This window comes from Euleptes europaea, chromosome 5 (genome assembly GCF_029931775.1).
Source record: "Euleptes europaea isolate rEulEur1 chromosome 5, rEulEur1.hap1, whole genome shotgun sequence".
Taxonomy (NCBI): Eukaryota; Metazoa; Chordata; class Lepidosauria; order Squamata; family Sphaerodactylidae; genus Euleptes; species Euleptes europaea.
Window position 1 is genome coordinate 28,590,170 of NC_079316.1, and position 71,197 is coordinate 28,661,366.

The 71,197-nt window shown below is 43.2% G+C and overlaps 1 protein-coding gene across 1 annotated transcript; it reads left to right on the forward strand.

Moving 5' to 3' along the window:
* The first annotated feature begins 22,744 nt into the window (after positions 1-22,744).
* Positions 22,745-60,489, forward strand: GPR149 (G protein-coupled receptor 149). Its single transcript, XM_056849739.1, has 4 exons — positions 22,745-23,713; positions 26,918-27,110; positions 33,239-33,693; positions 59,912-60,489. The coding sequence occupies exons 1-4, from the start codon at positions 22,745-22,747 to the stop codon at positions 60,482-60,484; spliced, it is 2,190 nt and encodes a 729-aa protein (XP_056705717.1). The 3' UTR covers positions 60,485-60,489.
* The last annotated feature ends 10,708 nt before the right edge of the window (positions 60,490-71,197 follow it).

Below are 71,197 nucleotides of genomic sequence, written 5' to 3' on the forward strand. Positions count from 1 at the left end.
TCACAGCAGGCAGTGCCACACACATATTTAGCCATTTAGCCTTAGGAACATTTTGTTGCTAAATATGGCATATGAGTCGCCTCTTTGAAATGAAAGCTCTTGGGACTGAAAATAACCCCTATTTCCTAATTCTGCTCTTGCTAGAAGGCAATGTTCTAAACCAGAATTTTTCTCGTGGAAAAGCCATCTACTGAAAGGGAGTTTGTATGTGTGTTGGGGGTGTCTAGCTATGAGAACACCAAGGCACAAGGCTTTCTCCTAAAAACTGTTCAATCCAACACCAGAATCGGCTCAAAGATCAGGCTGTTTTATTGCCAGAACCGGCAGTGTTAAATCACTGTTACTTGCTTCCATTTGCGGCTTGGTTTCTGATAAAAGTCTGCGACTCGAAATGTCCTGTATAACAAAAGGAATGTAATGTGTCTCCATGGCTGTGGTTTCCTCACTGTGCTTTAATTACTGGGAATGGGTTTGGCCAAGTGTAGATGCTGGAAGAGAGAAAGGAGCAGACAACCAAGGCTGAAGCGGGCTGAAGCAACAGTCTCTCTCTCTCTCTCTCTCTCTCTGTCTCTGAGATCAGCTGTGGGATGATGGATCTACTAACTCGTAGCAGTGCCTCTGCACCTCCACCTGTGCTCTACCTGTTTATTTGTAAATAAATACTACAAAAAAGCCATGAGTCTCCAGCGCACTGTCCTTCAAAGTGAACCAGCCCAGGTAAGTGACATTCCCAGATAAAGCTGTCTTATACTGAATCAGACCGTTGGGATGTTTAGAGAGAAATCCTAAGCAGCTCTATCCAGAATCCCACTCAAGACTGTCAGTTTTCTATTTTTTGTTTTTGACTGGCAGCAGCTCTAGGGTTGCCAACCTCCAGGTAGTGGCTGGAGATCTCACACTATTACAACTGATCTCCAGGTGAAAGAGAACAGTTCCTCTGGAGTAAATGGCCGCTTTGAAAAGTGGACTCTATGGCATTATACCCCACTGAAGTCCCTTCCCAAACTCTGCCCTCCTTAGGCTCCACCCCCAAAATCTCCAGGTATTTCCCAGCCCGGAGCTAGCAACCCTAAGCAGCTGTCCAGAGTCCCTGGCCAGCCATCTATGATCGTAGAACTGGAGATACCAAGGACTGAATCTGGGCCCATCTGCAAGGAAAATGCATGCTCTGTCCCTGAATCCTGGAACCTCATCTTCAAGGGTGCATTTTCTTCAAATGAGGCTTTATGCGGAATATCATCCATTAAGCCTTCACTAACATCCATAGCACATCGATTTTATATAAAACCTTAATTAAACTATTACACTAATAGGTCTTTTTTTCTGCACTATTTTTCCCCCAATGGGGAAATTTTTTTTTTATTCTTCAGTTATTCTTTGTTGCCATTCGCACCCTCTGAAGCCCAGCCATTCTTTACATCAGCAGAGTTAATATACCATTTTCCTGCCAATCAAAATTAATTAGCTGGGTTTCTCCTGCAGAAGTGCTTCCACAGTCAAATACTTCATAAACACATTAAAAGGGATTTTTTTTGTATTGTTGATTCAGAAAGGTTCTGCATCCTGCAGTTATATCTATGATAGATTTCTTTGTTAAAGAAATACGTTCCCAGAGGATGAACCTCCAAATACAGTCTCCCACGCAACATTCTCCAAACTGGGATTTTCCTCACATTTTTTAAAAAAAATCACTCAGTGAGAGGGAGAATGTAAAATGAAATTAAAATAACATTTCAACCAAAATAATAGAATCCGATGTCTTTGGCTTCTGCCCCTTTTTACTTTGCAAAGCACCTGAACATACAAAAGAAAGGAAGGAAGATTATAAGAAAAATCCTGTGAAAGGATAAAGAACCTACTTGCAGATAAGAGCCCTGACAATACAACTGATTTTTTCTCCCGGTTAAGGGTTTTTGGACCATTTGAAAACAGGCAATTTTGATCTCTCTTTCCCCCCCACCCCTCAAAATTATTTCAAAGTGACAGGTTTGTATTTAGGCACTTGGTGCTTTCAAATAAGCACAGTAACTGTATTTCAATTATCTCACACTTTCCTTTGGTAAATTGCTGTCTGCAATCCCCTTGATATCACCAATATGAACAAATCTCTTTGATTTACTCTTTTCTCAAACTTTCCTTATGATCATTCTTTTTTAAAAATCAAGTTATTAAAAGTGTTTGCAGAGAAGTTTGCAAAAAAAGGTGTCAGCTGCACTTATTATGGTTGCCAACCTCCAGGTGGTGGCTGGAGATCTCCTGCTATTACAACTGATCTCCAGGCGATAGAGACCAGTTCACCTGGAGAAAATGGCCGCTTAGGCAATTGGGCTCTATGTCATTGAGGTCCCCACCTTCCTTATTCTCCACCCCCAAAATCTCCAGGTATTTCCCAACCCAGAGCTGGCAACCCTAGCACTTATCCACCTGGCTCCTGCAGTCCCTTCCATATTCCCAGAGCTCCCTTCCCCTTGCCCAGCTTTATCTGGTGGAGGTTGCCAATGATGATGTCAGCAAAATCATTGTCCATCTGTTACGGTCTCTGATATAATTATGGTATATTGTGTACATGTGCAGAATTAATTCCATGTAGAGCTTAAATACAACATATAAAACTGAACATAAACTGCAGAGGTTTGTGTAATGAAAAGGCTGGAATCAGCTTATAAAATACAAATGTCTTTAAAATAAGCTGTCTGAATCCTTTCAGGAAATAATCATTTTACCCTGGTCTTATCCTTAAAGGGAAAAGAACAGAGTTACCCTTTACCATCTACTAGAAAGATGTAACTGGAATTTCCCTTCCTGACTCAGCTGTCAGCTGTCAGCTGCTCATATCTCAAGAGCAGAAAAATCCTGCTATCTTATAGCCTCATATCTCAAGAGCAGAAAAATCTTTACTTTTTGTAAATCTTGCTGAAGACTATATTTTCTACTAACCAGATGGTTGCATGTTACAATGTAAACAATAATTGTGTTTTATGATTTATACAGTTATATATTGTGTTATAGATTTCTAAGTGGTCTCATTTAATGCGTATTGTAATGACAATGAGAATGGTATGAAAATTGAGTATATAACGTGATCATGAAACTCAGAAATGATTGTTTATACTTTAAGCAAAATAGACTGAAAGGAAAGGAAGCCCATATATGGTCATGGGGAACTGAACAGCTGCAACTAAGACATTACTGCACTGCTCATGTTATCTGAAAGAGGGAATAAAAGGTATCCCTCTTGATGGATAAAAATGTTGTCTGAAAGTGGGAATAAAAATCTCCCTTCACTCTTAATGAGTCTAAAACAGTATAAATACAACTACAGTAAGCCCAGAGAATGAGAACCTTCCAAAAGGCTCTCAAGAAAAGGCTGAATGGTATGTATGGCTTAAATACATTACTCTAGACTTTGTGAATTAGATACTTTGAACTGAATCAGAATAATTTGACTGTTATATTTTATAAGTTGGATTTTGAAACTGAATAGTATGCTTGCTTTTACGGCATACATTGTGCATACATACATTGTACTTTGACAAGAGTTTTTATAGAAGTGTTAAAGACTTGATAATCTGCATTTATACATATTTTACTAGAAGTATTTCAATAAAAAGACTTGCTTTTTAAAAGTAGGTAAAGTTGTTGAGTCCTGCTTACTCGATGATTGGCTGAATAAGATACCTTCACTTCTCAGTAAGTGATACATTCTAAGAGCCTATCATCTGAACAGCACGACCCGCTTCACATCCTTCTTCAAAAGTGTTGTGACTACAACACCCCAGCTGCAAGGAGCTCTAGGATATGTGCATTAGGACTCCAGCAACCATTCTAATGAGCTCAGGAGTCCTGAAGATCTCTGCTTCCCAGGATCCGTTGTACCAGAGCTTCTGTCGCAGAATCCTTTTTCGAGATGTTTTCATGGAGGGAGAGAGAAGGAAGGAAAAAAAGGGGATAAGGTAGGACTTTGCTACTGCCACTAAACTCCAAGGAGGGAAAACAGAGGAAAAGAAGAAGGTAGAGATGCTGGCCCCCATTCACTGGAGGCTGTTCAGGCCAAGGGCCTGTGCAGAGAAAGCACGGCTGTCATTTTGACAGATAAATACCATAGCGAAATACTTAGAGCATCAGTGAGGAACTGATGTAACGTCCGGGTCTTCACCCCTCCAGGGCTCGAGGGGAGGACTGAAGTAGGAACGGATGGCAGGGAAGTCCACTCTGTTGGTAGAAATCCCTTCTGCCAGTGGAAATTACCTCCGGATCCAATCCATTATTTTTTAATCCCACCCCTCTTCCATGGAACTCAGAATCAAACTAGACAATACATTTGACATGAGTCAAAACTGCACAGGAGAGAGGGCTGAAACTACTCCTTCACTTATACCTCATTCGCAAGCCAAATAGGGTGCTGGCGTGCTTGGGAACATTAGTTCCCTGGCGGCAAGTAACTCTGACCCAACGTTTATCAAATACATCCTTTAGTTTGGCCCCTACCTTTATCTTTTGGATCCTCACGGCTACCCTGTGTGGTAAGCATAAGATAGAATAACTGGCCCAAGGCTGACCAGTGAGCTTCATAGCAGAGAGGATTTCAGTTCTAACCACTACACCAAACTTGCTCTCAATGAAAGCCTTCATAATTAAATCCTTACTTATCAATAACAATTAGAGACTTAGAATTAGTGAAGATACTGTTTTCACAGTGTAAGAATGCCCTTGCAACCAGTGTCAAGAAAACCTTTCAGCCTAGCAAATCATCTTTGAAATGCTAAGCACAGATACACCTAAACAATACAATGTTCAGAAGCAACTCTAATAATCCTATCAAATCTAATTATTTTTCATTGAAAGATTTTAAATCAAGAACAATGGGCAGTCTTTATTAAATTTAATTACTTTCCTCAGTGGCTTGCATGGAAGCCGTCTGTATGAAAATGGTGTCAGCTAGTTGAGAATTGCTGTTCATCAAAGTCACGCAAAGCTCTGCTTCCACTCTCATTAAAACAAGTTGAAAATAAAATGCACGCTGAAGAAGGTTTCTTCAGAGAGGATATGAACCACAGACACAGGTCTTCCACATTTTATGTCCCTCCTTTTCTACCAGTGGCATGTAATTTTACTTGTCCCCATAATACAATTTTGTGGAATGCCTTTTCCTGTTCCTGCAGGCTTGGATCCATTGATAAATCTCTGCTGATTCAGGGGATTTCCATTGCTTCCACCCTTCTCACTGCTGGCCAGAATGATCGATGAATGGCCAGGTTTCACACAGGAAAAACATAAGGAGGGAGTTGGAGGTCTGCAGGGGGAGGGGGAAGCAGCAACCCCCCTTTTCTTTAATACAATTTTTTCCAAGCAATCCAAACCAAGGACATGGGCAGGGTGAGGTAGGGTTGCCAACCTCCAGGTACTAGCTGGACATCTCCTTCTATTACAACTGATCTCCAGCTCACCTGGAGAAAATGGCAGCTTTCACAATCGGATTCTATGGCATTAAAGTCCCTCCCCTCCCCAAACCCCACCCTCCTCAGGCCCCGCTCCAAAAACCTCCCACCGGTGGCAAAGAGGGACCTGGTAACCCTAGGGTGAGGTAATGCCCAACTTAAAAAGAGGCACATCATGGTGTAGGTGAAAGCAAATCTTATGTTGAGAGAAGAAAACTTGATACAAGGATACCTGGGGTATCAGTAGCAGTTCTGTGTCTTTCAGAGCACAAAGGCAATCCTTTAGTTAAGCAACCATTGCTGACCCTGGTAGACTGAGATTAGCCATGCAATCCTGAAAGGGGGGGAGCAGAAATTGGTGAGGAGGTGGCGTGACCCATACGTCAGTGTAAGTGCCACTTAATGCTGTCCAAACTGGCAAGGACACTGGCATAAGAGAACTTATGCTGTTGTAGGGGAGACACATGGCAGTGCGAGCCACGGGCACTAGTGCAACCTTGTTGGCAGTGTATCTCCTGTGCAAGGGCTTGCACCAATACCAAAGGAGACATTCCTGGGACAGAGCTGCCTTTAGGCACCCTCCAAAACCCTTTTGGCCCAGGAACGCCTTTTTTTGCAGGCACCTAGTTATGCCTTCAAAAAGGCAGGCCTAGGCCCGTGAAACTCTATGGAGGGTGTTATGGGGTTTTCTTTAAAATACCGTTTTTGGCTCGCTGTGCCAGGCAGCAAACTGATCAGGGGACAGCATGACACCGCCGTTACCTGGGTGCACTGCAACCAGCCCCCCTTCAGGAATGGGCTTCCCATGGCACAAAACCTTTTTTGGGGAAAGCCGACAAGAGCTGAGAAGCATCCGGTTCGGGCAAACTCAGTGCATACGGACAAAGGGAAAATTGCTTCAGACTGCCCACATAGGAATTACTTAGACATGAAAGGGAATGGAAAAAAAGATGGATAGCCACTTAAAGATGCCCAAAGGCACATGCCAGGCAAGTCGAAAGAGAGAAACAGTGTGGAGGTGTTTCTATGCTAACGCTAGAAGCCTCCAAGCAAAAATGGGGGAATTAGAGTACATGGTTTTAAGAGAAAACTAGATATAGTGATCATTACAGAAACCTGGTGGAGGGGAGAGAACCAGTGGGATACAGTCATCCCTGGTTACAAACTGTATAGAAATGACAGGGAAGGGCGTATTGGAGGGGGTGTTGCTATGTATATCAAGTAAGGCATGGTGTCTAATAAGCTAGAGACCATAAAAAGGGCAGACTCGTCCATAGAATCCTTATGGGTGACGATTCCGGGCCCCAAAGGAGATTTAGTACTGGGGACGTTCTATCGGCCCCCTGACCAAATGGCTCAGGGTGATCTTGAGATGGAGAATGAAATTAGGGAAGCATGTAAAAAAGGTTCCAGGGGGGACCCAGGATATTACAGGCCAGTTAGCTTAATGTCTGTTCGGGGTAAATTAGAGGAAAGCATTATTAAAGATAGAATTGTCAAGCATATCGAAGGGCAAGGTCTGCTGGGCAAAACCCAACATGGCTTCTGTAAGGGTAGGTCCGGTCTCACTAACCTATTTGAGTTTTTTGATAGCGTCAATAAGCATGTGGACAGGAATGAGCCTGTGGATATTGTGTATTTGGATTTCCAAAAAGCTTTTGACAAAGTCCCCCACCAAAGACTGCTAAGCAAACTTCATAGTCATGGGATAAGAGGACAAGTCCTCTTATGGATTGAGAGCTGGCTGAAAAATAGGAAGCAGAGAGTATGAATCAATGGTCAGTTCTCACAATGGCGGGATGTGAGCAGTGGGGTGCCTCAGGGATCTGTGTTGGGACCGGTGCTTTTCAACCTGTTCATCAATGACCTGGAGTTGGGGTTAAACAGTGAAGTAGCCAAGTTTGCAGATGACACCAAATTATTTAGGGTGGTTAAAACAAAATCGGACTGTAAAGAGCTTCAGAAGGATCTCGACATATTGGAAGAATGGGCATTAAAATGGCAAATGAGATTCAATGTGAGCAAGTGTAAAGTGATGCATATTGGGGCAAAAAATCCCAACTTCACATATACACTGATGGGATCTGTGCTGGCAGCGACAGACCAAGAAAGGGATCTTGGGGTAGTAGTGGATTGCTCAATGAAGATGTCAACCCAGTGTGTGGCTGCTGTAAAAAAGGCCAATTCCATGCTGGCCATAATTAGACGAGGAATAGAGAATAAAAATCCTGATATCATTTTGCCCTTGTACAAATCTATGGTGAGACCACACTTGGAATACTGTGTCCAGTTCTGGTCACCACACCTAAAAAAGGATATTACAGAGCTTGAGAAGGTGCAGAAAAGAGCTACCAAAATGATTAAGGGACTAGAGCAACTGTCCTATGGGGAGCGGTTAGGACGCTTAGGGCTGTTTAGCTTGGAAAGAAGGCTGCTAAGGGGAGACATTATAGAGGTCCATAAAATTATGCATGGTTTGGAGAGAGTGGACAGGGAGATGTTTTTCTCCCTCTCCCATAATACTAGAACACGGGGTCATCTGCTACAGCTGGAGAGCGAGAGATTCAAAACAGATAAAAGGAAATATTTTTTCACACAACGCATAGTTAAACTGTGGAACTCCCTGCCCCAGGATGTGGTGATGGCTGCCAGCTTGGAGGGCTTTAAGAGGGGAGTGGACATATTCATGGAGGAGAGGGGTATTCATGGCTATTAGTTAGAATGGATACTGGTCATGCTGCATACCTATTCTCTCTAGTATCAGAGGAGCATGCCTATTATTTTGGGTGCAGTGGAACACAGGCAGGATGGTGCTGCTGCAGTTGTCTTGTTTGTGGCTTCCTAAAGGCACCTGGTTGGCCACTGTGTGAACAGACTGCTGGACTTGATGGGCCTTGGTCTGATCCAGCAGGGCCTTTCTTATGTTCTTATGTTCTTAAAACTAATTTAGTCTGATTCCGTGTGGTCTACTGGATGTACATTTGGCTTTAAATCTGGGACACATGAGTTCAAATCTCTTTTCTTCCACACAATTTATTTATTTAAATATTTATACTCCACCTTTCCCTTGTGTCTCAAAATGATTACAATTCTAAATTAAAGCCACCCAGAATACAATAAAATCCAGCAACCTATCTTCAAGAAAATGCCTATAGCTCAAACCCCATGAAAAGCACTAGCAAAAAATAAAAATAGCCTTGCCTCACTTCCTAAAATTTCTAAGGTCGGCACCCTTCTTACTTCCTTAGGGAGCCCATTCAACCATGTGGGAGCTTCTGTTGAGAAGGAATATATTTTGGTAGATGCTAAGCAGGCAACCTTAAGTAGAGAGAAAAGCACGAGGACTGCAATCAATATGCAGGGAGAGATGGTCCATCAGATTCATGGTTCCTAGGCTATGAAAAGTTTTAAAGGTCACAACCAGCACCTTGAATTGAATTTGTAAACAAACTGGCCGTCAGTGTTACTGTTTCTAAATAGGCAAGATGTGTTCATATTTTCTAGCCCTTAACAATGACTGGGCTCCTGCATTCTGGACAAGTTGGTTTCTGGGTTGTATTCAACATCTGCTCCACATAATATTGCTACAGTAGTCCAACCATGAAATTACAAAAATATGGATTAGCTTGACCAGCTTCTTTGAGGCCTAGGGTTGCCAACCTCCAGGTACTAGCTGGAGATCTCCTGCTATTACAACTGATTTCCAGCCGATAGAGATCAGTTCACCTGGAGAAAATGGCCACTTTGGCAAATGGACTCTATGGCATTGAAGTCTCTCCCCTCCCCAAACCCCGCTGTCCTTAGGCTCCACCCCAAAAACCTCCTGCTGGTGGTGAATAGGGACCTGGCAACCCTATTGAGGCCAAGAAAAGATAAAGTTGGCAAACCTGGTGCAGCTAATAAAAATTCTTTTGGCCATCGCACCACCCTGCTTTTCAAAAAGTAAGGCTGAGTCCATGAGCACACCTAAACTCTACGCATGCCAACTCTATTCCATCCAAAAGAAATGGGTCTAATCCCTCCAAAGCATCAGCCTTCCTCAGCAGCTTCATATCCATATTGCAACTATTTTGTTTCCTTTGTTTCAAACAGATGCTTTTCTAGAAGGTCACATAATGCAATTCGTGAGAAACAACAATTAGGGCTGTGCACCAGTCCCCCCCCCCCCCCCCGCGTCCCCTGGTATTTTTCAGGTTTGGGTTTAATAGACCCGGAAATTTTCCAAAAATCTGAAAAAAGCCAAATTGCCACATCAGTTTTTCCTGGATTTATGTGTATGAAATATGCACTCCATGGGCGAAAACGCATGGTCACTTTATCCTCCTTTAATCCCTGTTTTAGCCAGGATCGAACGCACATTAGGCGAAACGCATGCGTTCGATCCTAGCTGAATCCTGGCTGAAACAGGGATTAGAGGATAAAGCTACCATGTGTTTTCGCCCCATGATTCATTTAATGAAAGGCACATTGACTCTTGAAAGCTTATACCATGAAAATCTTGTTAGTCTCTAAGGTGCTACTGGACTTGAATCTACACGATTCATGGGAATTTTAGTATATTCCAAATCTTGGTATATTTTATTGCATATCCTTTTTATTTGTCTTCCCTCCTTTTTTCCTTTCTGCTTATACATGTTCAACAGTTCAAACCTGTTGTGTCTCTCTTACCCCCATGTAGGACTGCCAGCCCTTCCTGCCCCCAGTTCCTTTTTCTCACCACCACTCTGAGCTGCGTCAGAGACCTTTAAAAAAAAAATGAGTATTGAGCCAATGCTGTACATTTACTTCCGGAGAAAACCTGTAAGTGACATCAAGCCTCTCTTGGAATTACCTAGAGTGGACTGACATAACTTCCAAGGGGGGGGGGAACAGCAATTCCTACAGAAGTGTGGCTGCGTATACACAGGTAAGATCCCTTGTCAGGATTGGAAGATTTGCCTGTACAGGCAATGTACTTGTTGTAGCCGCCTTAGTCCTGTGACAATGAAAGGTCCCTCCTTCAAGTGAAGCTCTGCTTGCAGTTCTTCAAAACCACAAAGAAGGCTATAAATTGGCATGATTATAGCCAGATAATATGGAAGAAAAAAAGGAAACCCAATATTTTGTTGAGTCAATACCGATCATGAGTTTAATGCTAATATCATAATTTGTAATATGAATTCAGTGGAGTGCTGTGATTATAGTCTTGACGCTGTAGTTGAAAGTTGCTAATTTGATGAGACTGACTATACAGACAATTGATGCTGCTGTTTTAAGATGTATATTGTTTCAGTTTCATTTTGGGGCAGGGCTGCCAGGTCTGACCCACTATCGCCGTTCAAGTAGGGCAGCGGGGGTGGGGGATGTGGTAAAAATCAATGTCACTGTGACAGCATGATGTCATCGTACTGACACAATGCTCTAGGAATCACCAGAAACACTATGGCATCCAGCTTGTCCCTCCCCCCCCCTTCCTGCCAGGTGCCAGCTGCTGGCTGACAACCCAGTTGGGGGGGCAGTCAAGGTTTATTGTTATTCTGACATAAATAATTAATTTAAGGCAAATAATGGAAGTGGTGGTGTGAGTTAGCAGATTTTACAACTCAGACAGAGTCCAAAGGGCAGAACAAGGGTACTGAGGGATGCTGTACACTTGGGTTGCCAACCTCCAGGTACTAGCTGGAGATCTCCTGCTATTACAACTGATCTCCAGCTGATAGTGGTCAGTTCACCTGGAGAAAATGGCCACTTTGGCAATTGGACTCTATGGCATTGAAATCCCTCCCCAAACCCCGCCCTCCTCAGGCTCCACCCCAAAAACCTCCCGCTGGTGGTGAAGAGGGACCTGGCAACCCTATTCCAAGATAGGCAATGGCATTTGGGCACCAGGAAATACGATGCCGTATAGCATGTTGGGGATCACTAGGTTTGCCAACCTCCAGGTGGTGGCTGGCCATCTCCTGCTATTATAACTGATCTCCAGCCGATAGAGATCAGCTCACCTGGAGAAAATGGCCACTTTTGCAATTGGACTCTATGGCATTGAAGTCCCTCCCCTCCCCAAAACCGCCCTCCTCAGGCTCCACCCCAAAAACCTCCCACCAGTGGCGAAGAGGGACCTGACAACCCTATGCACAGTTGGTCTTTGAGACTGCAACTGGAGCACATAAGCTCCTTCATCCATGATCATAAGTCTTTAGACTTCAACCATATAACTTCTGTGAGAGTAGACTGCCATCTCAAAAGCTTGTGTTCCATATTGTAGCTTCCACTACCACTACCAAGAGCATAAGCAAAGGGGAAAGCATAAAACTAAGTCTCATATACACTTTTGCTTACTTAAACCTTAGTGAACACAGTGGGGCTGACTTCCAAGTGAGGGTGTGCAGAGGGTGTGCTACATTTAAATAATGTTTATCAATTGCAAAATAATGAACGGCTACTGAACTTTCTGATCTTTCACCTGCGCTTTTAAACTGAGGTAGTCTCCCTACGTGACAGACAGCCTTCTGCAAAATGGACGAAGAAGAAGAACGCAGCTGGCGCCCTTAAAGTAGCAGCTTTCAGCAGTGCAGATGGAAATCAAGCCATAAATTAGATGTCCATGTGCAGCTCACTGCTTGGCACAGATCCCGTGTTAATGACAATAGCTTGAATGCCTCTCCAAAGCGCACGCATTAGAAACATACGGTGAAGGCCTAGGACGTCAAGTATCTTGTAGACAGTGAATCAGCGCTCCCAGCCTTAACTGAGGTGATTCTGCTCTGCTTATTTATTCCAGGCAAGTGATAATTAAAAAAAAAATGTAGGTTGTGGCATGTGTCACACTGAATTTTTTTTTAAAAGCAAGAGCTAACAAAGCTAAGAGCATTCAAAGAGATTTGCACTGCTGTACGTGAATCCCTCTTGTTCATGAAACTCGGTGGTACAGTAAACAAGTCAAGCTTTTACAAAGGTAAAAAAATCTCTTTGCTCTTAGCCATCCACTGTTCCCCATGTTTTACCATTATTAATTCTTACAACATTCTTGTGAAACAGTATTAATATATTGAACATAATTATATAATTAAACATAATTATATATTTAAAAGAATTATGACTGTGAATCAAGGGAATCAAGACTGTGAGAGCCTTTGTCTCATTAGATGGATCTTTGTTTATGAGAAAAGCAACCCGGAACCCAGGGGAGTTTATCAAGTGCATCCTTAGATGCAGATAAGGCAACTGCTTGCTGCGGTTTGTTTGCTAGGCATTTCACAGATAATATCACTCACATCCATCATGACTCGGAAAATGCTGTGTCAGCAAGTCAGGTGCAAAGTATAATCAGTGCACAGTCGAGTCACAGTTGCTTGGATGCATTTCAATGATTGCAGTCCAAGGATGCATCATTTGCTGAAAGGAATGTGGCGTACCGCTTCTTAGTCCTCTTGGTTTTTAACACTGAGCTAAAAGCTGTTGCCTGGTTCGGTCCTAGGAAGGTACAGCTCAGACAGACATTGAAGGAGATAGCACATAATGTCCCTAGTTCTCCTTGGACCCAAACAATTAAAATAACTGTTAGCAAGTGGAAAGTAGTTTTCTGCAACTTCAAGCTTTCTTGGACAAAGCTGGTTGCCTAGACCATTTCCATTTGCTTTCTGGTGTACTACTGAATAGGACATTGCCTTGAGGCAGCCTTAGGTGATAAGAAGAAGAAGAAGAAGAAGAAGAAGAAGAAGAAGAAGAAGAAGAAGAAGAAGAAGAAGAAGAAGAAGAAGAAGAAGAAGAGTTGGTTTTTATATGCTGACTTTCTCTACCACTTAAGGGAGACTCAAACCGACTTACAATCACCTTCCCTTCCCCTCCCCACAACAGAGACCCCATGAGGTAGGTGGGGCTGAGAGAGCTCTAACAGAGCTGTAACTTGTCCAAGGTCACCCAGCTGGCTTCGTGTGTAGGAGTGGGGAAACAAATCCAGTTCACCAGATTAGCCTCCGCTGTTCGAGGTGGCTGTCATGATCCTCACCCCCAGAGCCTCTTAAAAGCAGCAATCCTGGGGTGAAAGGCACTTGATAACAGGGGCTATGGATGGCAGTGTGGGACCCTCAGGCAAGAGCCAAAATGAGGCATGACTGCCCAAAGTCCTCCTGCTCTTGACCCTTCCTGCTCCTGCAAGAGAAGCACCTAAGGCAGGTAGCTGCATTTTTCTCTCCGCCTTTCCATATTCCTTCTATTCCTCCATAGATTGGTTTGAAGTAATGTTTAAATTACTCTACTAGCCTTGTTTGTGTATATTGCCATTATGCTGGCTTTATAGTTATCGATTGTCATATTTGACATTTTAAGCTGCTGGGTTTTGTTTTAATTAACAAGGCTTTTATTATTATTGGCCGTTTTACTGAGCTTAATTTGGAAGCTGTCTCGAGACCCTCTTAAAATGAGAGTATGCAGAATGGGTTTTTTTTAATGCATGTTCAATCAGAATTATGCCACATGTACAGTGTCTTCCTGACTCTACTATCAATGTTCCCTTTCAATGCAGAGATGGGACTGTGGGATCTGTAGGACATTCCTACCTACTGGCAAATGCAGTGCACTCTGATGGAACTTATGTGATTGAGCAGGGAAACTGAATGAAACTCTGCAATCCAAGTCTATAGCTCTAAGGATCATCGGTAAAGTACATCATGTGTGGTAGAAGTAGCAAAGTTGTGACAATGTAGGGGGTTAAAAGTATAACATACTTTACAAGCCCTTTTCAGTTTTTACACTTTTTTTTTACACTTTTTACACTCCTACTAGAAGAGCATACGGCATACATTTGATTTAATATACACATTCTCCCCATATTGTCATCCTTTCCTGGGAGATCGGAAGAAGCTAAAGTTTCCCTTCTCTTAGCAGACTCCTCTCAGGAGATAACCATTCAAGTAGCCAAATTTTCCCTCCTGTCTAGTGGGATTCATAAACGGCTAATTGAAAACCCTTCCCCATAGAAGATCTTTCCTTTTCCTCTTCAAATCATCCTTCCCAGAATCATCAACTTTTATTATTTTATTTTATTATTTTAAACCCAACTTTGATTTTATTCAGAGCTGATATTGTATCGAAATAAAACTTGGTTGATATACACATTTGCCATTATGTATGAACAGGGCAATGCATCTATTTTCCAGCTTTGTTATGTGTGTTATGTACAAACCTGTTTGCTATGTACAAACCTGGGTTTCTGATTGCTAGAAAGCTGGAAAATATGTGTGTTGCCCTGTTCACACACAATGGCACATCATACTGAAACGATGATGTATAGTATGTTGTCCCAAAATTCAAAGTAAGAATGACATAAGTGAAAAGGACTATGGATGTGCCCCTAGTTATTTATTTAGAGCATTTATATGCTGCCTTTCCAGAGTCCTGCTCAAAGTGGCTTACCAGGAGAAAACAGTATCATAAAACCATAAAACATAATAAATTATCAATATAAAAACAACATGAGTTATGAATAAGAGCATAAAAACTATAAAAGGTATCCATTAAAAACTTACCATTAGAAGCTAAAAATTAAAAACACTTAGTAAAATTCCTGGGTAAAAAGAAATGTTTGGATGCTTGAAGACTGTATGGTAGGCACCAGATGAGCCTTAAAGGGAAAGGCATTCCAGAAGTGAGGTGCCACCACTGAAAAAGCTCTCTCTCCAGTCACCACCACCTCACCTCTAATGGGCAGGGAAACAAAAAGCAGGGCTTGGGAGGCAGGTCTTAACAGATCGGCTGGACAGTCAATCTACTAGATCACTGCCATTCTTCCCCTGTTTGATACCTTTCCTTCAGCTCTTACTGTGCCCACCATGCGGTGATTAGGGCTAGAATGACTGCACAGAGTAATGCTAGCAGGCAGCATCAAAGTGTACATTAATTTGGCTAACTCTAAGAGTCCGATCGATCCCAACAGAAGTTGGTTTCAGGTAGCCGGCTCAAGGTTGACTCAGCCTTCCATCCTTCTGAGGTTGGTGAAAGGAGTCCCCAGCTTGCTGGTGGTAAAGTGTATATGACTGAGGAAGGCCATGGTAAATCACCCCATAGAACATAATCTGCCTAGTAAACGTCAGGATGTGGCATTGCCCCATGGGTCAGGAATGACCCAGTGCTTGCACAGGGGACCACCTTTACCTTTTAAAGAGTCTGATCGGGGTTTTTTTAAATGCCACTTTTCTCCTTGAGATGCTTTGTCTTGTTGCATTTTGTCTCTTCTCGTGTAAGAACAAAATTTTATGTGCCACTGATTCAGTAATCAAACCAGCTTATCAACTGGTTTCCAAAAAATGCTTGAGCTAAATGTGTTTAGACACCGTTTGTTATTCATGCTGAAATCCTGTAACTTTGACAGCCATAGGAACCAGAGTTGCCAACCTCCAGGTGAGGACTGGAGATCTCCTAGAATTACAACTAATCTCCAGACAACAGATCAGTTCCCCTGGAGAAGACGGCTGCTTTAGAGGGTGGGCTATATGGCAATATACCCCACTGAGATCCCTCCTCTCAAACTCCACCCTCCCTAGGCTCTGCCCCCAAAATCTCCAGGAATTTCCCAACCCAGAATTGGCAACCAGAATAAGAACCTACACTAACATGCAACTTTCTGAACTGAGTGCTCCGTTCTTTTTATTATCTTATTAATTTAGTAATAAAAAGCCCGCATACTTTTTAATGACTTGATTTGTTGTATTCATTATACTCCCTAGCATAGCCAAGCAATTGCAAGTTAGCTCCCCATAATGTGTGTCACAAATATCTTTCCATCGTGTTACACTGCTGTTTAAGTGCTATGCTAAAGCAGATTTGCTGACCAGGCTTCATAAACCTGGAAGCTTTCAGAGCAACACAGCCACTGTCTCTGGTTACTAAAAAAAGAAAACTGTTAGGGTAGCAAATTCTGTGCCAATCCCTCCCCCACACCCTGGAATATATAGGCCTTTTCTGTCTCTGTTTCATCAGAGAGGTTCAGTTCAACTGGTTCAGTTTCATTTCTCTTTTAAAAAATAAATCACTTGTCGCATCATTAAGATAACCTGGAACTCTTCTGTCTACTCAGGCCAAATTCACATGTGCTGCAAAATAAAGAGCAGCCATGCTGGATCAGACCAGGGTCCTGTTTCAAACGGTGGCCAAAAAACTTAGCAATGCGTTATGTAGATTTACATGAAGTACTACCAGGTGTAAAACTGGATGTGGGCTGAGGGACCACAACACATGGACCGCTTCCCTATTCCCCATGCTTTACCCCCCCCCTTCACCCTTTATTCTCCTGTATCTCTAAAAGATCAATAATAACAATAAAAGAACAGGAAAAAAACCCAGTTATGCAGATGGGCTTTGCCGGGCACAGATGCAAGACGAATTGTAAAATCTTCCCCATCTGCCTCTTTCCTTTTTTCTTTTTTCTGTACCCCTCTTAAAAATGAATAAAATTGTTTTTTTAAAAAAAAGATGCCCAAGAAGGTCATCAAGCAATCAACAGAGCCCAAGATATCCTGCTGTTGCTCTTCCCCGGCACTGGTATAGAGAAGACCTCTGCCTTGGAACACGGAGCTCCTCTTAGTCATTGTGGGTTAACACCCATTGGTGGAACGATCCTACATGAATTTGTCTAATCCTCCTTGAATAGGTTTGCCAACCTCCAGGTACTAGCTGGAGATCTCCTGCTATTACAACTGATCTCCAGCCGATAGAGATCAGTTCACCTGGAGAAAATGGCCGCTTTGGCAATTGGACTCCTTGGCATTGAAGTCCCTTCCCTTCCCAAACCCCGCTTTCCTCAGGCTCTGCCCAAAAAACCTCCCACCGGTGGCAAAGAGGGACCTGGCAACCCTATCCTTGAAAGTCAACTCATCTAGTCACCAGTGAAATCTCCATGTTAACTACTCTTTGAGTGAAGTTGTACTTCCTTTTTTCCTGTACTGAAAAATATATTTCCTATACACACAAAAGACTACCTTTCAACCCTCTCCCGCCGTCAGTGTGCAAGTATGAATGGCAGGTTTAAACACACTTTTCCAAGGTTTTTGAATCAATGGGTTCTATGCAGGGATGTTGAATTATAATTCTATTTCAATCTTCCCATGTTTTACAATTGCACTTGTGTATTCAATCTTAGCTGCTGTACACATGCCCATACTTTTATTCAAAACAGCATAAAGAAGAAATAAGAAGAGTTGATTTTTATACCCCACTTTTCTCTACCGAAAAGAGACTCAAAGCGGATTACAAACAACTTCCCCTTCCCACAATAGACATCTTGTGAGGTAGGTGGGGCTGAGAGAGTTCAGAGAGAACCGTGACAGGCTCAAGGTCACCCAGCAGGCTGCATGCGGGAAATCTAATCTGGTTCTCCAGATTAGAGTCTGCTGCTCTTAACCACTACACCATGCTGTGTAGTGAGCTCGGCAAGAAGAGAAAGAAGCATTCAAATTATTGCAGTCTGTCATTTGTTAATTCTTTACCACCACCACCCCATAGTTTCAGATGGTGTTAGCAGAAAGCTTTCGAGAGCCAGTGTAGAAAAGTCAGCAAAAAGGTGGACTAGGATCTGGATTCAAATCATAGATTTATCTGTTTTGATAAATTTGTGAAGATGGTAAGGACACTGAGGAGGAGGGGCCATTCAGAGATCTTGGGCCCTTTTGTTTTGCTCTCGGTTTGTAGTGTGCCAACCTCTGGATTACGAAGGGTTAATTTGCAGGAGGCTCAGGGCAGGCAGGATGTTGCGCTGAGGCAAGTGTTTGCTCATGAACACCTTTGAAACTTGGGTGATTCCATATATATGGCCAAATGTGAAATAGAAAATCACCCAGAATTCAGTTTGAGGTATTGATCCATTTTGTCATGCAGAGCTATAGAAATCGGAGATCACAAATGGCCTGTCATGCTCAAGATACACTCAAAGCCTGTAATTGAATTTCTGGTGGTGTGGATAGGCGGAGAGCTTGGCAGAAATATAGCATTATGCACCTGCCTGCAACGATGCTTGCCTCTAGCCTCTGCTGTCAGCTTATCCCTTTGATCACCAAGGCATTCTTTAAATAATACAGCATTTATTCTTATCAAAAAGACACTCTCCGTGTTGAGATGTCTGCATTTCGTCTAGTGACGGGGAGAAGTGAAACAGTGTGCAGTGCTGTTTGTGCACAAAAGGAAAAACAGTGGACTGGTTGTTCCATTACCTACCACTGTACTTGCGATCACACAGGCAGAGAGGGCTGTGGCACATGGTAACTACCCCAAGTGGTGGATCTGGAGTGCCATTAAAAGGGTGGCAGGGTGGGAGGCAGAGCTGGCACAGGGGGCACCGGCAGGCGGCAGCCACAGGAAAACGCCCTTGTCCAAGCCTAGTTGAACTGAACCTCCTCGTCTCTGTAGAGCTTTTCGCTTGGCTAGATTGAATGCTAACCCTTCTATGGTAATGCAGGGCAGAATTCTGAATATACCATACTCAGACAGGATCTGTCCTTGCTCTTCTGGCTCTATTGACTCATTAGCCCAGGCCCTTTTGGAATGCCTCTTTTACGAGGAACTTCGATCGCACTATATTTCCCCCCTTTTAATATACAAATCCAATGCCTCTGTGACTGACATAATGCCTTTTTTACTAAGTGATAGGGACCCTAAGGCTACATTGTCAGTGGCAAGATTTGTTTCAGTCCTTATATCCCTCCAACACTAGATATATGTTGCTCAAGATCAATTGATCTTCTAAGGGATAAAAGGAAAGGAAAGGAAAGTTGAACTGAAGGCATGGGAACTGTGAGCCAGACGAGATGTTATGTGTGATACAAGTCAGGGCACAGTTCCCCAACTCAACTTGCTGATGCACGTATAAAGTGGCGCACTTACCTTGAATTGAAGGGCTTTCCCCTCCAAGTTTAAATAAGAACAGAGAGCCTGCCCCTGCCAAGCAGGGCAGGTGAGAGGGAGCAGGTGAGCCCGTGTACTGTTTCTGACCTTTGAGTCATTTACCCCGGCACTTCAATGAGAAGCTGCCATTTGCCTGCATGCCTAGGTTGCCTGAAAGTTTTTACAGTGGTGGTTGACAAATGGGGAGGGGCCCTGGCTCAGTGGCAGAGCATCTGCTTGGCATGCAGAAGGTCCCAGGTTCAATCCCCGGCATCTCTGGCTAAAGGAACTAGGCGAGTAGGTGATGTGAAAGACCTTTTTCTGCCTGAGACCCTGAAGAGCCGCTGCTGGTGTGAGTAGACATTGCTGACTTTGATGGACCGAGGGTCTGATTCAGTATAAGGCAGCTTCATGTGTTCATATGTACCTTGAAAACACTCTGTTGCTCCATTCAGTTCCAGAGCACTCCAAGGGGAGATGAGGGGCTCCTGATTGCCTCTCATGCTATTTTCGCCAGCAGAAACAGCCATAGAGTCCCCCAGTTTTCCCCTTTCTTTAGGTAAAATAGGTAAAAATATATTTTATGACACAGTTAAAATTCCCTATGGTTGTTTATGCACGAGAGTTTTACCTGAGTTTCGTTGCTTCCTGGACCCACACTTTCCTGTTGGGAGTCTATGCACCAGCAGCCTCCAAGCTCAAATCAGGAAGTATTTGAATCCTCGCCCCTTGAAATGCTGCTTCGTAATTGGCTTTAGTAAGAGAAAAGTCCCCCCCCCGAAACCCAATTGCCGCAAAAAAAAGCATGTTAAGAGCATTTTAAAACAAAAACAAAAATGGAGCTATTTGAAAGGAAGGCTCAATTTTAAAAGCCTTCTGCTCAGAAAGAACTCCGAGAAAGCAGGAAGTATTTGAATCCCCACCCCTTGACATGCTGCTTTGTAGTTGGCTGTGATAGAAACCAAGCTTCTGTGTTCCGTGCTTTGCCTTATGCATGGGGATTTCAAGTGGGCTGAGCTCAGGGGAGAGGGAAGAATCGGGTTAATAGAGGGACGGGAAGTCGTGGGGTTTGTGAGGGCTGGCAGCGAGGTCATCTCTAATGGTGGGAAAACTCATGCATAACTCCAAGGAACAACTGAGACAGATGGGGGGGGGGTGAACGGGAGTGAAAGTACCCATGCATAAATGGCCTATGTGTTTTGCCCAAGAGGCTTCTTCAGGGGAATCTGTTAGTCTTGCAGTAGTTTTGCACCATTGACCTTGGCTTTATTGTTTATCTCCTGTGACTGGTGCGGCCCTTTTATTTCTCCTTCATACTCAAAGAATGAACACAAAATCCATGTGTAGTGTATCATTTGTGTCATATCGTATGGTAGTTTTTGCAGTGTGTACATCTGCTGGGAAACAGTGACTGGCTGTTGTTTCCGTGCCTGTGGGCACTAAATGAAGCAAGACTCCTCTGTGCAGAACCCTGGCCTGTAATGATATACTCATGGTTCTCGGGTATCCTATGTAAGAAGGGAAACATTAGACTCTTTGCAATCATGCTGGATTTGACCACTAAAGCCCTAAATGCCTTGAATCTAAAGTTTCTGAAGGACTGTCTCCACCCATAGGAAACTGCCCAGGATCAGGGGACAGACCAGTTCATGGCTGTTTGGCAAGTTGCTTCAACATATTCCTTCCTGACAGTACAGTACTACACAATGGGCTTTTCTCGCATGCGCATTCTCACATAGTTTGATGGAGTTCTGCTCCCCCCACTCCTTGATGCGTCACTGCTCCGCTTGGCAGGCCATTGTTCAAACAGATAGGTATATCAATCACAAATCTTATATAACCGTCATAAACACTATTTTTTTTTAAAAAAAATCTCACCCTACAGTGTTTGCCTAAATAGTCTTTAGCAATGTTAACAGCTGCTACACTGTTTGCATCAGCAGTATTTTTCGTACATGTACAGTTTTGCTAAAAACCTGATGCCGGCTTGTTCTGCAGGCGTCCGGGTTGTTCAGTGTTGAACCAAAAGACCCATTGCTCTTGCCCCACACATTCGCCTGTGAAGCACATTCACTGGGAAATTCACAGTATCCTAAGGAAAATGTCAATCATTGTGTTTCCACTGGATCAATGAAATTAGCCTCGTTTCCTCTCTGGAGTATCTCTGGTTTTTAAAAACTTTTTTAATGGCAGTTTTTTTTCTCATTTTATATAATTCGATATTTATATAAAAAAATTTTTTTAAAAAAAGATAGCAGAAAAATGGTATTTGTAACATCATGTATCAGACTATGATCCTTTGCATGCTTACTCAGGAGCCAGACTGACCACATATAGCAGGATTTATTTCCTAACAAGAATGCATAGGAATAAAGTGTAAAGAATAAATCTAAATGGGATGAAATAGCTTTAAGCCTGGCTAATAAACTGAAGTGGGGCTTCTTTGTGGGTGAATTTTGCTCCTGTGTTAAATGGGGCAGGTTCCCAAATAAGGAACACAGGCTTAAAGTGACATGCTGCTTCACAAAACATGCCAAAAGCAGGCACTTCAAAGGTGGGTTTGGGTGCACTGAAACCCCAGGCCATTTGGTGTGGTCAGGGCACATCTGCCCTGAAACACCAAAGGAACTCTTCTTCTTAAAGGACTCACATGGCTTTTCCTCTCTGTGCGGTCAAAATGCAGGGAATGTGATGTGAATGAATGGCTGTGCTTAATCGTCTCACCACAAGCAGCTGTGAAGAAGCCCAGGGCTTGGAAGGGATGGCATTCATGGCTTGCATCAGGTCTCATTGTTTGCATTTGGATTTAAGTGTCAGCATTGGAGGTGTGGCTTAGCGGGGGCACCCTCGCTTGCTACAGATCTCAGAATGGCTCCGTTGAGAAAGACGCTCGCTCCCTTCTCTTCTGCTATCCTGCTTGCATCTGACTCCTCCCTCCTGCAGCTCTGAATAGTGCAGACCGAACCCAAGAGCTTCTGATTTTTTCCCCTGCTTTAGTGCCTTCTGAGCCGGCAGCACGAGACAGCTATTCTGCTTTCTTTCCACTACGGCATGATTTCTGTCATCCACTGGAAGCGTTTGTACTCTAAGAGCCAAACTTGATCATCTGGGAAGGATTTAAAGGACCAGGACAACCCAACCAAACAAGAGGAGAAACTAATTTGCTTATTTTTTTTTTTAATCATCAGCACCTTTTACTCCCTGGTACATATCTTGATGTTTCTTTTCACAATGTGCTCTTTTTCAAGCAAGAGTTTTGTTGGCTGTACTTGAGTACATCTTATGCAAGTATCCAGGAAGGGGGGGAATATCTGTATAGCCCAAGAATAAACTTGGTCAGGAAGATCAAAAATCCAATGTGGACCTAACAATTTTGCATCATCATACAGGAACCCACAGAGTTGTTGAAAAGGAAAAGCGATATCTATCCACCCACCTTACTCACTCTAACGACAATGTCGGTGACTGTTAGTAATGTATCATTAAATGGGACAAGCCATTCGATTCAAACTCATGGAATTATGGATATGCCCAGAGGACAAAAACCTTTGAACATCTTCATTTTCTGTTTAACTTTTATTATAATGTTCACAACCTTGCTGGGCAGCATCTACTCGCTGGTGTCACTGCTGAGGCTGCAGAATAAAAGTACCATCTCAATGATTGTGACTTCGTTGACTGTGGATGATCTGATCAGTGTGGTGCCGGTGACCATCTTCATGCTCAAGCAGTGGTTGAACGAGATGCTTCCCCACGCCTTGTGCACCACTTCAGCGCTGCTGTATTTATTCCAAGGTTTTTCGAGCAATCTCATGGGGTCTCTTGTAGTTTCGTATAACTTCTACAGCCTCCATAAAATGGGAACTAGCCAAGGAGCCACCAAAAGGCCAGTGAGCATGATATGGGCCATTCTCACCATCTGGATTGTCAGTTTGCTGATCTGTATTTTGCCTCTGTTTGGCTGGGGTACTTATTCCCCCACCTCCTGGGGATGCCTTACGGACTGCGCCAGTTCTTACGTCTTGTTTCTTTTTGTCATTTATTCGCTGTGTTTCTGTCTCCTCGTCGTGCTCTCCATTCCGCTAATTTATCAGCTGTTGTGTTCAGATGATCAACAGCATCTTTATGATGATTATCAGCAAATTGTCCGAGGTTATTTCTCACCTGGGTCGCCTCCAGTTGGTAGTCACGCACTGTCCCTTTCTCCAGAAGACTCAGTAAATAGAATCTCAAAGCACTGCCAAGTAACTTGTCAGAACTCTGACCCATTGGTTAGACAAAGTCCCACTGACATCTGTGGAGTGGATCATTATGGCGCACACAATGTGCCGTGCACCAGCCGAAGTTTCACTGTGGAATTTGCTCAGAAACGCTTCTCGCTGATTCTGGCTCTGATAAAAGTCATTCTTTGGCTCCCAATGATGGTAATACCAAAACAAGTTTCTTTCTATATCTGTAATGATTTGGTTAAAGTGATTAGTATGGGCCATTAAACTCAAAGCAAATGAGTGTAACGTGATAACTTGCACTTGCCTATTAAACATTTGTTGTTGGGGGGGCATAATATACTCTTGTTTGCTCCATAGCTTTTGTCTGTCATGAGATCATCAACTCTGCTATTAGATGTTAAATGGACAGTCCACCAATGACAGATTGCATGCATTGTTCTAATTTCAGTCCGATGTATGTGTTCAGTACACTGGCAGATCCAGTGATCAGAAACAGTGAGCTTACCGTGTTTTCATGACCCTGTATTCATGTGGAATTAGTTGGGCTTTTAATTGCATGTTCTCCGTAGCCAGACTAGGAATAATCAGATACACATTGTCTATGTTTCATGAGAACTGAAACAGTCACACAAAACCAGGTCTCTGGATAATCACTTTGTGAGTCTGGTTTTTGAGCTGGCATAAAAATTCTACAATTACCTATTACTGATGTATTCAAAGAACAGAACTAGATGTAAAGCTTGACCAAGGGGGTCTGTTTTGAGCAATTTGAAGGCCACTAGGGTGAGATTATTCAAAGGGACTGCTTTTCCTCTCCCAGCTGTCAGGCACACCCATTGGCAGTGAGATGCCTGGGGCTATAAAACTGAAGCATGTCACTGAAGGGAAGGAGCATGCTTGTTTATGATCTTGTCAATGCAAAGCTGTATTGGGAACTAGCCTTGATGCATACATTGGTGCAGTTAAGGTCAACATTGTGTGAGAAGTTTGGACATAGACATTTCCTGAATCTCGTTCAATAGCACATAGCACTTGGAGAATCCCAACCATGCCTTAGCCTCTTTCTTTTTCCTTCAAGTATCTTTCCAAACTCATCCCCCCCTTATAAAACAAAGCCTTTGGTTCAGTCCCTTCCCAATTATAAGTAGATCTTCCCAATTATAAGTAGATAAGTAGATCTTAGTCTAAATAGGGTCTTAGTGAACTACTTTGCACCCTCAGTCCTGTCCCTCCAGTCTGTCTTTCCCCTTTCCTCATTCTGTCATCTTCCTATTGTTGACCTGTAGGCTAAAATCCTTGTGGAGTGAATACTTTTCTTTCTTTTTGCTTATGAAACTATGTAGAGTACCACATAGACTGGTAGCACTGTATCAATCCTTGCTATTGTCCTTGAGCTGTGTCTCCACCTCCCAGGATTACCTCAACTGGACTTTTATTAATAGCTCAGGGTGAGAGAGACTTCCCTGTTAGAGCTGTGGTATCAATATTTATCATTTCACTTGAGCAACTGACGTTCTGAGAAACACAGATGGGAGTTGTATGAGAACATTTGCTTTCCAGCATCTGTCAAGATTCAAAGCTCCAGAGGAGCAGGAATGTTAGTCAGTAGCTTCACAAAGACTTTAGGGACTCACATGGATTTCCTTAGCATGTCTCTTTGTACATGACCGTCTACTCGGTGTATGTGTGGTTCCAAACCACTGCTTTTTTCAACATGTATTCTTTTAGATTTGAATACAACTGTATTTTTAACAAAACTCTTTCACAGTGGTAGGTAGGACGTCAATGACAGTAACAAAAAAAAACCAAGGTGATATTTGGACCATTGAGACCTGGGAAGATAGAGAACATTGCAGATATTTTTTTTAAAATTAAGAATTGAGATTTTAACAAGACAAGCAAGAATAAAGGTGTGGTCTGAAGCCAAAAGGTTTTGAGCATGCATGATGCACAAGGAACTTTGCTAAAGTTATGTGGGTTTTGAGCTGGACAGTACCTGGGTGGGAAGCCTATGAATGCTGTCTTGAGTTCTAGGAGAGAAGAAAGGTGGAATATTCACTGCAGTTATTCATTTGCTTTATTTATATCCCGCCTTTCTCCCCAATGAGGACCCAAAGTGGCTTATATCATTCTCTAAGTTTTACCCTCACAACGACCCTGCGAGCTAGGTTAGGCTAAGAGTGTGTGACTGGCCCAAGATCACCTAGCAAATGACAATGGGAATATGGAACTGCAGAATACTGTAGGGGGTTGTAATAAAACACCCCATAATCACATAACACAGGCATGTAAGTGAAGCCATGCTGGATCAGACCAATGGTCTGTGAATTCCAGCATGTCACAGGGAAGCCCATGAGCAGGTTCCTCAGGTAACAGCCCTCTCCTACTGACTGCTGTCATGCCTGCCAGTCAGAGGCATTTGCCTCTGGTCAGTATATAGGACTTGAAATACAGAAACATGTTCATTTATAAATTCCACTCTTTCTCTTTGAAGTTTTTTTTTAAAGGATATTTTGCACTTTATATTTTAGGTGTACATCCAGGACATACTAAAAATGTAGTGCATGTAATAAATAACAGTGTTTGCAAATACTTATATCATCCAGAAATGCTCAATCAAGAGCTGTAATTTTCCTTCAGTTTCCTGCTGAGCATATAGGTAGTGATATACTTTGATGGAGGAGAAGCTTTGTCTCAGTGGTAGAGCATCTGCTTTGCACGCAGAAGGTCCTGGGTTCAAACCTCAGCTTCTCCAACTAAGCAGATCAAGTACTAGGTGACTTCAAAATACTTCAAAGTACTAGGTGACTTCCACCTGGAGAGCTGCCATCGAGTAAATATGATTAACTTTGATAGACCCGTGTTCTGATTTTACAAAAGGCAGCTTCACAAGTCTCTATGGAATGAGTGAAATAACCCTTCTAGCCATAATGTCAGGAATGGAATAGGCATTCTACCTGGACACCAATAGGCTTACAGTCTAGGACCATTCAGAACAAACAGGAAGCATCTGAGTCTCCCTCAATACCAAATTTTAAAAAACAAAACTTACAGAGTAATGTGATCTAGTAATTACGGTAGTATCTCTTGCATGTTGTTTGTGCTCTGTTAATATAATACTCATGGTGATTTCTCAAGAAAATCATAACACAAATTTAATCATCTACCTCTGCTCAAGTTGGCTGTCCCTTCCCCAACTCACCATGCCACAGTAACAGCCAAGACCTATGAGGAGTTATTCCAGTATTCCATCTAATTCTGTTGGCTTAGACTGGCATAAGTCTGCATAGGATCACACTGTAAGTCAGGTCAGGTAGGGTAGCTGCAGAAGGCTTGCCTCCTTTCAGCAAGATGTGTTCCTACCAGAGTGTATTCAATGCCTTTACATTTCTCTTTCAGATTCAAATGGTTGTTCAACACACAGTGGCATTTCAAAGCTTTTCCTTTGAGATATTCAGTTTCCTGTTAACTTTGCTTGCCGCCACTGTCACCCCAGTGTTTGTTTTGTCGGAATACTGGAGCCACCTGCCTTGTGGCTGTATCATTAACTGCAGGAGGAATGTCTACACCGTCTCCTCGCAAGAAGGCAAGCGTAAGTATGGAAGAACAGTGGGAACTGATGTTGCTATTATTCTGACTGCCCATGAAACCACACACCCTGAGCAGATTGCATAGCTTGCTGCCAAGCTAAACATATCTTGCATTTTACAGTGTATTTTAGTCAGAGCTGGTTGACATAGTATTTTTGTCCTACTTTCTCCTCTTATACAAGCTCTGCAATGTGAAAGTCCAGTCATGAGTGGATTTCACCCACACCAGCTTCCTTGACACAATTTGGAGCTGCAGTGATCTCAAATGCTGAAATCTGAGAGTTTGCTAGACTGAAATCTGGAAGTTCACTAGACTGACCCAAATAGTGATCCGTCAAAGGCATCATCCTCCATAGCCATGTATGGTGGCTCACTGGAGGTATGATAGACCTCCTTAGGGTTGTGAATATCGATAACATAAAAACATTAAAACATTTGAACAATTAACATATACTTAAAAATAAAAAAATCAATTAAAACATTTCAATTAAAGTCTCTACAGCAAATAACTGACAGTAGCAGAATTTTTCGCAACTAAAGCATGTCAAGTGGACAGTACTGCAAGATAGTGGCCTCTGCTTCTAGGTATTTATGACTAGAGTGGCTTTCCATTTCCCCGCTTCTGTACAACTTAACTCTATGTGAATGACACCACTAAGAGCCGGCGTGGTTTGATTCCCCACTCCCCCCACTCCTCCACATGAAGCCTGCTGGGTGAACTTGGGCCAGTCACACTCTCTCAGCCTCACCTACCTCACAGGATGTCTGTAGTGGGGAGGGGGAGGGAAGGTGATTGTAAGCCAGTTTGACTCTTCCTTAAGTGATAAAGTCAGCATATAAAACCCAGCTCTTCTTCTTCTTCTAAATTCAATGAGGCTTATCCTGTTGTGAGCTCTGCTCACGACCTGAGTTGGATCCCAACAAAAGTTGGTTTCAGGTAGCCGGCTCAAGGTTGACTCAGCCTTCCATCCTTCCGAGGTCGGTCAAATGAGTACCCAGCTTGCTGGGGGTAAAGGGAATATGACTAGGGAAGGCACTGGCAAACCACCCCATAAACAAAGTCTGCCTAGAAAACGTCGGGATGTGATGTCACCCCATGGGTCAGGAATGATCCGGTGCTTGCACAGGGGACCTTTACCTTTACTTACCTATCCTTAGACAAGCCTTAGGTGTTGATAGAAAATGCTAGGGGTTAGAGCATTTGGGAGGGGGGGTTAGAATCAGTTTCTCATTCTTAATGAACATCAGCTGGTCTCAGTGGTTGTTACTCCTGGTTCAAATGCCAGAGCAAAATGGGCCCAGGGTAATCAGGGATAGACTTTTCCCCCTGGATCTTTTAGAACCCACTCCCCGAGACAGCATATTTTGTGTGTCAAGAACCAAGTTGTTTCAGGTACTGCATGGCTCCAGCTCTAATTCAGTATTTACACAGTGAAATACATAGCAGATGGCGAGGCAACAATTATGCAATCATTTAAACCTTGTCTCGTTTCTTTTGTTATGTTGATGCTAAAGGCTGTTCTGCTTTTTTCCCCAATAGAATGTTTACTGAGTTCACAATTCCATGCAGAATTTAATAAATAACTTAGACATCGTTGTGTGTTATGCACTAATGCTGCATTGGAAAAGTGGGTTTTTCTTCTGCAGATTTGTTGGAAATTATAGGCTAGTAATTTTCTCTTTCTAGCCCACTGTATTCCAAGTAGTGGCTAATGGTTTGGTTCACATGTACAGGCTGTTCACACTTAATCATTGAATTGGTGGCTAGTGTTGTCAGTTGCCAGAGTGTCAGTCACTTGCTTGGATTGGACAAGGGGCTGGAATCTAGGATACCATTTCATCTTCCCTTTGACGAGGAAGGAGGGGACCCCATGATGGACATTATCATAGCTTACGTGGCTAATCATCTGTTCAGTAATGCTGTCCCAAGCTGGAAATGACACATGTAGCCTTGGATCAAACCCTCCAACCTCCTGAGACTCAGTGTTAGAGCATCTGCTTGGCATGCAGAAAGTCCCAGGTTCAATCGCTGTCATCTCCTGTTAAAAGTAACAGGTAGCAGGTGATGTGAAAGATCTCTGCCTAAACCCCTGGAGAGCCGTGGTCAGCCAGAGTAGCAATACTGACTTCAAGGGACCTATGGTCTGATTCAGTACAAGGCAGCTTCATATATTCAGCCATGTAAGATGGCTCTTAATTCTTGTGCCAAAACTTTCTTCTATGTGCTCATTTCCTTTCCAGGATCAGGCCAAAATAAAAATGAGAATGAATTAAAACTCAATTGACCTTAGCATCTGTTACAATTAAAGTTAGCTGTTACTGTAAGCTGCAAAACCCAGTCAACATAATGATCACGCTTTGCCTACATGGGGTTGGATACAACCATTTTTGCTACTGGTGAAAAATGGGAAAATCAACAAAAAGGCTTTGATAATCACTGGACCTGCATGGACAAAAGCCACTCGGGTCAAGGAACTATAAGGAGGGGAACTGGGCACAAATGAGTTAAAAAGCTGGTTGGATCCAGCCCATAGTCTGAGACCCAGAGCTAGTACAGCTGGAAGTTAAGAGAGTGATCTGGGAAACACCCGGTCTGAGTCTCAACTTAGCTGAGCACCCAGAGGGTAAGAACCACTCTCTCTGCTTCAGCCCCCACCTACAATATGAGGATCACCCTGTGTTGCATTCAGTGCAAACTCCTTGCTCTTACCTTTAAAGCTCCCCCAATCTTACCCCATCTGCTTCTTCTGTTTTTCCTCAAATAGCTCTGTGTGTGTGACCTTGCTCCTTCACGTCTACCACTTTCAACTACCGAGAGGCTTCCCGTGCACTTAAGTAGCTCTCCCTTGTTCCCCCTTATACCTGGAATTCCCTCCAATGACCCCTAAGCAGTTCTCCTTTGCTTTTCTTTAAAACTCTTCTTCAAAAATCCATCCTTTCTGGGGAGCCATTGGCCTCAGTTCCCACCCTGAGCTGCCTAGCTCTGTGCAATTGCATTTGTCCACATTCATCTTTCACTACCCTTGACCGCATTTCCCTTCTCCCTGTCCCTGAAAGATCAGATTTTGAAGAAGGTAAACAAAGTTCTTATTTTCAGCTCCTTGGATAGACTTTTGGTTAGCTTCCAAGGTGATATTGACTGTATTCGTGATGTTTTGGCCTTCTTACTGACAATCCATGAGCCCCTGTGATTGCAGGAACTTTCTCTTATGTACTACAAGAGCTAATATACATTGTGGTGTCCAATAAATATCTCTGGCACAATATCAGTGTTTATTATACCACAATACATAGCTCTGGCCATAGAACAGGCGAATGGGCCACACCTTGCGGTACCCCAGCTATGCAAACAGCCCCAACGCTCTTGGATCCAGTCAAAAATCTCCACTGAAGGAAAGATTTCCATTAGTGGAGCAAGACTTCTCCACTTCAATCTTCCTGTTGTAGCCCAAAGTGCCCTCTTAAATGCTGTTTCTGGAGGGCAGGGGACCCTGAGGAACGACATGAGGGGACTTCTTGAAAATTCTCTTCCTCCTTGCACACACAGAATTGATTGATGTGAAGAAGAAGAGTCAGTTTTTATACCCCGCTTTTCTCTACCTTTAGGGAGTCTCAAAGTGGCTTAAAATCACCTTCCCTTCCCCCCCACACACACATAACAGACACCTCGTGAGGTAGGTGGGGCTGAGTTCTGAGAGAACTGTGACTGTCCAAAGGTCACTCAGCAGGCTTCAAGTGGAGGAGTGGGGAATCAAACCTGGTTCTCCAGATTAGAGTCCACCCCTCTTAACCACTACAGCACGTTGGCTGTCTCATTGTTATAGCAGCTGATGGGCCCTTCGCACTGAGGATCAGAGCAGCTCCTTCTGTCTCATGGGAGGCTGGAGAGGTGGATGGGTTTTGCAGAGGCTTCACAAAGCAAACCTCCAGTAATATGCAGCCCTGTGTTTCTCCCAAGGCATCCAGAGAAAGGGTTAGCAAGGTACAGAAGAAAAGGGACCAGATGAAAAAGAGCCCCTTCTCTGTGGTGATGAAGTCCACAGAAAGCAGCACCCCAAGGCAAGGTGCTTTAAGACTGCCACATCACAGCCCTAAAGGGAATTCAGCGGGTGAGGCCTGGCACAGTGTAAAATGAATTATTCTTACAGAATCAAACAGCTTTCATCAACTGAGAAGCATTAAAAATGGGCACCAAACGCTGAATGTTTTAGAACCAGGTTTGGAATTCACACACACATACACAAATCAGTTTGAAGACTGAGGCTTCAGCTTTCCAGAATAGAACAGAAATACTCATCAAGAATACATATATTTCTTTGGAAAATCAGCATATTTTGGCTGCCTTGACATTAACCTTTTCTCCATACCAGGCCAAAAATGTGGTAGCTGAGTTCCCACCTGTGTAGCTGATTTTCTTCACACAACACATAGTTAAATTGTGGAACTCCCTGCCTCAGGACATAGTGATGACTGCCAACTTGGAAGGCTTTAAGAGGGGAGTGGACATGTTCATGGAGGAGAGGGTGATCCATAGCTACTAGTCAAAATAGATTCTAGTCGTGATGCATACCTACTCTCTGCAGTATCAGAGGAGCATGCATATTCTATTAGGTGCTGTGGAACACAGGCAGGATAATGCTGCTGCAGTCATCTTGTTTGTGGGCTTCCTAGAGGCACCTGGTTGGCCACTGTGTGAACAGACTGCTGGACTTGATGGGCCTTGGTCTGATCCAGCATGGCCTTTCTTATGTTCTTGATATGCTTACAATCTACACAAGCAAAACCCAATCCCTGAAGACAACAATTATAAACACTTTAGATCCCTGAACTATGAGAACAGAAGCAGCTATTTTTACATATACCTTGATGGGTGAACAGAAGCTATTTTACATATACCTTGATAGATAGGGGCTAGCACTTAATAGTTTCCATTTCACAATTTCATTTTTCTTACATTGTTGCTACAAGGATAAGTTCTAACCTTATTCTTCTGTCTCTTATGAAAAGGTCAAAGAAGTTTGCATTGTGAACACTACAGGGTTTCATGTGCTATGTTCTCTAGAAAATAGAAGTTAAAAATATGACATCTGGAAAATCTCAGTGGTGTTTGTGCAAAGCGCCATTGAATTAATAGAATCATAGAGTTGGAAGGGACCACCAGGGTCATCTAGTCCACAATGCAGGAAATTCACAACTACCTCCCCCCACTCCCCCAGTGACCCCTACTCCATGCCCAGAAGATGGCCAAATACCCTCCCTCTCATGGTCTGCTTAAGATCATAGAATCAGCATTGCTGACAAATGGCCATCTAGTCTCTGATTAAAAACCTCCAGGGAAGGAGAGCTTAACCACCTCCCGAGGAAGCCTGTTCCATTTGGTAAATAAGGACACAAATGCTGGGTGAACACAGACACCCTTTTCAGTTGTTCAGAGGTGAAATAATGAATGCTCAAAGAATGGTAATGGGATTATGGCAACAAGCAGTGCCCTGAAATGATGAACATTCATTGGAATGCCTTATAGAGCCTACACAGTTAAATATGAATTTGCCTATATCTTTCTTCACACAATCTAGAACCTGTTCTTTTAGAGCCCCCATATGGCTCTGTCTGCATAACTGAGAGCCCTCTTTCCTTAGGGCTCCTGAACACAGTGAGCCCTACATGAACACATCTACATGTATGGACTCTATACTGGTATTTCAATGAATGTGCATATGTTAGGGTTGGAATATGCTGCTGTGATCACTCTCTCACTACTCAGATTAATTATTCTCCATTATAAAATTTCGAAAGGGCCTGTACAGATATCCCGAAATGTGATGGAAATGGTGTAAATGCACATTGGTTACATTCTAGTACATTTGCTTTTGGAACAAAGGATGCATGTTCAAACCACTCCATCCCCACCTTAAAATGTCTGTCTGTCTTCCCCCTTAGAGCATATATACCTCAACCATATTTTGTTTAATCTTTTGGAACTTGGCTGTTCTATGTGTTATGATAAAGTGCATTGTGCTTGCTCCATTAGTCCATACTTTAGGGGTTTTGTTTTAATACCAATTTTGTCATTTGCCTTCTTTTAAGATTCTGGCTATGTTTAATGCAATCGTGTCTTTTACTTCTTCAGCCAAAAGAAGAGGCTTTGAATTCAATCTGTCATTTCAGCAAGGTTATGGAATCTATAAGATATCCCATGACAACCACCATAGTGATGATGGCAATTCTATATCATATCACAGCTTGCTGAACTATGATTGCGAGAATATGAAAGAAACTCAAAAGGATAACAACAAAATCGAGTTCAGCACCATTTCCCTGGAGGACAGCTCCATGCTTAAAGACGCTGCAAAGTGCAAAAAAACGGTTGGTACCGACACAAAACAAGACCTTGGCAAGGATAAAATTACAGACCGCATGCTTTCCGACAAAGCGGGAACACATAAAAGAGAAGAGGTCAGGAATATGGAGAAGGGTGCTTTTTTTGAAGGTCAGGAAAGAAGGCTTTCTCATGAGGAAGGTCGAAAACCAGAACTCTCTGACTGGGAGTGGTGCAGGAGTAAATCCGAAAGGACCCCTCGACAGGTAGCATTTTTTGTTGTTGTTTAGTTTTGCAATATTCTAAAATCGACTTTAAGCTGCAGAACTAATGAATATCTTAAAGACCTGCTGCTTTGTCTGCACCTTATTTCTAAGTCTTCTATGTAACATCTTGAAACAGTCTATTTTTTCCCCTGACACTTAGATTGATATGAAATGTAACAACCCTCTTATATGTAGCTTAAATTGGTTAATGGAAATAGTAATACACTTCCTTAAATTGAAGTGTACTGGCTAAACTGGCACTTTGGTTTAAGGAAATGTATTCCTATTTCACTGGCAAGCAGTAATGTCCATTTACTTTGTCAACCAGTATGGTCGTCTATGAATAAGTTTCCCTAGTAGTATATCCTAGCAGTTAAGAGTAAGTTGAGAGAGCCTCCTCTCTATTCACAAACAGTATTCTTAAAATGGCTGCAATTAATCCCAGAGGTGGGGAAAGTGACCACTTGACTTGGAGAATTACCATTAATCATAACTTCAATTATAATGCTGCGTTTTCCCCTATTTCCTGAGCACGAGTTTCCTGGGCTCTATTTATTCCCCCTATGGGACCTGTAGAGAAGAAGAGATGTTCATCTGTAGTTTCTGTGGTGAGTTGATAGGCAAGTTGGTTGGATGTCCTAAATAGAGAATGGAGTTCTCCTTCTTTGCAATACAGTACAATTTACTTGATAGTTCCTCGCTCCACTTAGGGAAGCATTGTATTTGAACGTGCATGGTACCATTGGAGTCTCTTTCCTTGCTGCTGAGGTTCATCACTCTCATCTGTACCTTATCTGGTTCGAAGTAATATGATCTCACTTTCTTATTTTCTAAGTGTGATATTTCCTTGTGGGTGTGCTCATCTTTCTAATGCATTCAAGGACTTATTAGTATTTAATAGGCATTATGGGATCTATTTCTATCCTTTCATACTTTAAGAAAGTTGCAGACGCCAGCTTCCAACATTTGTGTCTTAGTTTAAAAAGTTGAAATGATCTAATAATACCCGATAATTTGGACACCAAATAAGCTCAGTTTGCTTAATTAGACAATAATACTTTTGTTTACAGTGCCCTTTTATTTGTTTCACAAGATGACACTATGTGCAATTATGTTCTGGCTGGCCCTGATGCCTTTGGCTCATTGATTTTGAGCTTTATACCTCCCGGTACAAAGCAGAGGCTTCTCTGAAGTTGTATCTCAGATTAGTGGTGAGCTGGATCCCAGATAAGATAGATGAGAACTCAGTAAACTAGCTGACTTAAAGTGCCTGTCCTTAAGACGATCACACTACCACTTAGTGGGATGGCTCATAGCTTGTTGGTTCTCCTTAGTGTCAGGTGTTTGGGAATTAATGGAGATTCATTGTTTTATTGCCTTTTATATCTGTGTTTCCGCTGGTATATTTCTGATTTGAATAGATTTTAAATTGTTTTTAAATGGCTGCAAAAACAGCCTTGTGAACAGTTTGCTGTTGAATGGCAGTCTATATATTATAAACCAATAAATACATAAAATGGTCTATTAAGTAGAAAACAATGCAGTCAAGGGCAGAATTACACCTTTCTAAATCCACTCACTTCATAGAATCATAGAGTTGGGACAACCAGGGTCATCTAGTCCAACCCCCCTGCACAATGCAGGAAATTCACAACTACCTCCCCCCCACACACACACCCCCAGGGACCAGAAGATGGCCAAAGTGCCCTTCCTCTCATGATCTACCTAAGATTATAGAATCAGTATTGCTGACAGATGGCCATCTAACCTCTTCTTTAAAACCTCCAGGGAAGGAGAGCTTACCACCTCCAGAGGAAACCTGTTCCACAGAGGAACTGCTCTGTTAGAAAATGGAGGCATAACTCCATTTAGGATTGTACTGTAAATGGTGTCCTTTTTGCAGCAACATGGATATCACTTTTCCATGATGCAGCTTCAGTATAAAGGATGCATCCATGTGGACTGAGCAGATCATGTGTGTCCTTACTGCATGATTACCACTCTTGAAACACCAATGTGATATACCTCAACTGCATGTCGCACCTTTCATATGCAATTTCAACTGTGTGGGATTGGTTTGAAGAAAAGTGATTTCCACAGTGAAAAGTGATTCATGGGCGTGTATTTTTGTGATGAATCCATTCATCTGCCTTGAGCTAGGAGGAAAAGTGAAGTACAAATATTTTAATAATTAAACAAACTTCTGTTTATTTAACTGGAATTCAGATACAAATGGCAATATGGGAAATCTATTTTTTTTAAAAAGGATAGTTAGTATAGAAAGGTCATATCATGAGAGGATGAGACTCACTGGAAAACATGATAATGCTAGGAAAAGTTGAGGGCAGGAGGAAAAGAGGAAGACCCAACCTGAGATGGATTTGCTCAATAAAGGAAGCCATGGCCCTCACTTTGCAAGACCTGAGCAAGGCTGTTGATGGTAGGATGTTTCGGAGGTCATTAAATCATAATGTCACCATAAGTTGGAAGTGACTTGAGGGCATATTAGACACATGTAGAAAGGTCATGAGACGCTGCCTCATCCTGAGCCAAATCATTGAGCACACTTTAGTTTAGTGTTGTCTACCCTGGCTGGCTGCTGCTCTGCAGAGTCTGAAGCAGTGAAAGGTCTTTATCAACTCTAGTACTCGATGTCTTTTCACTGGAGATATCAACAATTGAACTTGGGACCTTCTACACACAAAACATGTTCGCTTGGCTCCTGTGTGAAATCTCTGCTAAAAGAAGCAATTTCGGTCAGTAGACTGGCACCTCATTACTCCCTCCCACCACACTGCAGCCCAAAATGTTGGCAAATGGTGATCTTGGAGATGACAAGGAACCAACCTTCCCCCAGGAACAATGTGGGTAGTCAGTGGTCTGTGGCAGGAGGAAGGAGTTTCCAAAAACCCCACCCTTTCCATTACACAACTTTAAGGTTGACAATGAGGAAATTGAAATGGTTCAAGACTTTCTATTCCTTGGCTCCACCATCAACCAAAAGGGAGACTGCAGCCAAGAAATCAGAAGGAGATTGAGACTGGGAAGGGCAGCCATGAAGGAGCTAGAAAAGATTTTGAAGTGTAAGGATGTGTCACTGGCCACCAAGACTAGATTAATTCATGCCATCATATTCCCTATTACTATGTATGGGTGTGAAAGCTGGACAGTGAAGAAAGCTGATAGGAAGAAAATAGATTCCTTTGAAATGTGGTGTTGGAGGAGAGTGTTACGGATACCGTGGACTGCCAAAAAAACAAATCAGTGGGTTATAGATCAAATCAAGCCTGAACTGACCCTAGAAGCTAAAATGACTAAACTGAGGCTATCGTATTTTGGTCACGTCATGAGACGACAAGAGTCACTGGAAAACACAGTCATGCTAGGAAAAGCTGAGGGCAGCAGGAAAAGAGGAAGACCCAATAGATGGATGGACTCAATAAAGGAAGCCACGGCCCTCAGTTTGCAAGATATGAGCAATGCTGCCAAAGACAGGACATTTTGGAGGACTTTGATTCATAGGGTCGCCATGAGTCGAAAGCGACTTGACGGCACTTAACACACCCACCTATTCTGTTTGCAGAAATTTTGCTATGTGATGAATTCAGTGAGTTCATTGATACTCTGCTGTGAAAAATTAATGATTAAAAATTGACCAAATAGACATTGGGCTCAACAGCTACCTCCACAAAAAGAAAAGTGCCAAAGCAAACACCTGTTGTTTTAAAATCTGTCCTCTCCACAAATATTGTTTGTGTTCTCCTTCCCATATGTTAAGCTATGAAAGGACATGCCAGGGGAGGCATTAAATGAGTAGGGAAGCTGGTTATGTGTGTTATTTTCACTTCACCCCTGGTAACAGAGCTTATTCTGACTTCTTGCTACAATCTGGCATTTCACACGTCCCCATTCACTGGTCAACTAGTTACACCATGGCCTTGTAGGGTTGCCAACCTCCAGGTGGTGGCTGGAGACCTCCTAGGATTACAACTGATCTCCTGGGATTACAACTGATCTCTGGGTGGCAGAGATCAGGTCACCTGGAGAAAATGGCAGCTTTGGAAGGTGGACTCCATGGCATTATATCCCACTAAAGTCCCTTCCCTCTACAAACCCTGCCCTTTTCAGGCTCCACCCCTAAAATCTGCAGTCATTTCTGAACCCTACGGCCTCGGTAAATAATTCCTTCCAAGCATTCATTTCCCTACAGACTTCCTCAAGTTAATTTCCCCAATGGATTCTAATTTTTCTCACTTAAGCCCCTTTTAAATTGCCCGTATAATTAGGGTTGCCAGGTTTCTTTTCCCCACCAGCGGGCAGTTTTTGGGGCAGAGCCTGAGAATGGCAGGGCTTGGGGAGGGGAGGGTCTTCAATGCCATAGAGTCAAATTGCCAAAGCAGCCATTTTCTCCAGGTGAACTGATCTCTATCGGCTGGAGATCAGTTGTAACAGCAGGAGATCTCCAGCTAGTACCTGGAGGTTGGCAACCCTACTTATAATCTGCTTGAGCAGCCGGTTGCTAATGGATTTTTGTGTCATTTTAGACACAACTATTTTGGCTCTCAGCTGCTCACATATTTTGTTTTTACCTTTTCAAACAAAGCTGCTTGTTTCCTGTTATCATCCCAGGGCTCAGCCATTTTTAATGAGGCATGCTTTCTCCAGCTTTCAGTTTTTCCTTGTGCTTTTGAATTGCTGCAGTGTGCTGTTTAAAATGTCTGGAGTGCTTCCAAAAGGACCACTCCCCCCCCCCCCCCGCGCCACCTTTTTCCACAGTGTATTCTTTTTTGGCTTTTTAAAAAACGTACTGAGATTTGCACTATAGCACTACAGCGCAAATCTCAGAATGTTTTTTTAAAAAAAAAACCCGAAAAAGAACGCACTGCGGAAAAAGGTGGGGGGAAAGCAGTGCTGTTTGAAATGGCCAAAGCGCTTTAGAGACAGCTCATAGACGGATTGAAATGAGCTGTATGAAATGCCCATTTCTGTACTCAGAAATGGGCCAACAATGGATAATGTCCGGTTTAGAAAGGTAATCTGAAAGGGGCCTTAGTTTATACTACCACCAGCGGTGCCTCTCACCTGGGGAATAGCTGCCTTCAATACCCATCCCGTCTCCTCTTCCATTAGTCAGATGAGCTTGTACACCTCTTCAGTGATCCTGCAGTATTCTGAAGAGCAAGCAGGGGTTGAACCCCCACTCCCCATTTCTGTGTAGGTATTGGCTTGGAGCCTGAACTAACTGCCCACTCCAATGCGAATGACAGGAGATTTGGGGGGTACAGTGCCAGGGGTTGGCTGAGTTTGGGGAGGATGATGTGATGTTACTTCCAGATGATGCTGTAGGCTGCCTTTCCATAGCATTTACCATAGAGACTAGGGGAAATTCCTAGAACATCACTACGGGGAATCCTTTTTCCCCAGTTTCCCTTGGGAGTGGGAAACTGGGAACGAGGATGAGTAAAATACCTAATCAGGCCATGTATGCCTACAACCTAGTTTAATTTAAGGATGCCTGGTATATTGTAAATATTTGTAGCCCACCCCTCCAAAAAAACTGGTTCAGGTGGCTACCGGTAAAGTGCCAGTATAGTTGGCAACTCTAACCCTGACTCTTCCAGAGGCCTAATACCTGTTCTGTTATATCTAGGGCTGCCAACTCAAGCCTGGGAAATCTGGAGATTTGGGGGTGGTAGAGGGGGGAATCTGAGCAGGCATTTCACCTGGAATCTGTGGTATATCACAGTGAGTCAAAGTGAGTCAAAGCTGTCTTTTTCTCCAGGGGTAACTGATCTCTGTAGTCTGGGAGAACTCACTGGGAGGTTGGAATTCCTACTTCTATTTCATTTTCCCCTCATGTACCTGTCACATGGTTGGCTCTCTGGCATACCCATGGCATGACAGAGCTTCCTTATTGGTGAAGTCCTATCAGTAGGACTAGGTTCTTTCTTACCTCAAGACTCTCATTTTTATCCTGAATCTTGTGTGGACTAGGCCTGAGAAGTAAATAAGGAATATTATGCAGTATTATGATTGTGTAATATGGTCTATGCCCAAAGGGTTTTATAGTTCTCTTTAATGGGCAACATTAGCCCTTATGCAGCTCTAAGGGCTACCACTTAAAACCTACAGTAATATTGAAAACCAATTCTTAAGTTCAACCCAGTAGTTGTTCTTATGAGCTCTATTTTTTTTACAACTTTCAGTATATAACTGCTTCTCTAAAGTAATGGTGAGAACCTTTCACCCCTTCATTTTGCATTGTCCAGCCTCGCTAATACCTTCTCCTCCATTTTTTTTTAAACCCACGGTTTGGAATAGGAACAGTGCAATCCGAAGCAGAGTTACACCCTTCAAAGTCTATTGAAGTTAACGGGTTTAGGAGGTGTGTACCTGTGTTTAGGACTGCGCTGGAAAGATACAGAGAGAACACAAGCAAAAAATGGAAGGAAATTATATACCGTATTTTTCGCTCCATAAGACACACTTTTTTCCTCCTCAAAAGTGAGAGGAAATGTCTGTGCGTCTTATGGAGTGAATGTGTCTGTCCGGCAGAGTACTGCTTCCCCCTGCTGCAGAGAGGAGGCTGCTGGGGTTCCCTTTCATAAGGTTGCCTCTCCTCCAAACCCCGCCCCCGAGCCCATAAGGGTCGGGCCCTGTCGCCTGCTTCCTGGTTGGGCGGCGGTCTCTGGATGCGCTGCTGGCCCCGCCCTCCCCCTGGCCGCGGCCGGCCGACACTCAGCTGGCCAGCGGGGGTGCCGCGCCCTTCCCACTCCTGCGCCTGCTTGCTGCCTCCAATGCGGCTCCCGGTTCCCGCCCGGTGGCTGACCTGAGGGTCTCTACCCGTTTCCCCTCCTGGCTGGTGTCCTGTGGAGGAGAGAGAGGGAGCGGGTAAGCCTGCATCCTGCCGCCCTGGCCTCCCCCAGGCCCCAGCGTCAGCCTTCCCCCAATCTTCCCTTCCTTCCCCGTTTGTGCCGGTTGAGACTGGGAGGCCCTCCGTGGAGGGGAGAGAGGCATCCGCGCTACGTCCCGCGATCCCTGCCAGGGGATCCATCGCGGGACACAGAATATATTTTTCTTGTTTTTCTTGTTTTCCTCCTCTAAAAACTAGGTGCGTCTTATGGTCAGGTGTGTCTTATGGAGCGAAAAATACGGTATGTTGTTTTCCACATTATTTAATTAGTGGACAATCTGGTTCTTCGTTTTATTCAGCCTGAAGCTCAAGATACAGATCGGTGGTGGTGTTAATAAGAAAAGCTCCTGACCTTTATCCTAATCACTCAGGACAGGATTGAGTGACTAATTAGTTCAGCTACATTCCATATTAAAATGGCTTTAAACCAGTGAGTCAGCTTCCTACACCTCAACAGGTTTGTGGCAATTAAGGAAGATAATGATAATTAACATTTATACAGCTCATTACAAGTGTTCATAATCTCAGGTGTACAACATTATCACTGTAATCCATACAACAGCCAAGTATCTAATTTACAAAGCTACTTAGATCCATTTTATTACAAAAAAGGACTGAAGTGAAGTAGCTTTCTGTTTATGGCTGAGAGATTATTTGAGCCAGGGACTACTCGCTCCCAGGGACATGAAGCTTCCTTACACTGAATGGGGGCATTTGTTTGTTTGTTTATATATAAAAATATTGGTATCCCCAAAAAGGGCTTCACAGCTGAGCAACAACATATTAAAACATAAGTCCTTGTTTAGCCTGTGGGCACTTTCAAAGTTTTGAGAAAGGGTAGTGTGCACTACCATAAAATGGCTGTCGTGGGAGATGGGATCAATCACAAAATGGCTGCCATGGGAAAGGCAATTAAAAATGCTGGGCGGTTCCAAGCCAAGCATACTTCTGTAAAGGTTACTCCAACACCTGCTACCTAGGGATGCCAGCTCTGGGTTGAGAAATACCTGGAGATTTGTGGGGTCGGGGGGGCCTGATGAGGGTGGGATTTTGAGAGGGGAGGGACTTGAATGCCATAGAGTCCTATTTCCATTTCCTCCAGGGGAACAGATCTCTGTTGCCTGGAGACCAGTTGTATTAGCGGGAGATCTCCAGCTACCACTTGGAGATTGGCAACCCTGTTGCTACCTGAGATCTTCTCCTCTGCCACCAAATGCCAAAATACAAACAGATCCAAATGTTTCTATAATATTCTATAATATTGCCAAATGTTGTTAGTTTTAGTTTCCCAATTCAGTTTATTTTATAAAATCTTTTAAGATAGATAGATAGATAGATAGATAGATAGATAGATAGATAGATAGATAGATAGATAGATAGATAGATGTGTACTAAGTGCCATCAAGTTGCTTCCAACTCATGGCGACCCTATGAATCAATGTCTTCCAAAACGTCCTATTGCTAACAGCCTTGCTCAGGTCTTGCAAACTGAGGGTCGTGGCTTTCTTTATTGAGAATCCACCTCATGTTGGGTCTTCCTCTTTTCCTGCTGCCTTCAACTTTTCCTAGCATTCTTGTCTTGTCTAGTGAGTCCCGTCCTCTCATGATATGACCTTTCTATACTAACCATCCTTTTTTTTCTTTTTCTTTTAAAGAGAGATTTCCCATTTCACCATTAATGGCTTGGGGAGGGCTCTTAATAGAAACGGTAATGCTGCTTGTCATAGTCAGTCCAATTATTGGGCTTTAGCGCTATTGGAGAGGGAAGCTAGTGCTTTTCTTGAACTTCTAGGAGAAGGCAGGGTTTTGGCTTGTCCCCTGTGCTTGGCCTGTTCAAGGGCAAATGGTTTGTCCTTGTAAAGTGGGAAGGGCTACCATGCCCTTTGTGGGAGGCAGCCAAAGAGCAAGAGGTTGCTGCCTGCTTGGCAGAGTAGAGGCTAAAGCATTTACCTTAGAGAAAGACAGACACCAGACCAACAGTGCAATCATAAATAGATTTACACCCGTCTAAGTCAATTGAAATCAATGGGCTTTGGGATGTCAGGTCTCCTGCTACAGAGGGAGACTTGAACACATGAACACATGAAGCTGCCTTATACTGAATCAGACCCTTGGTCCATCAAAATCAGTATTGTCTACTCAGACCAGTAGTGGCTCTCCAGGTAGGGCTGTTGATTCGGTTCGTCCCGAACCAAAAAACCACCGAATTCCCCCCGATTCGGCGGTTTCCGGTTCGGGACGAACCAAATTCAAAAAAGGTGGGAAACGGGGGGAGCCGAATTCCCCGACTTCGGGGTGTTTGGGGAATAAATTCGGCAAATTAGGGGTTCAGCTTTCCCCCAGCGTGCCTTCACGGGGCTTCCCTGAAGGCGCGCGGGGGGGCTGTTTAAAGAGCCCCCCGCCCGGCTTCAGGGGGCTTCCATGAAGCCGGGCGGGGGGCTCTTTAAACAGATATGTGCCTCCCGGCCGGGAGGCTCATATCTGTTTAAAGCCCCCCCCCCGCGCACCTTCAGGGAAGCCCCCTGAAGGCGCGCACGGGGGGGCTTCCCTGAAGCTGTAAACTTCCTGGGCTCTTCCTTCCTCCCCCTCCCCCCTCCCCCTGGCGCGGGGACCAGGAGAGCTGAGCCAAGGCGAGCCTTGCCTGCAGCACGGACGCCTGCTGCCCCCCGCCATCCAGGTGGGGCGGCAGGGGGGGAGTGGCAGCAGCGCGGGAAGCCCGAATTTAAAAGGGCCGAATTTTGCCAAAGCCGAACTTTACCGAATTTTTTTTCCCAACAGCCCTATCTCCAGGGTCTCAGGAAGAGGCCTTTCACATCACCTACTTGCCTAGTCCCTTTAACTGGAGAGGGCCAGGGATTGAACTGGACCTTCTTCATGCCAGGCAGATGCTCTACCACGGAGCCATGGCCCCAAACTTCCCAGCCAGACCCCCAGTTCCCCACAACCATTTAACAGGCTGAGGGGGGTGAGTTAAGAGGGCTTCTTGGAGTCATGATGACAAATGGAAATTACTTCATTTTTGGCAAATGGAAATTACTTCATTTCATTGAAGTGACGCTCTAGGATTCATCCCAAAGCTCTATGGAGTGATGTTGTGTGTCAACATGACATCAAGGAGATTATCCACATCCCCAAACTCTCCCAGTGGCTTGCCAGACAAGTGGCAATGCTAACAGGCTTAGAAGGGTGTAACTCTGCTTAAGAATGTACTGTAGGTGAAAGAAAGACAGGTCTATGAAAAAGGACCTCTCTCATCAACTAAACACAGCTCTGGAGGAACCTGATTTTGCGTGTCTGTTCATATATGTACCAGGTCTACTTTTTAAAGTGGAGAATTCAGGCAAGGGGAGGCAAATCATTTCTCTACGATTGCCAACTTTCATGTGGGGGCTGGAGATCTCCCAGAATTACAATTCACCTTCAGACTACAGAGATCAGTTCCTCTGGAGAAAATGGCTACTTTGGAAGTTGGACTCTATGGCATTATATCCCGCTGAGGTCTGCCCCCTCCCCAAACCCTGCCCTCCCCAGACTCCTCCCCCAAACTCTTCAGGGAGTTCTTAACTCAGAGTTAGCAACTTTACCTGTCTGCCCCTCCCATTTTGCCTTATTGTCCAAGTGTGTGGCTTTTTGGAAGCATTTTGTTAGTGCAGTTTCACTGCATGTGAGAACATCTGTAAAGGGGGAATGTTCTTCTATCTGCTTGAAGTTGTGTGGGCAGATCCCTTGGGTAAGGGACACAGATCTAGAAAAGTTCATTTTAATTGTGTGGGAAACAAAATAGGTTACTGATGGGATTCTCCTGCGCCGCGCGCCCCCCCCCCCCACCATTAACAACAGTGGTAACATCAACTGAATGCAGCAGTGGCTCCTCACAATGATATGAAGGCATCCAAACAAAATGAATAGCCTTTTACGCAGGGACATTTCCCCGCGGTCACTGCCACCAAATGCTTTGGGGCTTCCTTTTGATTATGCATGAATTTTCCGCCCGCTCTCCCCACATGTTTTGCTGGCATTTTCCAGATTCAAGCTAAAACAGCATCTGGAAAAGAAGAAGAAGAAGAAGAGTTGTTGTTTTTATATGCTGACTTTCTCTACCACTTAAGGGAGACTCTAACCGGCTTACAATCACCTTCCCTTCCCCTCCTCACAGCAGACACCCTGTGAGGTAGGTGAGGCTGAGAGAGCTCTAACAGAGCTGTAACTTGCCCAAGGTCACCCAGCTGGCTTTGTGTGTAGGAGTGGGGAAACAAATCCAGTTCACCAGATTAGCCTCCGCCGCTCACGTGGAGGAGTAGGGAATCAAACCCGGCTCTCCAGATCAGAGTCCACCATTCCAAACCACCGCTCTTAACCACTACACGACGCTGGCTCTCACATGGACAAAACATGTGGAGAGTGCGAGGCGACCTCTGATGGGTGGAAAAGGCATGCATATTCAAAAGGAAGCCCCAAAGCAGTTGGCAAAGGTGACTGTGGGAAAATATCCCTACATAAAAGGTCAATGAAACCAGGCAGACCCTGTGCTTGTCCACCCTCACACTCCTGCATCAAACCAATGTGTGTATATGGCCAGCCCCTTTTTAACTGTAGAAATGTAATATATCACTTCCTAGCTAAATTCCTTCCCCACTTTCCACTCCCTTACCTTCTTTGCTCCAGTTTTTACTTTGACATTTTCCAAATTGTTCCTCTGGGCCCTGCCCTCATGCTCTGCCAGCTCTGCAGTTCAACATTTATGTCTGCATGGTCATTTTGCTTCCTGCCTGTCACAATTCTGACACTGGTTCTCTTGAGCAAACAAGGGGAAAGAAGCAAAAAATTCTGATGAGTCTCCATAGCAGAACACACTGCTCAACCCTTGGGCAAAACGGAAGAACTGAACACAGCTAATGTTTGTTTCATTACTCCTGTACATTCCAAAGCCCAGACCATTTCTCTTATTGACAATTCTTAACAGATTTCTGTTTTCACTTTCGGGTAAACACTTATTAGTAACATGCATTCTGCAGTGCAGCAAGGGACATAACCTTTTAGGAATGCACACAAATGTTATTTTGCTTTTAAATGCTGAAATCCACAGATACGGGAAGAAAATTGTAGGGGTAATTCCTCATGCAGCAATTTTCAATGCTACACACAAAAATAATATAGAGTTATCTGCCAGGCAATCTTTGCTCATTTAATCTGCATGTGACAAAAGAGCCCTTTAACTGAATTAATGATACTACTTAACGTTCACATAGCACGTTCACTAAAACCAAAATTTAAGCATCTGTCTGAGCAGACCATTGTAAGAACAGATTTCTAGTGCAAAGGGGGAGGAGAACCTTTTCTCAAGTACAAGTACAGCACAGGGGCTAAGAGATGGGATTTTGCTAGGGGATGGGGGAAGCACACTCATAGGAATCAGCAGTTCTTTGAAGCCAATTCCCACAAGTACTTGATTTGCCACAAGCACTAGCTGCTTCTGACACAGGAAAGCCCTGAAAATTAGATCTATAGTGCATGAAGAGATATGAGGTCACCCCTCTTCCTCATTCCGAGGGTTGCCAACCTCCAGGTACTAGCTGGAGATCTCCTGCTATTATAACTGATCTCCAGCCAATAGAGATCACCTGGACAAAATGGCCAATTGGGCAATTGGACTCTATGGCATTGAAGTCCTTCCCCTCCCCAAACCCTGCCCTCCTCAGGCTCCACCCCAAAAATCTCCCGCCAATGATGGAGAGGGACCTGGCAACCCTACTCATTCCCAAACCTGGAACCTGGAATTCAGATTGAATTTGAAGTGCCCACTCTTTGTTCTTGGCTTCTGGCCACGTGCTTCCATTTGGCCACAGGGAGCCAAAGTACGCTCTAAAGTCCCCGGGGGAGGTGATTTAGGGAATCCTGAAAGTTCTGCAAATACATGGCATGACCTATTTATCTCTCACAAGCAACACCTCATGGAATGAAGACCAGGAAAGTAGGCACCTAGCTTCAAATGAGTTCTGAAATTTCAATATCTGCCCTTGCAACCAGCTGCCTCTCCTTCAATCAAGCATCTAAAGATATATCAGCAATTAAGTTGTTAAAATTTAGCATAATCATATGCATAATATCACTAGGAATCAGTATTCCAAGATAAGTAATGGCATTTGAACTAGAGTTGCCAACCTACAGGTAATAGCAGGAGATCTACTATTCCAACTGATCTCCAGCCCCTAGAGATCAGTTCCCCTGGAGAAAATGGCCGCTTTGACAATTGGACTCTATGGCATTGAAGTCCCTCCCCTCCCCAAACCCCACCCTCCTCAGGCTCCACCCCAAAAACCTCCCGCTGGTGGCGAAGAGGGACCTAGCAACCCTATTCCAAGATAGGTAATGGCATTTGGGCACCACCAAAAGTGTCCATCAGCAAACTCCCATATCTCCTCTAGCGACTGGCTTCCTTTCCTTCGGTCAAGAATATCCTATCCCCCTACTATTTCCCCCACCAAACTAATTTCCTTCCCTAACCCAATTATAGAAGATATATAATTTCCAGTCTCCAGTGCTATCTGACAATTATGCACATAATACAGGCAGTTTTGCAATGTCTGCTGAACATTTTCTTTTATGGTACAACTCATAACAAAACACTTATCATTGTCAACCATTTTAATTGCTTTTTTCCCATGATTTTGAAGGCTGAGAGTTATGGTCTGACCTTCCTCTCAACACAGAGTATACAAGTATTCTAAAAGCAAATTTGAACAAAAAGCGTACAGTGCTGGGAAATATGAATGTAAAGGCAAAACAAGCTTGAGCCGGCCAAGACAATGTCCCATTGATTTGGGAAGTCAGAATGAGGAGGAGCTAAAGTTTTGAAGGTCATCACTGCAGATTAAATGCACAGGCCCACAAAAGCTCACATCACGGTTGAAAAGCACATTTTGCATAAATTAGTTAAAAATTATTTCTTTTTAACCTAAGGATGCTTTCACACTAGCTGTTTCATCTGGAATTGACATAAATCATTCATTCAGTTTTAACAGAGAGTATAGATGATATCATTCATAATCTATTCTATTCACCATGTGTTTTTCCTGTGGTTCCTGTGGCATTGAAGTCCCTCCCCTCATCAAACCCTGCTGTCCTCAGGCTCTGCCCCAAAAACCTCCCGCCGGTTGTAAAGAGGGACCTGGCAGCCCTAGGTACTTTAGTTGACTGGTAGAGCATGAAATCACATTAGGCAGTGGCAACAGGAATGTCCTATTGGGATCAGGGCTTTGAGGCTGGGGCAGGATTTAAAAAAACTCTTTCCCCTTCATAGTGTTCCCTTGATAGAATCAAAGGAGAATCAAACCACAATTCCTGTCTAGATCTTAACCTTAAGCCCCTCCCATTTCAGTTCCATTAAGTGCAAGTCAGGTCATGAAAGCTGTCTGGGGTGCAAAACATATATAGAGAGTATTGTCGAAGGCTTTCACGGTCAGAGTTCATTGGTTCTTGTAGGTTATCCGGGCTGTGTAACTGTGGTCTTGGTATTTTCTTTCTTGACGTTTCGCCAGCAGCTGTGGCAGGCATCTTCAGAGGAGTAAAACTGAAGGTCAGTGTCTCTCAGTGTCAAGTGTGTAGGAAGAGTAATATATAGTCAGAAAGGGGTTGGGTTGAGCTGAATCATTGTTCTGCAAAAAGTATCAAAGGTAATGTGCTAATCATTGTCCTGTAAGTATCAAGATAATGTGCTAATGAGGGTGTGGTATGTTAATATGGAACCATTGTATCCTGAAGTGATCTGTTAATGTGTGAAATCCAAAGCTAATCTGCATGGCTATTGTTGACTGTAGTCTTTGTTAGTCTGGAGGTTTTCAGGACAGGAAGCCAAGCCTTATTCATTCTTAAACTCTCTTCTTTTCTGTTAAAGTTGTGCTGATGTTTATGAATTTCAATGGCTTCTCTGTGTAATCTGACAAAATAGTTGGTAGAATTGTCCAGTCTTTCAGTGTCTTGGAATAAGACCCTGTGTCCTGTTTGTGTCAGTCCATGTTCAGCCACTGCTGATTTCTCAGGTTGGCCAAGTCTACAGTATCTTTCATGTTCTTTTATCCTTGTTTGTATGCTGCATTTTGTTGTCCCGATGTAAACTTGTCCACAGCTGCAAGGTATACGATATACTCCTGCAGAGGTGAGGGGGTCTCTTTTGTCTTTTGCTGATCGTAGCATCTGTTGTATTTTCTTGGTGGGTTTAAACACTGTAGGTTATGTTTTTTTCAAAAGTTTTTCCATCCTATCAGTGACTCCTTTAATAAATGGCAAGAATACCTTTCCTATGGGAGACTGTTTATAGAGAGAGTTATATACGTAAGTGCCGTCAAGTCACAACTGACTTATGGCAACCCCAGCAAGAGACTTTCAAGGCAAGTGAGCAGCAGAGGTGCGTTGCCATTGCCTTCCTCTGCAGAGTCTTCCTTGGCTGTCTCCCACCCAAGTACCGACCCTGCTTAGCTTCCTAGATCTGACAAGATCCTCTCCATATATATAGTTAGCTGGCTGTAAGAGATGCACTGTATTATTAAGGATTTTGAAGTATTATATTAGTCATTGACTAGCTCTTCTTTTGCTTTTTAGTTTTAGGGAAACGTGTCCAGAATCTGACAAAACGTTACTGTGCAGGGAGAAAGTGGGGAGGGCTGCTTCTCAGCTGAGTGCTTTTGATTAACAGAGTGGGTGCAAATATACTCAAATATGACTACACTCCCTGGCGGAGTTCCCGTTGAGAATTCTGCACACAACTTGACTTACAATCTCATCAGCCAAACGCCACAAGCAACCTTTTTCAAGCAGCGCAGTTACTTACTTGGAACCCATTTAGCCCCATGACAAATGGAAAGAAACAAAGGATGTTGTCTAGTATATTTCTCCAAGATGGGACAGAATTGTATCTCATGAGATGGCACTAAATTCAGGGCGAGATCAGTAAGTGGCAGAATAACTCACCTGGTTGCCAAGAAAGGTGTCAAAAATGTCAGCCACATTCCAGTCTGTGTTGTAGCTACAACTACTCTACAATCTTGGTATAACCTACTGCTAACCCCATACTTGCCCTGACCTGGATGGCCCAGGCTAGCCTGATCTCGTCAGATCTCAGAAGCTAAGCAGGGTCAGTCCTGGTTAGTATTTGGATGGGAGACCACCAAGGAATACCAGGGTTGCTGTGCAGAGGAAGGCACTGGCAAACCACCTGTTAGTCTCTTGCCATGAAAACCCCAAAAGGGGTTGCCATAATTTGGCTGCGACTTGACAGCACTTTACACACACACACAACCCCATACTTAAGAAGTACATAGGAAGGAATATTCCACCAACAGCAGTACAATACACCACCCATTTATGCCATACAACTTTGTACATAGGTTTCCTAATGCTGAACCTTCTAGGGATTTATCAAGATCACTTTTCAGTATGTTTAGTAGTCATTTAGAAGTGGACACTTAATATTCCAAGATTAGAATTCTCCCCCCACATTCATATCTCCTCGTTGTCAGCCTGCATGTATGCAGTTGCCAACCTCCAGGGGATGGCTGGCGATCTCCTGCTATATTACAACTGATCTCCAGGTGATAGAGATCAGTTCCCCTGGAGAAAATAGCCACATTGGCCATTGGAATCTATGGCATTGAAGTCCCTCCCCTCTCCAAACCCCACCCTCCTCAGGCACTGCCCCCCAAATCTCCAGCTAATTCCTAACCCAAAGCTGGCAATCCTATGCATGTAGTAGTTCTATCAGGCCTCAGCCACTATGATTGAAAAGGAGCTGTCTTTTGTACAGAAATAACCCATGCAAATGTCACAGGAAGCAATTTTAATTTTTATGGCATGGCTTTTCCTTTTTCTTTTTTTGGCCTGGGTCTGTTTCCAGATCTAAATATGGTCAGATTGACATTGTTCTGCATGCACACTGGCTTCCAAAACAATTTAGGTGGCCTAATACATTCCTATAACTTCTCATGTCACTCCAAATTTATGGTAGGATCTTTAGCAAACTCTGTGTCCCATTGTGTGTTCAGTAATCTGGAATACTTACGCTTTGTTCCTAGAAAGGGAACAGGAAATTATTTTCTTCTTCCTTTTAAACATAAAGTTACAGTTTACATTCCATTAAAATGATCGGGATGTTAGGGCCTTACAATTCAGTTTGTTGGTTTTTTGTTTTGTTTTTTATCTTCTTAATGCCGGGATAGTTAATTTTGTGACTGGGTTTTCTTTTTTATAATTAGTATTGAAAATTATAATATGCAGAACATGGCTCGGAGAAGTACAAATATCAAAGATGGAAAACTGGTAGATTTAATTCAGTATTCACTTTGTCAAAATAGCATATCCATAAAAAAATTGAGATGTGCTATATGCTTAGATCAGAACCATTAGTTTCCTTAGATTCGAAACAGGCATGTAAAAATGAAAAACAACTTTATCAAATGTTTAGAAAATGCATATAGAAATATACTGAGGCTGCATGAACAGAATTCAGAGCAAAGAGGAAAACAATATATCCCCGGCTCTGGGCCATTTCACCTCAGGAAAGCTCCTCCCATCTTCCCCTAGCACTATGGTCCTGATTCAGATTGGGCCTGGGGTGCTTGGGGAAGAAAGTTCTCAGCAGCTGTCTTGTGACTGTAATGAAAGTGGAGCAAAAAAGTAATGTAGTTTGAGCCATAGTCTTGTCTAATCTCCTTAGCCCTTTTCTGCCATTCAAATTGGGAGGAGTGAACGGGGATCAAGGAGAAAAGTGCTGTTCTGGTGGCAAGGAATGTCCCTAACTGATGCAAACCCATACAATTGGGCTTTTTCCATAAATGAGAGAGGAGAGCCATGTGCCTGTGCATGTGTATGCATCCAGCATCTTTACATACATTTCAATGAATGCACATAGATTGGAGGTGGCTGGAGATCTCCCACTGTTACAACTGATCTCAAGGCGACAGAGATCATAGAATCATAGAATCGTAGAGTTGGAAGGGACCACCAGGGTCATCTAGTCCAATCCCCTGCACAATGCAGGAAATTCACAACTACCTCCCCCCCCCACCCCCAATGACCCCTACTCCATTCCCAGAAGATGGCCAAGATGCCCTCCCTCTCATGAACTGCCTAAGGTCATAGAATCAGCATTGCTGACAGATGGCCATCTAACCTCTTCTTAAAAATCTCCAGGGATCAGTTCCCCTGGAGAAAATGGCCACGTTGGCAATTGGACTCTCCAAACCCCACCTTCCTCAGACTCCACCCCCACAATCTCCAGGTATTTCCCAACTTGGAGCTGGCAACCCTAGGTTGGAGGTGAAGCTTCCCAACACAATCCCACTCCCCTCTCACATTCATTTTCTCCGCTTTGAATGTGAGAACTCATACCATCTGCCACCTCTGGGGCAGTCTCCCAGGCTGAAAACGCATGGCTGTTTTGTCCAGCATTTCTCCCGAGAATGTAGTGAATCTCAGCAGGCTACGCACATGGTCATCTCCCGCAGCTGTGATGGACCCTGCTCCTTTCAGAACTTTCCCAGGTCTTCCAAGTAGGCATTTGAGCATCTAAAACTTGGTTGATGAAGGCATAGGGTTGCCAGGTCCCTCTTTTCCACCGGTGGGAGGTTTTTGGGGTAGAGCCTGAGGAGGGCGGGGTTTGGGGAGGGGAGGGACTTCAATGCCATAGAGTCCAATTGTCAAAGCAGCCATTTTCTCCAGATGAACTGATCTCTATCGCCTGGAGTTCAGTTGTAATAGCAGGAGCCAGCGTGGTATAGTGGTTAAGAACGGTGGTTTGGAGCGGTGGAGTCTGATCTGGAGAACTGGGTTTGATTCCCTACTCCTCCACATGAGCGGCGGAGGCTAATCTGGTGAACTGGATTTGTTTCCCCACTCCTATACACGAAGCCAGCTAGGTGACCTTGGGCAAGTCATTCTCTCTCAGCCTCACCTACCTCACAGGGTGTCTGTTGTGGGGAGGGGAAGGCGATTGTAAGCTGGTTTGATTCTGCAAGTGGCAGAGAAAGTCGGCATATAAAAACCGACTCCGACTCCTCCTCCTCCTCCTCCTCCTGGAGGTTGGCAACCTATGAAGGCACTTTGATGTGTTCAGCCCTGAAGACTAAAACAAGCTCCTACAATTGCTTCAAGGCCAAAGACACAGCGGGAACAACCTCAAATATAACCCCTTTGGTCCTGGATTTGGGAAATTCGCAGAGATTTAGGGGGTGGAGCCTGGTGATTATGGGGTTTGGGAAGGGGAGAGACCTATGCAGGGTAGACTGCCATACACTCCACCTCCCTAAAGCAACCATTTTCTCCAAGGAAACTGATTTCTGTTGTCTGAAAATCAGTTGTAATTCTAGGGATTCTCCAGGTCCCACCTGGATGATGGCAACCACACTTTCATTACTGATGCCCTTTTGCATATTGAAAGGAAAGGTGGTAGGGACAAATTTGTATCTCTTATCAAGCTGGAAAATACTATCCTTCTGTAGAAGTATGTAGGGTTGCCAACTCCATTTTGGGAAATTATTAGAGATTTTGGGGTGGGGCCTGAGGAAGGTGGAATTTAGGGAGGGGAAACATCTCAATGGGGATGTGATGCTATAGAGTTCACCCTCTGACGCTGCCATTTCATCCAGGGGAACTGATCACTGTTGGCTGGAGATCAGCCGTAATTCCAGGAGAACTCCAGGCCCTACCTTGAGGTTGTCAACTGGAGCTGGGAGGTATGACTAGTAGTGTAAAGGGAAGAGAAAAGGAAGGAAGGAAATATCTTCCCTCTTTACCCTGAAATAATTTTGACTTATTTCTAAGTAAATGTAGGACTTAGCCTGATTTCAAACCTTTGTGGGCATGATTTCAAATTCAAGTTCATTACGAACACTTGCCAACTAGAATTAGGAGCCAGGAAAATGATATTTTAAGAGCCCCCACTGACTTTCAGATTCTGGAATATGACAGGAATGTGATAGATGACAAATACCAATGATAAATAACTAGAACCAATTTTACGCACTACGTTCGAAGTCTGACATTAGCAGATGAGACCAGGTTAATATACTAAATTAGAATGGTGCTATTCTGCCCACAATTTGGCAGTGAATAAAAAGAGCCCTAACATTTAAAAGTTAAAATAACTTCCTTTTTCCTTTATGCAAAAAGATGGTTTCCCCAGTGTCTTTTTATACATAGATATCATCAAAAAATATCTTCTTCTGAAATAGACCAAGAGCTAAACTGGCAGGTGCTATAATTATGCTTTTAGAGAACAAAATGTGGGGTATAATATGCGGAAGGAGAAATATGCAAGTAATTTGGATATAGTCCCTTAATGCTTCTTGAATTGTTAATGCAAATGTACTTTTGAGGTGTAATAATATGAAGAGAAGAACCATCTATAGAGAAATTAATTATTCCTTGCTCTTATTAGAATTAAAGTGGGGGGAAATCACAATATCTGTGCAAAAGAAAGAGAGAAAGAAACATTTTCTCTTTTATCTTCAGGTATTTCCTTTCAGGGTTCAATTTATCCTCTTTAGAACTGCAGATATTTCATTCTACAGTTGTGAAATAACAGCAGCAGCATAAAGTGGAATGGAGTAAGAAATATGTGTTGCTATTGTTATGAATTACTAAAACATGTTCATGCTCCAAATTTTTTCAAAGTACAGTAAAAAATTCCATATATGTATTCAATATATATTTGGCCCTTGATCTACCTAAAGTTAGTCATGACTCAATACCATTGAAAGCAATGGGAAAAGTCATGATTGTCCTGTTTTCCATGGGACTAACAGTGCAATCCTAAGGAAACCCACTAAATTTGATGGATTTAGAAGGGTGTAACTCTGCTTAAGGCCCTGACCTAAATGGCCCAGGCTAGCCTGATCTTGTCAGATCTCGGAAGCTAAGCCGAGTCGGCCCTGTTCAGTACTTGAATGGGAGACCACCAAAGATTAGCAGGGTCTTTATGAAGGAAGGCAATGGCAACCACCTCTGTGAGTCTCTTGCTTTGGAAACCCTACTGGGTTGCCATAAGTTGGAAGCGACTTGACGGCACTTTACACACGTAACTCTGCTTAGGATAGCACTGATATAGCCTTATCCTTTGCATGTTTACTCAGAAGCAAATCCCGTTGTGCTGAATGGGGCTCCGGAATGACATATCAGTTCTTGAACATTTTCAGTCAAGTTTCAGGCTGGGTTAGAGGACAGAGACAGTGCTGGAGGCTTTAGTTGAAAATCTCTGTTTAAATGTAGACAAAAGTTGGGCTTCTTAGTTCTTATTATTGGATTTATCAGCAGCTTTTAATATGATGGACCATGCCACCCTTTTTAGACATCTGGAGGTAAAAATGGGTATCAAGGGATGTGTTTTGGAATTGTATAAATCATTCCTTACGGATCATATTCAGAAAGCTACTGTTAGAGACCAGTTCTGATCAGTGTTAGAGTTGTTCTTGGGAGTTCCACAGGGAATCTATGCTGTTTAATCTTTAGAGATCATTTGTGGTTTGGATAATGGGTGTCACCAATAATGCTATGGCTGCTGTGATTAAATAGCTGAGGGCGAACAAGTTGAAACTGAATCCTGATAAACAGGAGATGAAGGTGGTAAGAAAGATACTGTGCTTCCCACATTTAAGGGGTATGTACTGCAGCTTACCACTCTGCGCCATGGGGCTCCTAGTTACTCCATTAGCTATCAATTTTTTTAAGTTCAGTTCAAGGTGGTTATTACCTATAAAGTAATCTGTGCTCTTGGACCCACATGTCTGGAGGACTGCCTCTCCTGATATGATAGTAGAAAAGAGCAAGAGTGCAGTAGCACCTTAAAGACTAACAAAATTCCTGGCAGGGTATCAGCTTTCATGAGTCACAGCTCACTTCTTCAGATGTTAGATGTTCAGATTTTGTTAGTCTTTAAGGTACTACTGGACTCTTGCTCTTCTCTACTGCTACAAACAGAGTAACATTGTGATCCACTGTGATCTGTCTCCTGCTCTGCTAACTTTGCTCATCTGAGCACAGCCTTCTGAAGACCCCATTGTTCATCTTTGATCTCTCTCCTTAACATTCCTTTCTTGTCATGGTAACTCTTTCAGTGGAAACATACCAGCTGTATAAATCTGTATTTCGTCTCCTGCAGAGAAGCTGGGATAAGCAAGGGTGACTCCAGTATCTTGGGACAAGCACAGTTTGTTTCATCCCTTATTTGACCAACTGCATCCTGAGTCCTTTGTCCCATAAAACTCAATGGGAACCACTGAGACCAAAGGTAGTTCTACATTTATAACCCCTCCCCCAACTACATAGTCTGGTCCTAGATTCCATATCTCAGGCATATTAGAGTGTGACAAAGTCAAAAAGTTGGGAGCCAGTAACTATATACAGTGCAACTTATGTTCATAGGACTTTACCACAGTTACACAGCCACCTATATGCAAGTTGCAAAGAAGTGGGTTGTACAGGTTTTAAATGAAGGGGAGGGGAATTGCTCCTGTCCCAAGGATATTGCTTGCTAATTGTGGGCAGTGCCGAATTTTTTTAAAAAGAGGGGAAGTGAAGAAGAGGCAAAAATAGCCACACTTCTGTCTTTCTAATCTCAAAAGCCTTAAACCATAATCGTATACCTTGGAATCCACTAGCACTAGAGCAACTGGAATTCATTCATTTCTCTTCCCCCCCCCCCCGTACATTTCAGATGTGCTAAGTTGATTTTAGACTGCGCTCTGAGCTATATTCATTAACCAAAATGCGGGCATGTAGTAATTGAGTCTCGTACGCAGAGATTCCCCAGATGGTTACTGCAGAAGCCCTGACAGCTGCACACAGCAGCCACTCGGCTGCAGGAGGTGACTGCCTGATCACTACTCCACGGACGCTCGTCTCATACAGATTATTTGGAAATGAATTTCTAAGCTCCTTCACCATCTGGCTCGCCACTGTCTGTCGTGAGATGAGACACTCTTTTCTGCCTTTTACCGACAATTCAATCTTACAGCGTTAATAGCTAACCTAGCTTTTCCACACGTACTGAAAGAAGCAAAGAAAGTAGACCCTGACAACAGGATATGGGCTGATTCTGCCACTTCAGACACACTGAGGGAAAAGTCCTTGACATTTGCTTTTTCTCCGAAGTACTTATTAAAACAACCAGACTCTTTGTCCAAGTATCAAACAGGCTTAATGGTCTAGGACTTTGTCCCAAATAAGTGTGTACAGAATTATACTCTAATAAGGAGAGGATTTTTCCTCTGTCTTATCGCTTTTTCAGTGGCAGAGCCTTACAAAATGCATAGCAAAGAGTAAAAAGAAAATTGCAGACATAGCTACTCTGGAAACCAGCAGACTTTAGCAGGCAGAAGGTTCTGGTATGTATTGGTTCATTTTTGCTATGAAAAGAAATACAACTCTGGATCAGGAAGACTTCCATTTCTAGTATCATAGTGGAGGAATGTGTGTGCATCAGGTGCATGGATGTAGTAAAGAATAGTGCAGATCTCCCCTCACTAGCCAAAATGGGCAGGTGATTACCAAGGGCATCAGGGATGGTACAGCCCAAACAAATAATTGAAGATGGATAGTGGTAAAAAAAAAAAACCACACAACCATACATCTCTCTTTTTTTGCAGTCCTGTCCTGGTCACCAGCTACTTTTTCAAAAAGCCTACATTGAGGAGGAAGTGAGAGCTCGCAGGTCAACACCTGTGTCATTCCTACGCTTTAAAGTGACTTTCAATCAAATTCTGTTGCCAAGTGATAGACAGCCAGGTGAAAAAACATCAACAACAGCTGATGTCGATGTGCTGTTGATGTGGTTGGGAACCAGGGGTGGCTGCATATTAACATCTACATGAGGATGTATATGGAAGTAACATGTGTCGGGCTTTAAGACTGAAAGTTGCTTGGTGGAGAGTGATTAAGTGTTTGACCTTGATTGGTGGGAGAGGTTTTTTTAAGGCATTAGCCTCGTCCTGGGGACAGCTGTTGTTTTTTCCCCTCTTCTGACAGCCTTCACTAGTGAGTAGGATGGTTCTATTTGCTTTGTATGAATCGAGAGAGTTTTCTTTATTTTCTTTAAAATAAATGGCATTTTACAAAACTAATGAGAGGAGTATTATTAAACAAACCACACCTTGCCCATTGGCAGTCTGAAAGGGCTGTCATCAACATTTTGGACCTGGGCGAGAGGTTGCCGGTTGACACAGGATGCCCATCCAGTTCCCACTGAATTGCCGGAGGTGTCTTTTGATTTCAACAGTGATGTTATTACCCAAATTGATACACATGAGGGGCCCGTAATGTACAAAGTGTCTTCTACACATGTAGGTCAGACTATGTCACTGGGGTAATTATTTGGGGATTGAACATTCTGGCGTATACCTGGGTCCCAATTTGGCACAGCACTCCACTTGGGGGAAAAATTGAGAGAGAGAATCACAATAAGAAATAATCTTAATTCCCCTAAAAAGATATGAGACTAGAAAGGTGAAGTGCTTGGGGAAGTAAAACCATGAAACAAGACTGCAATACAGTGACCCAGTCCTAGCAATGGTTGTTACCTTGGTTGTTACCTGGTTGGGTTGATTGGGGAGTCTAAGGGCATATAAAGGATGAAAAGGAAAGCATGTGCTGTCTTACCCTGAAGAGTAGTGTCTGTGGGGCTGTGATCCAGGACAGAAGAGAAGAAAAACTTGTCCAGGATGAAGGAAAAATCCAAGGTGAAACCAGCTAAGGAGCTGGGGATCCATCATGAGGGATTCAATGATTCAGCAAAAGGGCAAAGGTGCAGGAAGAAAGATAGCTACAAACTTGGAGAAGTGGGCTCAGGTACAAAACCAGTTATAGTGTTAGAAAGGCTTGAGATGACTTTTTTAAATGCTTTGATGAAGAACAAGGTTGGGATCTACAATAGGATCGGACCAAGAGTGCAGGACGCTAGACTCAGGAGGTGTTGAGCGAGTTCTTAGGTGGGGTGATTGAGTTACTGGGGAATGGCTCCAGTTGTTCTAATAAAGGCTGAGTAACAGCTTCATATTTTCTTTGGTTCAGAACTGAACTGCCAGTTTAAGCTGGACAAGGAGGAGAGTTTTATAGCCTTAGGTTGTTAGGAAGTAACGTGAGTCAGTTAGGATCAGGTGTAATAGAAGAAGCTGAGGACAATAGGCCTTTAATCAATGTGTTCTCTTGAGCATTCTTACTCTCCTGGTGGAGAGTCTAGAGAAATTCCTGCTAGTTCATGGGCCTCCATTTTGATATCAAGCTGCATCATCTTATCCAGGCCTCTGGTAGCTAAGTCAGGGTCTTTTTGTTACAAAGGGATTTCAAAGGGAGATTAGAAAGAGAGACTGCAGAATTACAACTAATAATGAAGCTCAAGACAATGCATTCTCCTGGACTTAACAGAGATCTGGGATTCCTGTCTCATTACCAATGCTAATTTCTCCATGCCTATTACCTCTCTGCATATCACACCTGATGCAATCATGCCTGCTAATGTCATTTACTTGCTTTTGACATTTACATGGCCATTGTGAATCTAATTCACTCTTCTTTACTTAAGGATAGATGGACTCACATTCTAGCTGTAGCTGAAGAAGTGTGGTGGGAGGAATGTGTTCTGGTTTCCTCATCTTTTTTTGAAGGCAAGGTAGCTGATGATAGTAAGATCAAATTGTTGTTATCCTCTCGAGATTCTGAGACTATTGAATCTGTGGCTAAAATTTTTTGGTGAAATTGTTAAGAGGCGGAGGTTAAATGATGTTTAGAGGGCTGGTTTTATTTGATCGACTGCTTGATGGTGTGCCAATAAAGGTATTGAAATTTGAAATTTGAATGGCAAGGTGGCTGGCCATAAGCCTACCTGGAAGCTCATAGTCTGTGACCTAGAACTTCTTCCTTCAGTGGACAGCTGCCAGCCCCGCACATCTGGAATGAAGAAAAACAGGCACCTTGCCCTTTTCAACAATCTAAGCTCCAGTTTTACATGCCGGGGTTGATTGAACATTTGCATTTTTGTACCTCTGGATCTGAATGAGTGAGATTTTGTTTATTAATAGTACTCTTGATATTATGTTTAAATGTTACTGAAAGGTATAATTTTAAACTATATTCCTTCCCTTGGTTAAATAAATTATTTTCATAATGTTGGTTAAATCCAAAGCATCTAAGATAGTTATACAGTATCAAGTGTACTCAAGAGAACAGCGATTAAAATAATAAGCTAGGCATAATTGGCTTGTTGACAATGGATTCTTACTTGCTGAAACAACATTCAATAACAGCAATTTTGTTTCTTTCCAGCGTTCAGGTGGTTCCTTAGCGATTCCTTTGTGTGCATTTCAAGGGACTGTATCTCTCCATGCGCCCACAGGAAAAACCCTCTCTTTATCTACCTATGAGGTAAGCACAGAAGGACAGAAAATAACACCTACGTCCAAAAAAATTGAAGTGTATCGTTCCAAGAGCGTGGGTCATGAGCCGAATGCTGAGGATTCCCCAACCACGTTTGCTGACACAAGTGTGAAGATTCATTTAGAGGTGCTTGAAATTTGTGACAACGAAGAAGCCATGGACACAGTGTCAATCATCAGTAATATCAGCCAATCCTCTACCCAAGTCCGGTCTCCGTCCTTGCGTTATTCCCGGAAAGAAAACAGGTTTGTGTCATGTGATTTAGGCGAAACAGCTTCCTACTCACTCTTCATACCATCAAACAATCCCGACAGTGATATTAACATATCAATCCCTGACACTGTGGAAGCTCACCGGCAGAATAGTAAAAAGCAACACATGGAGAAAGATGGTTATCAGGAAGAGATACAAGTGCTGAACAAAGCTTACAGGAAAAGAGAAGAAGATGGGGGCAGCTCTTAGAAATGTTTACATGTCACATCTGAGTAACTTTGGTTGCTTTGGAGTCAAGATTGTTCTTATTTTTGCTTTGACAATAAACTAATATTAAGGATACTGGTGCAACAGTGGTATACACTGGTGCATTTATGCTAGTACTGCAGATCAGAAGTGACAAGGTTACTATCACATAATCAAATGGCAAATCCCATTTAAGTCAATAGTGTTTAAACAGCCTGTCTTGCAAGACTGGAGACAAAGTTTTTTAAGCAGCTCTTTTGAAGGAGTGGGGGCGGGTTTTTTGTTAAAGTATATACTTGGCTTTTTTTTTTCTTTAAAGGTTTCAGCACTGAGCTATCTACTTGTGAAAACATACGAAGGAGGGTCAAATTGTTTTCTGTCTGATTGAAAGGTTTGGGGTTGAATCCTGCAGGCTGTGCTGGAGATTGTGAGAGCTATGCATGGACACAAGCTGTACAGGCCAGGGTTTGCAATGAAGAGGGGAAGTGGGTAAGATCAAGTGGAAAACCTGGTAGGATCCAACTCTTTCATTATGCTGATATACAAAACCTATCTCAGTTTCCACAGACTTTTCTGCACCATGGTCTTGAATATCTAAAGAAACTCCATGAAATGTCTTGGATTTCCTTGCTCAGGAGTCATTGGCATCCGAATGTACCCAAAATGCAGGTGCTCCCCATTATTTTCAATGGGAGGCTCATCAAATGCAGATGCTGTCTTTGGTTTCCAATAGGATATGCATTTTGGGTGTATCTCCCTAATTGTAGATCTCTGGCAAGCTTGAGTTCACACCTCCATTCACTGATACTTCCCCCTCACACACACACACAATCAGAAAATAAATTGGATAGAATCGAACAGAAGGTGGGTTTGGGAAAATTGCCGCAGTAGGCGAATAACAGTCCACATCAGTCAGACCTCCACAGCAACCTAATTATTCTGTTCCAGTTCGTCTGTTGCAGCTCTGCCATTTACCCACAGACCTCATCATGCAGAGCATGGGAGTACAGTGCTTAAACATTAGAATAAGTATCTTCATTTTTCCATGTTAATAAACATCATTCAAATTCCATCATTGTGGCTTGGATCCCACTGAAAATCTCCACTGACAGAAAGACACCCAGCAACAGAGCTCCACTTCTCTGTCTCTCTTTCCTGTCCAGCCCAATATGACCCCTCTAAAGGGTGCTCCTGGGGCACAGGAGTCCCCCAGGAATAGTATGAAGGGGGAAGGCAGAGGTCTGCTGTAGGACTGGGGAGTCGGTGAAAGCCACCCTCCCATCAGCCGAAACGATTTGTGGGATCCAACCCAGCGTCCTTAAATCTGGGTAGCCATTAGTATGCTCATGTTGTGAATATGGTCACACCAGTTACTTTTTGGATTGTGTTGCACAATCTATACTAAAGTGTTGGACACTCTCGTTGCCACAGCATTTAAAAACTGTCAGTCCAACAGAAGAGCTGCAGTTTAACTGAATCGCACACCATGAATTCAGCATCTTGCAAACACAACAAGTGAAGAAAAGCTGGTTTCATGAGGCATATCTCAATAAACATGAGAGCAAGACAATTTGATGCCGGGAAGCTAGTTATAATTATGCCTGTTTTTTTCAATGGACCCATTAATCACATGTATAGTTTAATATGTTCATATGTACTCCAATATTTAATATGTCTACTCCTGTGTGAGTAGACTGGAGCAGGGGACCATCATTTGCATATCTCTATTGTGCATATTGCCTTTGTTGCAATTGGAAACTTGAGGTTTACATTTCTATCCTCAGGCCTGTATGAGATCACTGTGTCCACATACGCTTAAATTCACCTACCACAGAATCACCTGGATGCTGCAAATATTCCTATTTTAGACTAAATGGATACAAATGAAAGTCAAAATGGCTCCTGAAGGTTTTGGAGGGGAACCCTCTAATAGATTCTTGCCTTAACTAGAGGCCCACCTTTTGTTTAAGTCCTCATATAAAGGAGGAACCCTATCCTGCCTGTGCTACATTGCTTACTCCCATACTGACTGGTGTTAGCTTTAGACCTGGTTTGCACAGCAAAATGGGGATGCTGCTTTAAGGAATAAAGTTAGGGTTGCCAGGTCCCTCTTCGCCACTGGTGGGAGATTTTTGGGGTGGAGCCTGAGGAGGGCGGGGTTTGGGGAGGGGAGGGACTTCAATGCCATAGAGTCTAATTGCCAAAGCGGCCATTTTCTCCAGGTGAGAAAATTTTCTCTATCGGCTGGAGATCAGTTGTAATAGCAGGAGATCTCCAGCTAGTACCTGGAGGTGGGCAACCCTAAATAAAGTCCACCCAAGGCTTGTTGCCTCACAGAAAAAATGGATGTCCTGTATTATTAAGCAAATCCATACTATGATAGGAAAGGAAAAATAGTCATTCTAGCTATCTGTCTAAGCTAAGATGGACAGAGATGCTGAGAGTACTTGTCCTCATGGAAGTTGGACGAAGAAGCAGGAGAGGAAGAGTCAATCTAGGGCTGCGAAGACCCTGGTTGGGTGGGGGATCCCCTGCCACCTGCGTCCATTGCTCATTAGAGTGGTGGCAAGGGGGAAATTATAAAAACAACTCAGGCTGCAGTGTCACATCACTTCCAGTAAAAAAAAAAAATGTAGTGACAAAGGTACCTCTAGGTAACTCTATGGTTAACCCCCACATTGCTAGGCACTGCCTGGAAACCCTCAGTCAGAAGGAAGGAAGTCCCTGAGAATAGCATTCTGTGTAAACAAAGAGGCAGCAGCAGAACTGACAAGAAGGATACAGAGAAAACTGACCTATCTGCCTTACTAGCTCTACCACCCCCTCTGGGTTCCAGTGTCCTTGGTACAACGAGATACTGTAAAGTCCTTCAGTTCCAGCCATTGGAATCCAAACACCAATTCACAAGGCTCCTCAGTTTCATAGTGGGTCTTAATTCATCATTTGAGAATCACTAATATCGTTAGTTTTCATGTTCTCCGAATTCATTTTTTTTGTGCTAACTGAAAGCTTTGGGTCTAAAGGAGTCGTTATGCATTAGGCCACCTCAGGCAGCCTATTTCCATGGGGAGCCCAGAGTGCAGTGATTGCAAAAGTGGACACCCACAGGGAAATGTCTAGTTGCACGAATCGACAAATCCTGAATCTGGTCATGTTCTTGCGATGGCAACAGTAGAGGTGCAGGTGTCTGGCTGTGATTCACTAGCACTCTATTTTTAATCTGTGTTGGAGCCATCAGTCTGTTAATCATGGTGGTTTCTTTCATTCTGTACCGATTTTCAGCAATACCAAATAAAGTTTTCAGTTAGGACTTTTTAAAACCTTGCAGGCGACCAAGTTAGTCCTTTGGTGATCCCAGTTTTTCTGCAGCCCTCCTTAGCTTATATTTTTCTTATTTGTATTTTGAAATGTTATATTTCCGTCTTCTTCACAGGTCAACAAGGTAGGTGACAGTAAAAGACAAACAAACCCACAGAAAGTGGTTGCAAACTGAAAGGAAGTATTTCTTCACACACCCCATAGTTAAACTGTGAAATTCCCTGACCCAGGATGTGGTGATGGCTGCCAACTAGGAAGGCTTTAAGAGGAGAGTGGACATGTTCATGGAGGAGAGGGGTATTCATGGCTACTAGTAAAAATGCATACTAGTCATAATGCATACCTATTCTCTCCAGGATCAGAGGAGCATGCCTATTATATTAGGTGATGTGCAATACAGGCAGGACAATGCTGCTGCAGTTGTCTTGTTTGTGGGCTTCCTAGAGACACCTGGTTGGCAACTGTGTGAACAGGCTGCTGGACTTGATGGGCCTTGGTCTGATCCAGCAGGGCCTTTCTTATGTTCTTATGAAATCCATGAGTGCACAGAACAGAGAGAATTTTGGCTGAGATGTAATTGCTTGGTGCAGCTGATAACTCCTAAATCTTGCCCCTGTTCTACAAAGACTTCCACCTAGAATTTTTTTCTTTTGGGATGGTGGTTGGCAGGGCACAAGAAGGTGTGTGTATGTGCATGGAAGAAAGAGAGAATGGTTCCATTTTACTGTGGCCCAAGAACCCAGAAATCCTGAGCCTCAAGTAGGGTTGCCAGCCCTACACCAACAAATACCAGAATATTTTAGGTAGGTGCCTAGAGAGGGTGAAGTTTCAGGGGATGTGATGTCACACCATCCATGACACTCTAGGAATTTCCCCAATCTATGGTAAAGACTGTAGAGACTGAAGAAATTCCTAGAATGTCATGGAGGATGTGGAATCCCTTCTGGGTGGAAATTTGGGGGATGAGACATCACTTCCAGGTGAATCTTTGGAGAATATGATATCACTTCTAAGTGATACTCCTTTAAATCTCTATTGTCTTTACTGCAAAGACTGGGGGAATTCCTAGAGCATCACCACTGATACTATTCCCACCTCCATTTTTCTCCCACTCCTCAGATCATTGAGGGCAGAGGACTGACCGCAGTCAGCAAGAAAATGGAAAGCATCGCCTCATGTGCATTAAAATGCTATAGTCTTAGTGTTGCCAAGTTCCAGCTGGGGGCAGAAGACTCCCCACCAACACCACCAATAGGCCCTTCCTGCTGCTGCTCAGCTAGGCAGTGGGAGAAAAATAAGGGGAAAATGGGGGGGTAGGTGTTTTAACCAAATGCTAGAGTATCCCCGGTGACATGCCACCGTAATTTATGGCCGCATGGAAATTACATCAGGGGGTCGCCAACAAGGGCTCCAGATTCTCCTGCTGGTTGCCAGCCTTGTGCTGGCAGCTCTGTATGGGCCATGTATGTCAGTTCAGATACATCATTATCTTTCTCAGCTCATTAGATTTGTATGGGTGGTATGGGTGTGTGTGTGTGTGTAGGGGCCACCGTTACAAGGTTGCACTGGGCCCAGAGAAATGATGTTTGCGCCTTGCTGTTAGAGTCTGTGGTTCATTACTCGAAGACTTGCTCTGCATTCAGATGATCCCTGATATCTTGGTAGCAGATGTTGGAAAATATCCTTAGACCCTGGAGCAGGGTTGCCAACTGGCCAGTTCTGTATTATTATCCTCACCCCCACTCCCACACACACCTTCTGGCCAGTCGGCCGGGTTGTTGTTGTTTTGTTTTGTTTTTACAATAGAAGGAATGGGAGAGAGGATGGCTTTTAATTATTTATCATTTATTTAATGTATCTCTAATGCCTGGAACAACCCAGCTAATTGGGGTTGAATTCTGAGAGTGGTGGGATTTTAAAAGATTTTGGTCATAATCCTTGGGGGGGAGGCAGAGCGGGAAAGGCCAAGCCAGCAGGCGGATGACTGCTTTTAAAATGAAGATGGGGAGAATGTTGTGAGCCACTTTGGAAGTTTCCAGTGGGGAGGAAAGTGGGGTATAAATGAAGCAAATAAATAAAAGGCTAGCAGCTACACTGTCGCTGCTCACAATTGGATGTTTTGGAGTGAGCTCATTAAGTCTCCGATCTCCCTTGAAATGATCATCAGGGAAGTGAGACGGGAAGGCACATGGGTGGGTTCTGAAAGCCTTCATCCCTGCTATCACTTTCCCATTCCATTCCTAGGGTTACCAACCTCCAGGTACTAGCTGTGGGCTAATATCTATTTCTGCAAACTCCTTGTGCTGATGGTTTGTGGTATGCAGCCCATAGTTTGCAACTGCTGATGTGATGCCAAACCATGGTTTGCCTCTTGAAGGAATGTAAGCAATTAGCTCCCAGTGGGAGCCAGAAGGGGAGAATTACTGAAGACTGTACTGAAGAAATAACAAATACCTGGGAGCCAAATTCAGTATACAGTGGGGTATGAGAAATTCCCTCAAGAAGTCATTAAAACTCTTCCCCCCTCTCTGCTTTCTCCTGAGCAAAAATATTCAACTTAATTGTGGACAAATTCCGCCCAAGCTTTCATTTTTGGCAACCAGGGGTGTGCCCAAAAAACCCAGACAAATGTCACTTGTCTTGTTGAATCTCATTTTTGCTTCCTCCAGAATGCGTCTGATGTTTCTCCCCAGCAGCAACCTCCAAATGAATCCTGAAATTTCGTACCAGGCAAAATTGTGTGATGGTCCCACTCACACGGACAGGGCTCATGGTTTTCCACTAAAGGCAATGACCTATAAATAGGTCCTTAGCCTCTTGTGCTAAAAGACATCCGAAATATGAAATATCCATAGGGAAGTGGAAGGAACGTTTGGTGCCTAAGGTATCAAAAATGTTGAAGTCATCTCAGCTTTTCAAGTCCTGTTCGGTTGTTTACTTTTAAGATATTTTAATATTTTCATGTAGGAAAACAATATTTTAAATGCTGGCTAGTTGTGTTTATCTTGGTTTAGACTTTAGATGCATTCAGATATAACATCCTCAGCTCAACCTTGTAAAGTACCGTGCTGCTGTTGTATGATGGAAAATGAATAAATTTCCTCCTACCGGTTCTGTAAACTGACTGATTCGTATTTCATTTCCAAAACCCCAGTAAAAGTAAACCTTTTCAGCAGTGTGAACAGACAGGTGTTTTTTTCCCGTCAGTCAAGAGCTTCTCAGGAAGACACATTGCTAATGTCCCCCCACCCCACCCCACATGCATTAGTGAACACTGGAAATTGTTCCTTGCTTATCATTTTCAGAACCCCCAGTTGGATTCAAATGTTTAAAGCCCTTTTAAATATCTAATGAGGAATGCTTTCATCCTTTTCCTCTTTGGTTCTCTCCTTCCCCCCCCCCATGTGACCTTTAATGTGCATCAGAACATGGGCTTGACATTTGAGGGCAATGGAGTGGTTGTCAAAGTGACCTTTTTGAAGGTGACTTCAAAGAGATGAAATCCAGCCAGCTCCATGCATAAATGAATCCCGGGAAGAAAAATTCATGGGGAAAATGGGGGAAACAGGCTGCTTTGCTCCTGAGCCGAATGGAAGGCAGTGGCTTGAAGCTACTGAATAATGTATTTCCCATCACATTGAAAATTGAGAAGCTCAGATTTCAGATTGTCTCTGTTAAATTAGGCAGATTTTCCCAAAGACTTCAACTCTGTTTAGTTAGTCTGTAGAGCTTAAAAGAATATCAAACTTCAGCAGTTCTGAAAATTCGGAAACCTGCTTTTATTTTGTAAAACTAAACTTCATTGCCAGTAGGGGCTGCAGCCTCTATTATTTATTTATTCCCCCCCCCATCTTACCTGATCAATCCTGAGTTCTTGGGGAGGGTAGTGATACTAAAACAACAACGGAGGGAAATAAAACATGGTGAATGATATACCCACAAGTATATAAAATGTAACATACCGTAATGAAAGAAAATTATCTGCTTCACCCTGGCCACTTAAATTTAGCCCAAACAAGAAAATACAGATGATGGTAAATCCCATTTAACTCAGTGGGGCTTTCTTCCATGTAATGCCACTTAAAACCAAGCATGACGTCTTCCAACTGGGAGCCAAATTGCCAGCCCAGTATTATGGAATGTGGACTAAAACGTGTGCATGTCCCCCCCCCCATTTTAGGAGGGAAAAAATCCTTTCAGATCCTATTTTCATTAGCCCTTCTAAATCAATAATTTTTTTTCCAATCTGTAACTCTTATCGTGTTATCTGTAATAGGCTTTGCTGTGGTGCTAATTATATATTTCCATAAACACCTTGTAGGGCAGCAGCATTTAGTAGGATAATGAATACAAGATTGCTGTAGTGATAAGCAGCTGAGAGCTCTTTGTTTCTTTGAATCGTAATATTACACAGTGCTTATCGGTCAAGCGATAAATATGTAACCCCTGTTTTAAAATTCTCTCTTTTTTTTAACACATAAGCAAAGCTTCAGCTATCAACTCCTGAAGCGTACAGGCAATGTTTTGGTAGCAGTGATGTGGCTCTCACTACTTCTGGAAGTCAGTGGAAAGGAACTATATTTTAAGCTTGTTTTACACATGACAATATCAAGGTTTTCGTTTTTTTCCCCCAACGTGCATTAAAAACACCAGATTAAAATCACAGCTAAAACTAATCCATTGGGGCCCAACCAGCATAATAATAATAATAATAATAATAATAATAATAATAATAGTAATAATAATAATAATAATAATAAATTTATTTACAGCTATTTGCCAGATAAAAAAGACAGAGCTTACAAGGAGTGAATTTACAAACTAAGACTAAACTCAATATAAAATACCGGGTTATACATTTTCTGAATTAGATCAAGGGGGTACTCTGAGGCGACGTTACTTAAATACAACCGTGCAATATTTAGCCACGTGAAAGGTAATTGGGGAATTATCACCCAACAAAAACCTTTTTGTCCAATCACCCTTTCCTCCACATCCATTTTTCCTGATGAGGAGTTCAATAATTTCGGAACTGGCTGTCTTGTAAAAAGGGCATCTGAAAAAGACATGTTCAATAGTCTCCAGTTTCCCTGAGTAACAGGGGCAGAATCTCTCTGCCCCAGGGACCTTCTTGAATTTCCCGTGTAGATAGGGTTGCCAAACACCAGGTACTAGCTGGAGATCTCCTGCTATTACAACTGATCTCCAGCCGATAGAGATCAGTTCAGCTGGAGAAAATGGCTGCTTTGGCAATTGGACTCTATGGCATTGAAGTCCCTCCCCTCCACAAATCCTGTCCTCCTCAGGCTCCGCCCCCAAAACCTCCCACTGGTGGCGAAAAGGGACCTGGCAACCCTATGTCTAGGATGGCAGAAGGTAAGGCTGCGCATCTCGCCAGTGTATAGGCTCTCCTATGAGTATTCATTTCCAGGGAGTACAAGTAGGCAGCTGGTGTTAAAATAAACCTAGAATAATAGGGAGCTATAAATGTAGGGTAACTTGCCAGGTCCTTTTGGCACTCAGCATCTTTCACCCTTTGGCTTATAATTAATCTAGCTTCACAAGAATCAGTATAGAAGGAATGCTTTCCCACGGGCCCCCACCATATCGAGGAACAAGGAAAACTAGGGAGGTACCAAGACCACAACCCAGGAAGCTCCACTCAGGAAACCAACTACACTCTGACTGGAGCTTCCTCTCTACTGTAGCCATTTGTTATGTACGACTAGAAAAATCACACCTGATCTCTCTTTATTCAACAGGTCCCCCTTTCTCCCACTCACTTCTGAATATTCTTAAAATGAGGGACTTGATTTCTTTCTCACCATCGTATTTGAGGAAGTGAGCACTGACTCACAAAAATTCATACGGGAAGAAATGCTGTTCGTCTTTAAGGCAATTGCATAAGAATGTAAGAAAGCCCTGCTGGATCAGACTAGTGGTCCATCTAGTCCAGCATCCTGTCTTGCACTGTGGCCAACCAGTTACTATGGAGGGCCACCAACAGGGCAGAGAGGCCAGGGCCTTCAGCTGATGCCACTGGACTTTAGTTTTGAATACTAAAAGCCTTGCCTCAGGTAGTCATATACCTCATCTCAGAAAATGGTTGTACATGGAACAGGGCCTTTTAAGCTGAGCAGGAGTAGGTGATGCTTCAAACAGTAGGGAGATTCCTCTTTCCCAATAGACTCCACTCCCAAAATCTCCAACTATTTCCCAACCCAGAGCTGGCAACCCTACCTGCATGTAGCCCTGAATGCAGAAAAGAATGCATTTTTACATCCCCCCTCAACTGCATATTTATTTATTTACATTATTCATAGTCCACCTTTCTCACAGGAATTCAAGGAAGATTGCACATAATGAGTTAGTACAATCAACAAAATGAGACATTCAATAAACAATGCACTAGGATTGTAGAAGTTTGGAACCAACAGAAATCTAAACGACAGAACTGAAGTACAGCATAAATATTAACATTAGGGTGTGCAAAAAAGGGGGGGTTTAGATCCTGGGCTTCCCGAATTTTACTAAATACCTACACTTGTATGGTTTTTTTTTGGGGGGGGGGTTGGGAATCTGAAAAAAATGGCGCCATTATAGCCTATGGGGAATCTTTCTGAGGCTCTGTGGGATGTTTTTTATGGTAGAGATACCAAATTTGGAGCATAGGTGCTGCCAACTTTCCTTAGAAGAACCCCCAAGTTTGGTAGAGATTAGATCAGGGGGTCCAATTTTATGGCCCCCCAAATGGAGGAAAATGGGGGACCATAAAATCAGACACCCTAACCCAATCTTTACCAAACCTGGGGGTTCTTGTAAAGAAAGTCACTGGCACCTATGCTATAAATTTGGTGCCTCTATTTAAAACAAAACAAAAAACAGCCCCACAGAAAGTTTCCCCACAGGATTGTCAAGTGCAAACACAACAAATGTGTGTGCCAAAGGTACATTCAGCAAGTAGCCATAATGGGCTTCAGCTGTCTATTGAGTGTACAGTAGGTGGCAAATTAAGATACTAAACAAATGCTCTGCAGTAAGAAGGCAAAGGGGTAATATATGATGACATGAATCAGCTGGAAGACAATCACATAGATATCTGAACTTAATGGTGAAGTTCCATCATGCATCTAGAAATCAAGGTTGACTTCACTTGGCTACCAGTCCTGGTACTATTGAAAGCAATATTTTACTCAACCCCCCAAAATGGACCTGTGGTGTGGGTGCCAAAGATCATATCTGGCAGACCAATAAGTGGTATGCATTAGCCAAATATTGTGAAACACATATTCGTATCTAATTTCAAATTAGACAAAGTTCAAAGACCCGATACTATGTAATGCATTCATATTTGCCAGCCATCTTATATTTTTGTTCTATTTCACTCATGCAAAACAC

Coding starts and splice junctions, on each gene's coding strand:
- GPR149 (XM_056849739.1), top strand. CDS start 22,745: ATGTCGGTGACTGTTAGTAATGTATCATTAAATGGGACAAGCCATTCG. Junction 23,714..26,917: donor TTCTTTGGCTCCCAATGATG/GTAATACCAAAA, acceptor TTTCTCTTTCAG/ATTCAAATGGTTGTTCAACA. Junction 33,694..59,911: donor CCGAAAGGACCCCTCGACAG/GTAGCATTTTTT, acceptor GTTTCTTTCCAG/CGTTCAGGTGGTTCCTTAGC.